Consider the following 72,089-nt stretch of genomic DNA (forward strand, 5'->3'; position numbering starts at 1 on the left):
CACGCAGGTTATCAAGAGATGAACAGCTAAGCTTTATGAGTTGCCGGGGCTTACGGGTAGAGCAGGACCGTGGAGCTTGGAGGGGGAGGAGCCCGTGGAGGGAATCCTTGGGAGGGAGACAGGAGGACAGGCAGGCCACGGATTTCCACGCTGAATGCAGGTCACGCTAGGAAGACTTGTACGGACTGGCGGGGAGAAGCCGTCAGAGCTGGCAGAAGTAGCCCTCCGGTGATTGCCTCAGATGAGACGCAGGTGGTTTGGAGGCGGCCCAGCCCGAGGGTGTGGCCACTGCAGCCTCCCCCGGCTCCCTGGATGCCAAGCCACGGGCCGTGACAGTTTCATTTTTTTCCTAACATATTCATTATTTTTAACAGCTGATACTGGCCCCGATTCCTTTCCTTTCACAAAAATAGGATGTTCAGTGCCTATTTCATTTTGACAACACTCAAGAAACTGATTGTGGTTTGCAAGTGATTTACAAGCATTTTTAAAATTTAACTTAGAAGCCCACTGTTTAAAATAGGAGTGCTTTGCCTCAAAGCGCATGCACATACTCCTTATTAAAGGTCCAAGGGATAAGATTTGACTGGGAAGATGCAACATATAATGTTGCTTAGGTATTATATTGGCTTTGGGAAAAAGTTGCTTGAACTGATACAGGTGTTCTTCAATCATACTTCTCAGTTGCAATAGAGTTTGTAAAGAAATAATGGAAGCAACAACTATTTGAACTATCATAATTAACTTTCTAATAAATACAACATACTCACTCTCCACACCATACAAAAGAAAAAGTAATACTTTTAAAAGAATTAGCATCTGTCCACAAGACTGTTTCAATTTGTTGTCGTTACCTGCTAAAGTGCCAAAGCTAATAGGACATGGTTTATCCCGTATTTCAAGAGGTGAGTAAGGAAAATTTTGAATGTCTCAATTAAACTTGTCTAATTCCAATTGTCCTGGGAGAATTAGGTGTTTTAATACAAATTTAACTTCCATTGATGCAACACCTTCAAAAATAACATGCATTATGTCCTGGGGAGTTTGTTTGATCAGGTCAAATGCAGGAACATCAACTAGTCTGCTTCTTCTATTAATTCCATAAGTAGTTTTGAGAGACGCTTTCAATAAATCTGTGCTTGCTTTATCTATTTCAAAACACTGCCTGATATGTTTCTCCAGAGTTCTTTGAACAAACTTCTTCTCCTCAAAAACACTTTGCATATCATCAAAGTTGCATTCACTGTTTCTACATTTGCTATAAGCAAAACCAATCCCTTCTTTAAAGCCAGCAATCTCATGCTGGGCTAGCGTGTCTCCACAAATGGCTATAACAGCACCAAACAATTCAGTTTCACCATTTGACATTTCAATCCTTACACCATTGTAAAGCAGTGATAGATCTTGAAGAATTCTTTTCAGTACAACATCAACACCCCTCTGAGAAATGTCATTTGCTTTCGCAATAGCAAGAAGTCGTATTGCAGCTAACTTTGACCTAAATTTTGGATCAATATTTCCTAAAGTATAATAAAACATGACCAATTTGTTTGCAGAAGCATGGGACACTAAGGGGTTACATATTTCAATTTCATCTGTGTACAGTATTAATTGCAATGCATTTGGCCTCTGAGAAAACAAGGGGTGAGATGTAAAGAGGGACCCGTCTCTAAAATCATAGAAGAATCCCTCTCTGCTTCTTCCAAACAACCAGTAACGTATGGAGGACCACAAGAGCCACGCGCATCGAAATAAAAAATTCTGTGCTTAATTTTAATAAACTGCATTTCAAAATCCTTTTTCGAATTCCATTTTAATAAAAAATTTTTCGAATTGCACTTTAATAAACTGCATTTCAAAAAACATTTTCGAATTCCACTTAAATAAACTGCATTTCAAAAAACATTTTCGAATTCCACTTTAATAAACTGCATTTCAAAAACCTGTTTCGAATTCCACTTTAATAAAAACATTTTCGAATTGCACTTTAATAAACTGCATTTCAAAAAACATTTTCGAATTCCACTTTAATAAACTGCATTTCAAAATCCTTTTTCGAATTCCACTTTAATAAAAACATTTTCGAATTGCACTTTAATAAACTGCATTTCAAAACACATTTTTGAATTGCACTTTAATAAACTGCATTTCAAAAACCTTTTTCGAATTCCACTTTAATAAACTGCATTTCAAAAACCTTTTTCGAATTGCACTTTAATAAACTGCATTTCAAAATCCATTTCCCTTTCCTGTTCGCTCAGGGATTAACATGTGGATTAGCAATTGGATTAGCAGTTGGATTAACAACTTCATTTTAAAAATCCTGCTGCTATTCAAATTAGCCACACCGTGGGATGTAAGGAGCTCTCTGATTGGTTGGTCAGACACAGGCTGTCTGCCAGCCTGGATTTTTCTAGCTCATAGCTTCGCCCTGCTACGAAGCGTGTGTGCTTGTACAAAGGCTGTTCAGCCTCGGGATTTACACTCGGCTCGACGCGGATATGTGAAGAATGAAGGGAGCCTGCAGCGAAACGGAGAGCCAACCTCTGACTGAGTGCCCGTTTACTCAGTCTGACCACCTGTTGAAGGTAACGTGCTAACGCTAGCATCACCCCACGTAGCCCCGTTATTTTAAGGTCATTTTAGCTTATGAAAATTTTACGTCGCAGCTGTACGAGCTAGCTACGTGTTTTGTAAGCTGCTGTGCTCTTCACAAATAAAGCTGGAAGCAGCTCAGACTGTTAGAACCAGCACTGAGGCCTGTTACATTTATACAATGTTAGAGCAATGGCTGCAACCTACAGCCTTTAAACTAGCGATTAAAATGCTGACAGTAAACTCGTCAGTCCAGATGTTACCACATTACTTTGTGATACTTAGAGTTAAAACAACTGAGACAGGCTGATTAAAATAACAGCTGTCAGTTCTCTCATTCCTTATATCAAGACTGGAGATCACACTACTGATTTCAGTTCATTTAATATGTGAGTGCACAGATTCATGCTCAACTGGACATAAATGATGATCAAAGGTTGTATATATGATGAATTCATCAAATCCCAGCCTCTAAGCATTCACTGAACCTACAGTATCTACACCTGTGTGGTAAAGATACAGATAATGAAGTTTAATTATTAATACAATATACATCATGAAAAACAAAAGCTGAAATTGATTCAGTTTAGTACTTTTCTCTGTATGTTCTGTGATTATAAATGCCTTAAATTCTGTGATATATACTGTAAATGATTTTCACAGAGGTCTTAAAGTACTTAAATCACTGCTGATAGTCTGGTTGTTTATATTTTCATGTTTTTGTGTCTGTAGGGCTGTTTGATGACGATTTGGACTCCTCTGGGAGATGAGGACACACCCACATCTGTTCCATACTGCAGCCATGGATGGTGTTACGGCTCTGAGTCAGCTTTGGGCCATCAGATGCACACACTGGAAAACCAGCGCCTGTACTTCATGCAGGAGAGATGACCTCAGTGATGTAGGTTCATGAGCGAGTTCAAACATTTCTCGCCTCTTATCACTTAGATTTCTTAATCTTAAAAGTGAATGCATTTAAAGCAGGAACTGCACACCTAGCCATCAGAAGTTTGGCAGCATGAGTACTGTAAAGTTTTGTAGGGCCCTTGTTAAAAATTCCACAAGCACCACACCACATTTGTCATATACAGTTCCATTTTGTACAGAACATTGTTGAAATTATAAACTATATATTGTAGTTATCCACTTGTCAGTAATTTTTGAGTAAATGGATGTCACTGATAAATCAGTGGTGATTCACCTGCAAATGTTTTTAACAAACTTTGTTTTTTGTAGAATTCATCAGCAGCTGTGAAGAGATGTATTTGAATATCTTCTGGTTCCACTTTTCTTAACCTGGAAGCTGAGGATGGCTGATTCCTGACAAGGACACACACCTCAGCGCTTATCATGGGTGTTACATCCTCCGTGCCGCAATTCCAGAGAAAACGAGAGAGCAACAACCACTCATTAAGACCAGACAGAAATCTGTCACTTTCTGGCAGCTGTGAAAACTTCCAATAAGAAAGTTTGCATTCTTAGAACAATACTGGGTCATGTGTGATGTGTCATTATATGAGGATATTACATTTTGACTTAATTCTGCTCAATTAAGTGTTTTGTTCGTTGATCCAATATGGCAGCTTTTTATTGTGCTCCAAGTTAAAACTCATTGTCCTCATGAGCACAGCATCTAACAACTCTCCATAAAAAAGTCGATTGACTTTAACTGGACACAATGGTTTCCAGTGGGAGATGCATTCATCAGTCATCCGTGACACTGGAGAAGTCACCTGAGTGAGTGATAAAACAATTTTCCATGGAAAATCCAGAGGAACTAAACTTTGTTGTTTCTTTGGGCTCAATTTCAGCTCTAGCAGCATCTCTCAGAAGAAAACCGTTTTGCAAATAATCAGATAAAAAGATTGTTGAACTAGGTGGTATTCTCTGGAGTTTAAGACCAAAACTGAACTCAAACAGTGAATTGACATTAGACTGGAATTCATAAGATGAATAGAAATACTGATGAAGCTGAATGATTCATTCATGTATATATATATTTTTTTTTTATTATAACCTTTATTTAACCAGGAAAAATAATCCCATTGAGATTAAGAACCTCTTTTTCAAGGGAGTCCTGGCCAAGAGGCGACAACACGTTAAAAATTACAAAGTTACATACATATTGTAAAATAACAATTACATTTTAAACAACAATTTTCTCTGGCTCTCTCAATCTAGACTTAAAAGCATTTAATGAAATAAGATCTGCTATCTTCCAATCTTTTTGCATCTTGTTCCATGTGGATGGGGCAGCATAACTAAAAGCCCTCTTTCCCAGTTCAGTTCTGGCAAATGGAACATTAAGCAACAAAAGATCGCTTGAACGCAAGCTATAGGAAACAGTGCTTTTCCGTGTGAGCAGATCACAAATGTAAGTCACAAGCAGGGCCTTATAAATAAAGATGCACCAGTGAGCAAATCTCCTGGAGGACAACGAAGGCCACCCCACACGAACATACAGATCACAACAATGGGTCAAAGCCCTACAGTTTGTAATAAACCGTAAAGAAGCATGATATACTGAATCGATCTTTTGAAGACACTGGGCAGAAGCATTCATATACAGCAGATCACCATAATCTAAAACAGATAAAAATGTAGCATTCACAAGACGCTTTTTTGTCTGAAAGGAAAAACAAAATTTGTTTCGAAAGAAAAATCCCAATTTTAATTTGAGTTTTTTCACAAGATTGTCTATGTGAGGTTTAAAGGTCAAAGAATCATCGATTAGAAGGCCAAGATATTTATACGTATGGACCACTTCTATGAGGTCACCCTCAAGAGTGGACACCACAGGGACAGTTTGAGAAGAATTCTTCATGTTTGAAAACAACATTAGCTTGGTCTTATCAGCATTAAGAACCAATTTCAGCTCCAAAAGTGTGTGCTGAACCACGTCAAAAGCTCTCTGCAAGGATTGTATTGCTTTTTCGAGGTTTGAGCCAAAGGAATAAATAACTGTGTCATCAGCATAAAAATGCATACTGGCATTGGACACATTTTGTCCCAAGTCATTTATATACATGATGAACATCAGAGGCCCTAAAATTGAACCCTGTGGCACCCCAGTGTGAATATTCAGAAATTCTGAACACAGATTTTCACATTTAGTGCATTGAGTCCTGTCACTCAAATAATTAGTAAACCAGGAAACAACATGTCTAGACAGCCCTAACGAGAGCAGCCTCTGCTTTAAAATGGCGTGATCCACAGTCTCAAAGGCTTTTGATAGGTCAATAAAAAGAGAAGCACAGTACTCCTTTTTATCGAGAGCAACAAGTATGTCATTTATCACTTTTGTGGCAGCCGTGACAGCACTATGCTGCTTTCTGAACCCAGATTGTAGTTTTGAAAGAATTTCGTTAGAATACAAGAACTCTTTTAATTGCTCACTAACAAGAGATTCAAGGACTTTTGCCAAAACACACAAGTTTGATATTGGCCTGTAGTTAGTCAAAATGGCCGGGTCGCCTCCTTTTAATATTGGCGTAACAAAAGCAGACTTCCAGACAAGTGGGATTTCATTATTCTGAATTGAAAGATTAAAAAGGATCGTAAGAGGTTGTGCAATATAATCAGCTGCTATTTTCAGAAAATAGGGCTCTATTAAGTCAGGGCCTGGGGGTTTCCTTTGATCTAAGGCTTTAAGAGCTTTATGCACTTCCTGGATAGAAAAAGGAGAAAACTCAAAAAACTCACCAGAATATATTTGGGGTTCTATGCAAGGAATCGTGGGGGTAGCTCCCACAGTATTAAATAGAAACCCAACATCTACGAAGTGCTTGTTAAAACTGTTTAAGACCTCATGCCTGTCATAAACTGGGACAGAGTCTTTCAGGATAAATTTTGGAAGAGCCTGTGATGTTTTATTTATAGATAAGGACTTAATTACTTTCCAAAATTTCTGAGGGTTATTGAGATTTTCTGAAGTAACAGATAAATAATATTCTGATTTAGCCTTCTTAATAAGTGTCGTACATTTATTTCTTAATTTCCTAAAGTCTAACCAATCAGTCAGGGAATCGCTTTTTCTAGCTTTTGCCCATGCCACATTACGCTGGTGGATAGACTCTGATAGTTCCGATGAGAACCAAGGGTTTTCCCGTCCCTTAACCCTAAATTTTCTGATAGGTGCATGCTTATTTAAAATCTTCATAAAAATTTCTTTAAAATAATCCCAGGCCAAATGAATGTCTGGTATCAGATTCAGGTATTCCCAGTTTACCATAGACAAATCATAATGAAACGCTTGCTCATTAAATATTTTAAAATTTCTTTTATAAATAATGCGCGGTTTACATTTAGGGATTTTAGTGTTCCTACAGGTAGCAACTACACAGTGATCACTTAAATCGTTACAAAACACTCCTAACGACAGAAACTTGTGAGGGACGTTTGTTAGAATTAGGTCAATCAAAGTAGATTTATCAGGACTCTTTATATTTGGCCTTGTAGGTAAGTTGACCAACTGGGTAAGATTAACAGAGTCACAGAAGGATTTAAAATCATCAGATACTATATTCAACCAGTCCCAGTTCAAGTCTCCTGCCATTAGCAGTTCATTGTATTTTAATTTAGACAGAAGATGTTTTAGAGATAATAAGGTTTCCTTTACAGCAGACGGAGGCCTATAGCACCCAACAGCTGTTATAGATAGAGACTCTACTATTTTAATATCCAAAGCCAAGAATTCCATTTGTTTAGGAATAGATACAGATAAAACAATGGATACTTCATATCTTGACTTAACATAAATTGCTACGCCTCCACCTTTCCTAGGCCTATCTGTGCGATAAAGATTGTATCCCGTTATGTTAATGTCATCATCTGTAATAGATTTGGACAACCAAGTTTCGGAAATAATCACAATATCCGCGTTTGTTGATTTCACCCAAATTCTGACCAGGTCCATCTTATGTAATAAACTGCGTACATTTAAATGAACACATTTTAACCCTGGCTGAGATTTAAAATCAGCAGGGGTCTGGACACTTTTCAATTCGGGTCCAGGATTTGATTGTACATCTCCAGATATAAGTAAAAGTAAAACAATCATCATTAACCTTCGTTTCATATTACATTTAAAAGCATAACCATACTTTGCAGATGTTGACAGCAAATACTGCTTTTTCTTAAATGAAAGTGAAAGTTTATACAAAACAAGGGAACCTTGTAATTTGGGTAATACTTCATATCGATTTAAACTAGCAACCAGAGCCAGTTGAAACGTTGGTAATTCCAGATGCACTGCTACAGTTGACCTAGTGCCACTGAAATAAGTTTCACCCATAATCAACTCGTGTTTTGCAGTTCTCACCCAAGGAGCACCGCAATGTCCAAAGTCCCAAGCCACGAGTACACACAATAAAACTTCGATGAGTGTCCTCGTCTTCATAATGATAGCCCAGAGTCCAAAACGGGGGTGAATACAAAAGTCTCCAACCTGTTTGATCCGAATACGTGCAGAGGTGAACTAAGCAATCCGGGGATCAGATGGAAGTGCGTCGTAGCAGACTCAAGCCCGGCCTGTTTGCTGCGTGTCCGGACAAAAATAGTGGCTTACAGCCTGTTTCCTCTGCATCCAGGCAGTATAGCTTCCAGGCAGTATAGCAGTCTTCGACCTATTTGCTTAGAGGCCAGGCGATGTAACAAGCTCCGGCCTCATTAGCTTCAAAACATAGTTAGTGTAGCCGGCTCCGGTCTGCCAGCTCCAGGACCGGGAAATGCAGCGGGCTCCAGGCCTGAAGTTGCTCCAAGTTTGGGAAACTCAACAGACCCCGGCCTGTTAGCTGTTAGCTCCAGGTCTAATAGACGCAGTAAGCACCGGCAGACTCCAACCCGTCAATCCAGAGTCCAGATGGAGACGGACACGGTGGACACAGGTTTGCCTACCCAAAATCAGTATTTAAATCGGCCCGCTTAATCCAAAACCCTATTTTCCGTCCAGAGAGAGACGCTACGCCGAGTCATATATATATATGACTTTTTTTTCCCCCCAATTCACCAGGTCTGTAAAGTTCAGTATGACTGTGGTACATGATACAAAAGAATAAATACAGAAGAATAAAAACTTTGTGAATAACTTTACTCTTCTTAAAAATAACTCATAAAACAAGTAAAAGTACAAATGTGTACAAGTTAGAGACTTCCTCAGTAAGTTTACACTCTTTTGGAGTGATTTTAATTGTGTGTTAAAGAGAAAGAGATTAGGAGGTAAAGTAGAGGATGCAGAGTCAATCATCACTGAGGTCATCTCTCCTGCATGAAGTACAGGCGCTGGTTTTCCAGTGTGTGCATCTGATGGCCCAAAGCTGACTCAGAGCCATAACACCATCCATGGCTGCAGTATGGAACAGATGTGGGTGTGTCCTCATCTCCCAGAGGAGTCCAAATCGTCATCAAACAGCCCTACAGACACAAAAACATGAAAATATAAACAACCAGACTATCAGCAGTGATTTAAGTACTTTAAGACCTCTGTGAAAATCATTTACAGTATATATATCACAGAATTTAAGGCATTTATAATCACAGAACATACAGAGAAAAGTACTAAACTGAATCAATTTCAGCTTTTGTTTTTCATGATGTATATTGTATTAATAATTAAACTTCATTATCTGTATCTTTACCACACAGGTGTAGATACTGTAGGTTCAGTGAATGCTTAGAGGCTGGGATTTGATGAATTCATCATATATACAACCTTTGATCATCATTTATGTCCAGTTGAGCATGAATCTGTGCACTCACATATTAAATGAACTGAAATCAGTAGTGTGATCTCCAGTCTTGATATAAGGAATGAGAGAACTGACAGCTGTTATTTTAATCAGCCTGTCTCAGTTGTTTTAACTCTAAGTATCACAAAGTAATGTGGTAACATCTGGACTGACGAGTTTACTGTCAGCATTTTAATCGCTAGTTTAAAGGCTGTAGGTTGCAGCCATTGCTCTAACATTGTATAAATGTAACAGGCCTCAGTGCTGGTTCTAACAGTCTGAGCTGCTTCCAGCTTTATTTGTGAAGAGCACAGCAGCTTACAAAACACGTAGCTAGCTCGTACAGCTGCGACGTAAAATTTTCATAAGCTAAAATGACCTTAAAATAACGGGGCTACGTGGGGTGATGCTAGCGTTAGCCATGTTAGCACGTTACCTTCAACAGGTGGTCAGACTGAGTAAACGGGCACTCAGTCAGAGGTTGGCTCTCCGTTTCGCTGCAGGCTCCCTTCATTCTTCACATATCCGCGTCGAGCCGAGTGTAAATCCCGAGGCTGAACGGCCTTTGTACAAGCACACACGCTTCGTAGCAGGGCGAAGCTATGAGCTAGAAAAATCCAGGCTGGCAGACAGCCTGTGTCTGACCAACCAATCAGAGAGCTCCTTACATCCCACGGTGTGGCTAATTTGAATAGCAGCAGGATTTTTAAAATGAAGTTGTTAATCCAACTGCTAATCCAATTGCTAATCCACATGTTAATCCCTGAGCGAACAGGAAAGGGAAATGGACTTTGAAATGCAGTTTATTAAAGTGCAATTCGAAAAAGGTTTTTGAAATGCAGTTTATTAAAGTGGAATTCGAAAAAGGTTTTTGAAATGCAGTTTATTAAAGTGCAATTCGAAAATGTTTTTTGAAATGCAGTTTATTAAAGTGCAATTCGAAAATGTTTTTATTAAAGTGGAATTCGAAAAAGGTTTTTGAAATGCAGTTTATTAAAGTGGAATTCGAAAATGTTTTTTGAAATGCAGTTTATTAAAGTGGAATTCGAAAACGTTTTTTGAAATGCAGTTTATTAAAGTGCAATTCGAAAATGTTTTTATTAAAGTGGAATTTGAAAAAGGTTTTTGAAATGCAGTTTATTAAAGTGGAATTCGAAAATGTTTTTTGAAATGCAGTTTATTAAATGGGGCAGAGAGACGACTACAAAAAGATGTAAGTCCGCAGACTCTCCACGATGCATTACAACTGCAGCACGGATTAAGCTCAAATAATAATGCAGATACCATAGCAAGTGACCTTGCCAGATTCTTAGCCAAGAGTTAGCTAATAACTGGAGGACTGTCTAAATTTGACGACAAGCCAGAAAATTACCTTAGTTGGAAAGCCACATTCCAGAGCACTGTTAGGGACCTTGGTCTAAAAGCCACTGAAGAAATCAACCTACTCATTAAATGGCTAGGCCCAGAGTCGTCTGAACATGCCAACAGATTAAAAGCAGTCAACATAAAGCATCCACCTGCCGGTCTGAACATGATATGGTTGAGACTAGAGGAATGTTACGGCTCACCAGAAGCAATAGAAAACTCCCTGTTTGCCTGAATACGAGACTTTCCAAAGCTCTCCAGTAAAGAACCACACAAGCTTCGCGACCTATCAGATCTGCTGTGTGAACTCCAAGCTGCAAAGCTAGATGGTTATTTGCCTGGTTTAAGTTACCTCGACACAGCTAGGGGAGTACATCCAATTGTGGAGAAGCTGCCCTTCCATCTTCAAGAGAAGTGGACAATGGTAGGGTCAAAGTTTAAAGAAGACCACAATGTTAGCTTCCCACCATTCGCATTCTTTGTTGAATTTGAAAAAGGTCAAGCAAAAGCAAGGAATGATCCAAGCTTTACCACACCTTTCAACACAACTCTTTCCTATGTCAACCACATGTCCAGCTAGAGAAAAGAAAAACCGTTAACCCTAGAACACTATCGCCGGGTGATTTACACCCGAGCAAATACATTTACATGATTTCTCTCTCCTGCAGCTGTTTGCGTGTCGAGGAGCCTGTGCCTTCACCAGGGAAGTCTCAAATTTCCCAGGAATGAGTGGACCAAAGACCAGCTTTCCAGAGTCATTATTTTGTTTTAGGAGGGTTTTTTTTCATTTTGTTAGACATGGCACAGTTGAAAGTAAAAGAAGACCACTCTAATTTGTCATGCGTTGTCATATTTTGATATATTTGATTACTTTTTATTGGTTATATTATATCGGGTGAAAATCACCCGGCATTAGTGATTGTGTTACTATTTATAGCAATAGTGTTCTAGGGTTAAGCAACCACAACCAAAGGTCATCAGTTACAGTGCACAAAACGGACATATCATCAGAGGGATCAAAGGCAAAAAAGGCAGACAAAGACATTGAAAGACAGTGCCCCATACATCACAAACCCCACCCACTTAAAAGATGCAGGGGCTTTAGAGCTATGCTGCTTGAACAGAGGAAGAGGTTCCTCAGAGACAATAGCATTTGCTATCGCTGCCTTGCTTCCACCGGCCACCAAGCCAAAGACTGTACAGTCATGATTAAGTGTGAAGAGTGCAATAGTGAGAAACACCTGGCAGCTCTTCATCCTGCCCCAACACCGCAAATGCCCAAGCCTCCTTCATCTCCTGAAGTGCACGGCGGGGAGCAAGCAAATCCACAAGACCCGGATGTTACTGCCACATGCACAGAGGTGTGTGGAAACGAAATCACAGGGAGATCCTGTTCTAAGGTTTGCTTAGTGCAAGGCTATCCCAAGGGTCAGCGAGACAACACCAGAAGGATGTATGCAATAATTGATGATCAAAGTAACCAGTCACTTGCAAAGACAGAGTTTTTTGACATATTTAATATACAAACCACACCTGAACCATACATGCTGAAAACTTGTAGTGGTGTAACGCACACGACTGGTAGAAGAGCATGTGGCTACATGGTTGAATCATTAGATGGAAAAATAAGTTTCCCTCTCCCCACGCTCATTGAGTGCAATGCCATCCCCAACAACAGGGAAGAGGTGCCAACTGCAGAAGCTGCTTTACACCACTCGCACCTGAAAGCAATAGCTGCTGAAATACCACGTCTCGACCCAAGTGCAGACATTCTGTTGCTGATAGGACGCAACCTTCTGAGAGTTCACAAAATGAGGGAGCAAATCAATGGCAGAGATAATGGCCCCTTTGCACAGAAGCTTGACCTGGGCTGGGTTATCAGTGGCGATGTATGTCTTGGTAATGCCCACAAGCCAAGTAAAGTTAATGTTCTGAAAACCTATGTATTGGACAATGGACGCCCAAGCTATCTCACTCCCTGCGACAGTCACCTTAGTGTAAAGGAGGACTTCAGTCTGAGCCAGACCAAAGCCATCTCCAATCAACTGCCATCCGCTCACTCACACCAAAGGCCCACAGCTGAGAAATTAGGAGACTCTGTGTTTTGTCACACCAGTAACAACAACCACCTTGCTCATTCAGCTGAAGATGTGATCTTTTTGAAAAAGATGGCAGGCTTCTTCAAAGACGATACAAACAGCTGGGTTGCACCACTCCCGTTCCGAACCCCCAGACGCAAACTCCCGGACAACCGGTCCTACGCTTACCAACGGCTCATATGACGTGCGCTCGACAAGAAACCAGAAATGAAAACACATTTTGTGGAATTCATGCAGAAAATGCTAGACAACCAACACGCAGAGCTCACACCACCTCCCAATAAAGACAAAGAGAACTGGTATCTCCCGATTTTTGGTGTGTACCATCCACAAAAGCCGGGGAAGATACGTGTGGTGTTTGATTCGAGTGCGCAGTTTGATGGAGTGTCCCTCAATGAGGTGTTGTTGTCCGGCCCGGACCTGAACAACACACTTTTGGGTGTGCTGCTTCGCTTCAGAAAAGAACCTGTCGCAGTCACAGCTGACATTGAACAAATGTTCTACTGCTTTGTAGTCCAAGAAGATCACAGAGACTACTTTCGCTTTCTTTGGTACAAAGACAACGACCTTGGCAAAGACGTAGTAGACTACAGAATGAGGGTGCATGTCTTTGGTAACGGTCCTTCCCCAGCAGTGGCAATTTACGGGCTGAGACTGGCAGCAAGGGAGGCAGAAAGTGAGTATGGAACTGATGCCCGAGACTTCGTAGAGCACAACTTCTATGTCAATGACGCATTAAAGTCTTTCCCAACTGCAGCTGAGGCTGTTGATGTCCTACAGAGAACTCAGAAAATGCTTGCCCTCTCAAATCTACGTCTCCACAAGATTGCTTCCAATAAAGTGGAAGTGGTGAGTGCATTCCCCCCTGAGGATAGGGCCAAAGATATCAAAGATCTCGATTTAACAACAGATGAGCTTCCAGTCCAGCGCAGCTTGGGGGTAAGTTGGAACCCCACAACAAACACGTTCACATTCCATGTTCCACAAGAGCAAAAACCCTTCACTCGCCAGGGCGTACTCTCAACAGTGAACAGCTTGTTTGACCCTCTTGGTTTGCTTGCACCCATAACCATCAAAGGCAGACTTCTTCTCAGAGAGCTCTCAAGCAGCAGCCTTGAGTGGGACAGTTCCTTACCCCAAGACATGTACGATGGCTGGAGAAGGTGGCATGACTTGCTACGAAGTCTCACAAATGTACACATTCCCTGCCCCTACGTCACGTTTTCCATCTCACAAGCCACCTTCATTGAACTTTGTCTTTTCTCAGACGCTTCAGTGAAAGCCATCACTGCGGTAGCTTACCTGAAGGTCACACATGAAGATAGGCACAGTGAGGTCGGATTCGTTATGGGTAAGGCCAAACTAGCTCCTGTACCAGAACCGACCATTTCTCGATTAGAGCTGTGCGCTGCAGTGCTTGCTGTGGAGATGTCAGAGCTTCTCACAGTAGAACTAAACGTGAAGATTGACAAGATAACATTCTACACTGACAGTAAAGTGGTGTTAGGATACATTAACAATCAAAGCAGTATATGTGAACAATCATGTACAGAGAATCAAGCAGTCTTCCCTACCAGATCAATGGAGATACGTGCCATCAGAGCACAATCCTGCTGATCATGGCTCTTGGTCTGTACCAGCAGAAAAACTCTCTGGTACTTCATGGTTGTACGGCCCAGCATTTCTTCTCAATCACAAGACTCTCTCACATTGCAACACTGCTCATTCGACACCACCATGAAGCCACCCAGCACCAAGGAAGACACTTCACTGAGGGGGCTGTGAGAGCAAGTGGCTTATGGGTAGTTGGTTCTAAGAGGTATATCAGAAGTGTAATCCACAAATGTGTCACCTGCAGAAAGCTTCGAGGTAGAACAGAGCAGCAAATCATGTCTGACTTACCTGCCGAACGCCTTCAGACGGATCCCCCATTCTCTTATGTTGGCCTCGATGTATTTGGACCGTGGGAGGTTTCAACACGCCGCACCAAAGGTGGTCAAGCAAACAGTAAGAGATGGGCAGTCTTGTTCACTTGCATGTCTACACAGGCTGTTCATATTGAAGTGATTGAAACTCTCAGCTCTTCCAGTTTCATCAATGCTCTTCGCAGGCTCTTTGCAATCAGAGGCCCTGCCAAACAGTTGAGGTCAGATTGCGGAACCAATTTCATTGGTGCCTCCAAGGACCTAAAATTGCATCCCCCAAAACCTGGTGAGACAAGTGTGGATGACTACCTACGCAAGCAGAGGTGTTCCTGGGTGTTTAATGCGCCTCACTCCTCTCACATGGGTGGTGCCTGGGAGCGTATGATAGGCATCTCACGATGCATCCTAGACTCGATGCTCCTACAAGCAGGAAACCCTACGCTAACTCACGAGGTCCCGACAACGTTAATGGCTGAAGTCACGGCTATTGGCCCTTGGCCAATAGCCCTTGGTACCCGTTTCCTCGGATTCAGACGCTCCCTTAATCCTGACCCCCTCAGCTCTGCTCACCCAGAAGTTCGATCTGATCCCAACTCCACCTGGGGATTTCACCAAGGCTGACATGTATACACACCAATGGAAGAGAGTTCAAGCCCTTGCCGACACATTCTGGGCTAGGTGGCAGAAGGAGTACCTCCACATACTCCAAGGTCGTCAGAAATGGCAGCGCAGCAAACCAAATTTGAAGGAAGGAGACGTCGTTCTTCTGAAGGACAAGCAACTAAAAAGAAATGAGTGGCCTATGGGTGTCATCGTGAAGACACTTCCAAGCAGAGATGGAGTTGTCAGAAAGATGGAAGTGAAGGTGACACGTGACAAGATTGCGAAGACATTCTGTAGACCCATTTCGGACTGTATTCTTCTTCTGAGAGATTGGTCTAATATGTAAATAGGGTCTAGTGGCATTCTTAAAATAATGCCAGGTGGGGAGTGTACTGGAACTGTTTGTATGTTATTTCTCCAGGCCTATAGGGGGCACAGGTTTGCACAGTTTGCTATGTTGAGCCAATTAGTTACTTGAAGAAGTGTGATAGGAAGTGTTTGCTCATGGGTGAAGCAAGACATGGGGCGTTTATCAATATGCGTACTTGTGCGTACTTGCGTTCTCGTGTACTCGTGATATGTCATCAGTCGGAGACCAAGTACTGTTCCAATTCGAAGTACGCATCAAGCCGAGAACGCGAAAAAGTCCCGGATGTGTTCTCGATCCGCCCGTTTTATCGAGCATGCATCGGTGTGGACTTGGTACAGCTAAATATCCCAGAATGCATTTCGTCCAAAACTCAACAGCGGACTCCCGGCACATCGTTTTCAACCCCCCCCGCTCGCGGACTTCTCACTACTCAGGTTAAAGAAACTCCAGCCGCTGTCTATAGTATTGAGTGTCCACTAGAATAGAAATAAAAGCGTTCTAACATCTCACCTGCTTGTTTTTATTAAGGTATGTACACGTATGTACATGTACACTATTTTTATTAATAGAGGTTTCACTACTGAGGTTAAAAAATGATATATAAGTCACTTAGATCACTTCTAAATGTTAATGTTTGGTTTATTTCAGTGTTTTATTTGTTCCTGAGTAAACCGGTTTGGCTGTGATTACAGTTAAGCTTCATAACATGTTACTCACAGTTAAATTAAGAGGGGACGGCAGTAAAAACTCCGGACCTGTGACATCATCACGTACGCAGGTGTTCCAATTGTACATATCGCGAGTCCGTGCTCGCGTTCTCGGCAGGTACGTACTCCCGTGCGTTCTCGGCGAGTACGTACTCACCGAGAACGCGAGTACGTACTCGCGTACTTGGGCATTGATAAACGGCCATGGTGTGTTCCTTCCGATCCAAAGCCATCCACTCCGTTAAATCCCTTTGACTGGCAATATGAGTAAGTTTCTTAATTGTGTTTACTTTTCAGACAGGGTATATGATATTATTGAAGTGATTTGGAAATGTTTGATGTGTTTTATATGTCCACATAAGTCCAATCCACAATGTGTATGTGACATTTCTGTATTTTGTATCATTTCAGTTTCACACTTTTTTGCATTAAATCCTGTCCAAATACAACACGTGCCTGTTCCTTGGAGGGAGTTTAGCTGTGATGCAAGAGAGAGTTTAGCTGGCTGTGAATCTCAATATAGGACACGGGGTCACATTGGGTGAACAGTACAGTATTCACCACTTATAATTCCTATGAGATACCCAAATTGCTGCCACATTGAACAATTTAAACGCACTGAGAATGTCTTTGATGCAAACTTCACCAGGAGACATGCCAGCCGCAGAGTGCGTGCCTGCTCCGGCTCCAGCATAGCCTTTACACTTTTTACACTGAACTGCTATTCTGTTTATTTATTTTTAATTTCATCCTGGTGATTTACAATCCAACCATAGTGGAAATCGCTTGTAACAGTTTGAAGAGAAATATCTAGCGGTATAATATGGCGAGATCTCGTTAAATTTCTCTTGATTAAAAGTAATATAGGACCAAATACGAGGAGTTAGACATGGCTAAATTTGTCATCAAAACCACACTACATTTTATTTAGTTTAACACTTACCGTGATCAGGCTGTCAACAACCTGAGGCTCCAGCACTTCAGGCAAAGATCCACCATTTGATATTTCCACAGTGCTGGTTGTTGTTGCAGTACTACAGTTGGCAAAGACTGAAACACCAAAATTTTCCGATCCTAAAGAGTGGGATGTTGGGGGGATCCTCCATCCTCTTGGTGGGCTTCCATTCGTCAAATACAGAGGGTGCGTTCGTTTAATGTGGCGAAAGAATGAGTTAAAAACTCTGAAATCCTGTTCACAGCCATCTATTCCACAGTAAACCCCAAAATCCTGCCTTCGACCATGAGCTGCATTTATGTGGCTAAGGAGCACCTTCAGAGTTAAAGAAACAAACATAAAACAGATTATACATCTCCAGAGCGCCGTGGTGAACTGTTTTCGCACTGTAGCAATGCGGCATACTTTACCGCTCTCCACTGAAGGCCACAGATGAGAGTGTGGGAACATGGGAAAGGTAGGCAATTTTTAAAAAAATATATGTATCCTTAATTATCCAATTTTTCAGGTTTAAATTACATCAGTTATATTTATTTTTAGGCCATAAGCGTTTAAGACTGAATTTATATTTTTATATTTTGTTTTACTTTAAAAAAATTAAATATAAATAATTTTCTGCATGCGCATTCTCAGTTCCTGTCGTGACGTTACTTTTACGCGGGACAAAATCTTTTCCCCTGCTTTGTTAACCATCAGGACCGTTACGAAGATCAAAATTATTTATCTAAACAAAGCGAACAAAAATTTAAGGTTGGTAACATTAAGTTGATTTGAAAAATACTATAGTACAACGGTGCTATTAAGATGAAGTCCTATTTTGTGAGGGCTGCTAGTTAGCAAGCTAGCTAATGTGATAACTTTAGCTAAAGTTATCACATTAAATTAGCTAAGCTGTGGGATATTTCCAGGCACCGTGAGTGGAGGCTTTGGAACCGAGCCAGAGAACTGCTGTCACGGCATGGACGAGTTTGACGATGCCATACTGTCTGTGTTGCAGGGTAAGTCTTATTTTTCAGTTATTTTGGTTCGTTAGCTAAGCAGCCTTAGCATCTGTTAGCATCATTTCTGAAACTTGGAGCTAGGATTGTACTCTAGTGTTAGTTGGACTGAACATTATCTACACCATAGCCTTGAGCTGCTTTTGCCAAAATAGACTTGGAACACCATTCTTGAAGGCAGCCAAAAATAGTTTTATTGCTGCTATATCATAGTATTTTCGCCAAATCATAGTATATGTCCTAAAACATAGTATTTCTGCCAAATCATAGTATTTGTCCCAAAGCATAGTATTTCAACAAAATCACAGTATTTCTGCTATGTTATAGTATTTGTGCTTGTAGAAAAGCCTGTGTTAGTGTGAGCTACATTACCCAGCAGCCTCTGAGCAGTGAGGGGATTCATGGGACTTCTGAGCTAGATGGTCTTCCTTTGTTCCTGTGCTAACGATTGAGGAGAGAGCTGCTGGGAAGGGGAGCAAATAGCCCATCCTGTATTTGTTGGGGATGGTGTGTGTCACATAAACGTGAGTTAATGTTCCATGCTTAAGATGTTTACCCTGCTACTTGTGTGTATCAGTTTTAGTTACCTTTAGCGTATGTGCTAGTTAGCAATAGCTATGGCAGCCCAGTTATTTGATTGTTTTGGGCTTGTTTCTGCTTTGTTTGTTCCCCCTGCAAATTTATGTGAATTTGTACACTATAATATCACTGTATTACGTAGTGCCTAAGTAGGAGGCTGACTGTTACTAAGTGCATCAGTGTACATAGGTCATCTCTTGTGTTGGAGTGCCCTCTTGTGGCACCTTTTGGGTAGTGCCTTAGTAAACGTGAACACTGCAAAGAAGTGGTATCAGACTGGTTTGTAGTGGAGGAATTTGTTGCCAGTTTCTTTCATCTTTAATCGGTATTCATGTTGTAATGTAGTAACTTTTATGGTACAAATACCACAATATGGCAGAAATACTATGTTTTGGCACAAATACTTTGATTTGGTATACTTTAGCTTCTTCACCCCTTTTCAGCAAAATTTTCATTTTTTTCAGCACAAATTCCAGCTTTTTTGGCTGTTTTTTAGAAAAAAGAACTCTTTTCAGCAGAAACTCTGCTGATTCACCTCTTTTCAGCGCAACGTTCTGCTTCTTTGCCTCTTTTCTGCAGAAATTCTGGTGATTCACCTCTTTTCTGCAAAATTTTCAGCCTTTTCACCTCTTATCAGCACAATTCTCAGCAGCTTCTGCTCATTTCAGCAGAATTGTCCGTCTCTCCACCTCTTCTTTGTAAGAATGACTTTGGCTCAGGGAAATGGATAGTCACCTTGAGACCAGGAGGGCCAGGTTCGAATCCTGCTCAGGGTGACATGTTTTTTTCACCACCATACAACTTTTTGCAACTTTTCATCTTTTTCAGCTTTTCAGCAGACAGCTTCAGCGTTAAGGCATCCACACAGCATTTTCGCAGGAAATGCAAATTTTTCTAGTTATTCTTGGTGCTTCCGTACGTTTTTCGCCGTGGATCTTCTTCCACAATTTTCAGCCGATTTTCACCGTTCAAATTTTAAACTATTCTGCTATTTTTTCCCTTTCCGGCTATATCTTTTGGTATTTTTCACTATTATACTTTTTAAAATATTACGTTTTTTTCCTTTAATTTGTCCCATTGAAATGAATGGGAAACTTCCGCAATTCTGCCAAAACTTGCTTGTTTTTGAAACTTAACTACTTTTTCCTACTTTCACGTAGAACAACTATTCAAACTTTAAAATGTTCTCAAATTATTGGGCTATTCAGGTATAAATCAGCTTTTTCAAATCTTTTACCGTTTTATTTTTATCCCTCTTAAAGTTTTGAGTTGCAAAATTGTGATTTTTCACAAAATACATGCGTTGTTATGGTTGCTATGCACTTGGCTTTCAGTGTGCCACTGTAGGTTTCGTAGTCTTCTCTTCATGTCCGAACAACTTCTTGCTACTTGCTCAATTTTCACTCACCTTCCACAAATTATACATCAAAACGTAGGTATTTTTGCTGGCTTTCAGAAAATGTCACTATCATGTGAGATTTATAGAATTTTGGCAAATCTCCTCAGACCAACGCAAACTCTGAAAACTCTCCATAGAAAGTCAATGGAGAGTTTGTTCAAAATCACCACTTGATTTTTGTAATGAGAGGCATATTCAAATCGTCATATCTCCTTAACGAAGCGACGTTAAGACATGAGGCTTGTCCGAGTATATCTTCAGACACTCCTGACGCTCACAATTCAAGAATTTTTTTCTCACCTATTACCGTTCTGGAATGAGTTACACTTGTTTGAGGGTAGGAAATTCGTCCTTCGCTCAGATTTCTTCAGATTTCAAACTCTGGAAATGAGGCAATTTTTTCTCTCGTCATATCTTTTTGATGGATTTCCACAGAGACCTGAAAATTTCCATGACTGTTCACCAAAGCCTGCTGTCTCTTATCGTGAAAGAATGATATCGATACTCCAAATAGATTTAGAGATAGAAAGCGTTGTTTGAGGGCAGGTCAAGGCAGTTTTTGCTTCGCCTCTACTCAGTTATGGTGCATTACAAGTCAAATATCTTTAATAATTCATATTTTAATGATAAATTGTCAACACTTTAAGATTCCCCCATCTCTTCTGAACAAAACGGTGTAAGAATGACTGTTCTAGCCCCTACGGTTAGGAAATTATGGCCATTTGTTTGAGAGGAATCCTCACTATGAGAAATTCACTGCAGAAATCCTGTCTCTGTGCTCTGTGTGTGTAAAAACGGCTGCACCTGTTTTGGCGGGAAAAAGTACACAGCCTCTCTGACTGGTGGATTCAAATTTAGCAGCTCCCAGGCTGCTTGACTGACCTAGAAAGTTGCTCCTCTCTCCCTGTGTGTGTGTGTGTGTGTGTGTGTGTGTGTGACAGAGAGCGAGAGAGAGAAAGAGAGAGAGAAAGCCTTTTTATGGGATCATCTCATTTTAAGATTCAAATTCAATATATTTAGACTGGTTGACTGAATTTGATCCTGTGTGTGTCTCTCTGTGTATGTGTGTTTCCATATGTGTCCATATTTGTGATTGTGTGACTGTTATACTTTTTTTTGCTGATTTTTTTTCATTTAACAATTACATTTGAAGGATCCTTAGCATGTTCAGCATTTTTTCAGCTGTCCATTTTGCTTTTCCAGTTTTTCTGTTTAAGTTATTACTATTGTGCTAAATCATATTATTTCTGCTATTTTATAAGATTTGTGCTAAATATAGTATTTCTGCCAAATATAGTATTTCTGATTAATTATAGTTTTTCTACCAAATCATAGAACAGTATTTTTGCTTTTTATAGGATTTTTATAGGATATTTATATTGCTTAATATAGTATTTCTGCTTTTTATAGGATTTGTGCTTAATATAGTATTTTTGCTTTTTATAGGATTTGTGCTTAATACAGTATTTCTGCTAAATGTAGTATTTATGCTTAATCATACTATTTCTATATATTTTTGCCAGGTCCTCTGTGAGGACTGAGACATTCAAATTTACATATCAGGGCCTGCACGGCTTCCCAGCCAGCCAATCATATCTGAGGCCTGCCCTTTCTTCTCTCGTCATATCTCAGCGACGGATGTACAAAGAGCAATGAAAATCGCAGTCAAAGTACACCAAAGTCCGCTGATTCACCCAGTACTAGAATTATGCTTCTAGTCCACCTAGTTTTTGAGTTACACGACGTTTTGTAACTCCAAAAAACGGCGCTCTTTGCCTCTCACAGCGATCTAATTCTGACTGCTCATCACCCTGTTTTCCAGGCGCTCGTTCTCTTTCCCAGTGGCACAGTTTGTAATGACACAGGTCTGCAACCCAAAGGTCGTGGGTCAATTCCACCTTGGTCAACATGTTTTTTTTTACCAACAATTTACTATACTATCACAGACCACTAATTCATATTGATCATTTATTACAATTCTGCAAACTTTTATGATTTTAGCAGCTTTTCCAAATCATGGTTTTTGTGCCAAATCATAATATTTGTGTTATGTTATAGGAGGAATTTCTGTCATGTTACAGTATATGTGCTGATTACAGTATTTCTGTATAATAGAATTTTGGCAAATCTCCTCAGACCAACACAAAGTCTGGAAACTGCATAGAAAGTCAATGGAGAGCTTGTTCAAAATCACCGCTGGATTTCTCTAATGAGAGGCATTTTCAAATTGTCATATCTCCTTAACGCAGCGAAGTTAAGAGATGAGGCTTGTGCCAATATATCTTCAGACACTCCTGACGCTTACAATTCATGAATTTCTTTCTCACCTATTACCATTTGGCCATGAATTGGGTTTGTTTGAGGGTAGGAAATTCGTCCCTCGCTCAGATTTCTTCAGATTTCAAACTCTGGAAATGAGGCACTTTTTTCTCTCATCATATCTTTTTGATGGATTTCCACACAGACCTGAAAATTTCCATGACTGTTCACCAAAGCCTGCTGTCTCTTACAGTGAAAGAATGATATCGATACTCAAAATAGATTTAGAGTTAGAAAGCATTGTTTGAGGGCAAGTCAAGGCAGTTTTCGCTTTGCCTCTACTCAGTTATGGTGCATTAGAAGTCAAATATCTTCAATAATTCATATTTTCAAGATAAATTGTCAACACCTTAAGATTCCCCCATCTCTTCTGAACAAAACGGTGTAAGAATGACTGTTCTAGCCCCTACGGTTAGGAAATTATAGCCATTTGTTTGAGGGGAATCCTCACTATGAAAAATAGACAGCACAAATCCTGTCTCTGTGCTGCATGTGTGTAAAAACAGGTGCACCTGTTTTGGCGGGAAAAAGTACACAGCCTCTCTGATTGGTGGATTCAAATTCAGCAGCTCCCAGGCTGTTTGGCTGCTGCTGCTGCTAGTGTGTGTGTGTGTCTGTGTGTGTGTGTGTGTGTGTGTGTGTGTGTGTGTGACAGAGAGAGAGAGAAAGAGAGGGCGAGAGAGAGTTTTTATAGGAGCATCTTATTGTATGATTTAAATTCAATATATTTAGACTGGTTGACTGAATTTGATCCTTTGTGTCTCTCTGTGCTTGTGTGTTTCCATATGTGTCCATATTTTTGATTGTGTGACTGTTATACTTTTTTTTGCTGATTTTTTTTTTCATTTAACAATTACATTTGAGGGACCCTTAGAATGTTCAGCATTTTTTCAGCTGTTCATTTTGCTTTTCCAATTTTTCTATTTAAGTTATTACTATTGTGCTAAGTCATAGCATTTCTGCTGCTTTTCAGTATTTGTGCTAAATACAGCATTTCTGCTAAATCATACTATTTCTGCTATTTTATAGTATTTGTGCTAAACCATAATATTTCTACTAAACGCAGTATTTCTGGGTAATCATAGTATTTCTATGTATTCCTGCCAGCTCCTCAGGGAGCCAATCCTCTGTGAGGACTGTAATTTTCAAATTGACATATCAAGTCATGCACGACTTCCCAACCAGCCAATCATATCTGAGGGCTGAGACATTCAAATTTGCATATTGAGGCCTTCATGCCTTCCCAGCCAGCCAATCACATCTGAGGGCTGACACATTCAGATTTGCATATTGAGGCCTTCATGCCTTCCCAGCCAGCCAATCATATATGAGGGCTGAGACATTCAAATTTGCATATTGGGGCTTTCATGGCTTCTAAGACAACCAATCATCTATGTCATATATCTATAATTATTCATATTTTCTTTTAAAAAGACAACACTTGATGATTCCCCCATGTCTTCTGAACAATAGAATGTTAGACCTGAGACCTGAAAATTTCCATGACTGTTCACTAAAGCCTGCTGTGTCTTACGGTGAAACAATGATATCGATACTCCATATAGATTTAGAGTTACAAAGCGTTGTTTGAGCGCAAGTCAAAGCAGTTTTTGCTTTGCCTCTACTCAGTTATGGTGCATTAGAAGTCAAATATCTTCAATAATTCATATTTTAATGATAAATTGTCAACACTTTAAGATTCCCCCATCTCTTCTGAACAAAACGGTGTGAGAATGACTGTTCTAGCCCCTACGGTTAGGAAATTATAGCCATTTGTTTGAGGGGAGTCCTCACTATGAAAAGTAGACAGCACAAATCCTGTCTCTGTGCTGCGTGTGTGTAAAAACAGGTGCACCTGTTTTGGCGGGAAAAAGTACACAGCCTCTCTGATGGTGGATTCAAATTTAGCAGCTCCCAGGCTGCTTGACTGACCTAGAAACTTGCTTGTCTCTCCCTGTGTGTGTGTGTGTGTGTGTGTGTGTGTGTGTGTGTGTGTGTGACAGAGAGAGAGAGAAAGGGAGGGCGAGAGAGAGTTTTTATGGGAGCATCTTATTGTATGATTTTAATTCAATATATTTAGACTGGTTGACTGAATTTGATCCTGTGTGTGTCTCTCTGTGCTTGTGTGTTTCCATATGTGTCCATATTTGTGATTGCGTGACTGTTATACTTTTTTTTGCTGATTTTTTTTTTCATTTAACAATTACATTTGAGGGACCCTTAGCATGTTCAGCATTTTTTCAGCTGTTCATTTTGCTATTCCAAAATTTCTATTTAAGTTATTACTATTGTGCTAAGTCATAGCATTTCTGCTGCTTTTCAGTATTTGTGCTAAATACAGCATTTCTGCTAAATCATACTATTTCTGCTATTTTATAAGATTTGTGCTAAATATAGTATTTCTGCTAAAACATAGTATTTCTACCAAATATAGTATTTTTGATTAATTATAGTTTTTCTACCAAATCATAGTACAGTATTTCAGCTTTTTATAGGATTTGTACTTAATATAGTATTTCTGCTTAATTATAGTATTTCTGCCATTTTATAGTATTTGTGCTAAAACGTAGTATTTCTACTAAATGCAGTATTTCTGGGTAATCATAGTATTTCTATATATATCTGCCAGCTCCCCAGGGAGTTAATCTTCTGTGAGGACTGTATCCCCCATGAATGCCAAGGCTCAAAATACGCTCTAGTGATCATAGACGTATTCTCAAAATGGCCAGAAATCTATCCAGTAAAAAGAGTAGACGCCATCTCAGTAGCAAAATGTTTGTGCAACCATTTCATTCCAACATATGGCATCCCCACTCTGATAAGATCAGACAATGGGACACATTTTGTTAATGAAGTAATCAGTAAGGTCTCTGAAGCACTAGGATTCAGCATCAAACACCACTGTGCCTACCACCCACAAAGTGCCGGACTAGTGGAAAGAACTAACGGCACAATAAAACAGAGACTGAGAAAATGCATGGAAGAAACAGGGAGACCATGGCCTGAGTGTATAGGCCTGGTAAAATTGTGGATGAGACTGACACAAAGTTCTCAGAAACTCACACCTTTTGAATTAGAACTACACTAGCCGAATGGATGACTAAATTACTTGAAAATAAAGAGATTGTTCTAAACAACCAACTGCCGAGTGACATATCTCCAGTGTCTTGCAGGTTGAAACCAGGTGATTGGATCCTGATCGAAGTACTCCAAAGGAAAAATTGGAGCTCACCAAGGTGGGAAGGGCCTTATCAAGTGCTGCTCACCACACCTACTGCCTGCAAAATAGCAGAAAGACCGTCCTGGATTCATCGAAGCCACTGCAAAAAAGTGAGTGACAACCTAAACGTTTAGACGCCGACACCCCTAACTCCTGGTGATCTATTGGTGGAGGGAGGGCTGATCGGGTACACCCCGCCTTCTTCTTCTTGCCGGTAGTCTATTCATCAGAGGTCACAGGTGTGTCTGGTCATCATGAAGACACTCGTCCTCCTAGTGGCTAATGTTGCACTCCTGGTGAGTTTATTAACACTCACCCGAAAGAAAGAAGATGAACAACACCACCTGCAGACAAGATGGACACATGACAACTCACATCTTCATGACATGACACAAGACCATGACACAAGACCACACTTTCAGGATAACCATGGACGCCATGTCAACATCAACGTCAACAACAAGGAAAAGACGAAGCACCCCAGACCTCAAGCAGCATGATTCCATATGGGGTTCCGATGTCCCAGAGGAATTTAAACTTTGGACTGAAAGACAAAAGGTTCTGAATGCTTCATGTAAAATCAACGACGAACGGGATCAAGAAATTGACACTCTGCACATTGCAGTAATGCAACACAGGGTAGCATTGGACATGATTCTCGCCGAGAAAGGAGGACTATGTGTCCTCTTTAACAACACATGTTGCACATACATTCCAGATAATGTGCACTCATCGAACATGACTGATGCTCTGAAAACACTTCGGGATGCACAACAACGAGACTATGCCACAAACACGGAAGACTGGCTTACGTGGCTTTTAAGCGGCTCTTGGAAGTCCCTGCTGATTAAAGGACTTGTTTTTGTTGGTGTTATAATACTGTTATTGTGTCTTTTCACTTCATGTGTCATACCTTGTTTTAAGAACATGGTATCAAAAATGGTGACTGCTTCAATTCATGCTTGCATCACCCTGTCACAGAATGAAGAAGGTGATAATGAGATAGACACTTGGATATAACATACTCACGAAACCCACTATTTTATGATATCTTGGCTAATAATGTTCACAAGTGGCCGTAGGCTGATACACTGTTAGTGGTTGCTATGTACATATACATATGTACAACAGGAGGGAATGTTAAGGGATTTTTTAGGATTTTAGGATTTTTATTATGTTATGCTCAAAAGTACATTTCATTATCTAGATGTGTTTACTCTTTTAGTACTCAGCTTAAATGGCATTCATTTAGCTCAATAAAATCCATGTGGATTGTATGAACCTTTGTAGTGTTATTATTACTTATTTTTTATTATTTTTGTACAGATCACACCCAATCACTCAAAACCTACTACTCACAGCATTCACACAGTTAAAATCACTCAAAATATGCTTTCATACGAGTATTTCAGACATGCTTTTCAGAAAGAGCAAGTCAAAACAAAAACAACTGAAACCTCTAATCATTCTCACAGCACACACATAAACTGGAGTAAAACCTAAAACACACCGGCATCAGTAGTAACCTCAAGAGAGGTTACTACTGAAAGATATATAGTGGTCACTTACTATACATCCAGAGTAATGAATTCAAACTCTATTTATACAATTGTAGTGAGCAAAACCAGCATCTCAGTCACAGGCATTTAGCAACATTTGCAAACAATAGTTATAGTGCTCAATAGCACTCTAAACCGAAAGCAACAATCTCCATGCGCGTCACCGCTCCTCATTAGCTTGGTAGTGTCCACATGTTTAATTCAGCTTCTCAATCTTGTAGCTTTAGCTGTTGTATACAGGGTTTGGCTCATTAGTTGTTAGTATAGGTTTGCTCTTCATCTTAACAAAGTCTCATCTAAGATGACAGGTTTACAAGCAGGTCAAGTGTCTCTATGCACTTGATTAGTGTAGTTATTTTCCTTATTTTCTTCATCTCATATATCGTTGTACTGAGTTTGAGCAAACCTTAAGCTTGAATCAGACTACTTTCAACAGTCATCCACCTCACATCATAACTGACTGAGGTGCCTTATGTCTTATTAATATTATCATTGTATTGTTTTTCCTTTTTCATAACAGCAATAGTATATTACAATACACTACTTTACTACTAATATACAATAGTTTATTTTAATATTTTATTATGTATCCATCGTGGGCCTGTACGAATCTGCAGCTTCACACCTTCCCAAGCTGGAGACATTTGCTTTTCCTTGGCTGAACAATGACACAGCCGTAATATACCTTATGCATCTCTCTTTTTTTATTTGATATATTTTCGTGTGAATAATCTGGTTTCATGCATTCTATTCATTTAGCTTGGTTGTCTTCCCAATTTTGTTTCATTTGTTAGTACCAATTTACAGGTTGTTATCCTTCTATTAGTAGTTTGAATACATTAGATAAGCTCTAATTTAATTTAACCTTTTGTTTATTCCACTTCATTCCTGTGTACGCTTTGTTTTCTTTTTAGCATCCTTTTCAGTATTTATTTCTGCTTGGAGGGTTTCTTATAATTTAGTCAATGCGGAGGGGCTACATTTTCCCTCCCATGTGGGACATCTAGGTTTTTTAGGATTTCTTCATCTACATGCACTAATTTGTCCGGCGCCTGGACATTTTTTCTCTAACCACTGCTCATCAGCAGTGAGTTTTGAAGCTTCGTTACCCATTTTAAACCTTTACAACTACACAACTGCGGCACCTTCTCTGGCACGAGAATCGAGAGAGGTAGTTGACACGGCCTTCTACTTTCAAGCTATTCTTGAAAGCGGTGTCACCTTTACGTGATAAAACATGACCTTTTTCTCTTTTCACCAGTACTTGGGTGGCCAACAGTAAACAAATTAGTGGAATAGTTCAGCCTCCTTATTGTGCTGTAAAATCAACTTATTCCACCAACAAAAATAAAACAACAACAATACCTTTTCAACGCGTTCTACGTCTTACGGACGAGGTTTATCTAAAAATGCTTCCAGCCCTTTTTCAGGTGAGCCTTTACTTCTAGAAACCCTTCTAAAAATGCTTCCAGCCCTTTTTCAGGCGAGCCTTTACTTTTAGAAATCCTCCTAAAAATGCTTCCAGCCCTTTTTCAGGTGAGCCTTTACTTTTAGGAATGCTACCAACCCCTCTGGGCGAGCCTAAACGTTTTACGCGAGGTGTCTCAGAGTGTTAATATTCACCTGGTTGCTGATTCACTGCCGGTCTCTCAGGTCTGCCTCATCGACCCCCACCGCCGTGGACCACTTTTAAAAACGCTGGCCAGAACCCGAATGTCACGTCTCTGGTCTTTTATCCTCTACCTAGAGAGGAGCTGTCGACAGACTTCAGCGCGGGCTTCTCACGACGTCAGGACTCGATGAGGTTTTCCTGTGGGGTCACACAAAAGTGTTGTGTCCCATCCGGCTCGAAGGACCAAGAAATGTCAGGAGATTTCCTGTATTGCAACTCAGGTCAGAATAAAGACGCTCAGACAGGTTAACGTGTACACGGGTGAGACTCAGGGAGACTCGCGCCCTGGAACAGTTGTCAGGCTTTATTTATACCCCAAGCATATTCGTGTAGCATGTACAGGAAGAGATAAAATAGAACTGTGCTGCGTGCAGGCTTCCTGTTGAGTCTGCACAGAGCGTAACTTCCCCATTTAAGCTGAGTACTAAAAGAGCAAACACATCTAGATAATGAAATGTACTTTTGAGCATAACATAATAAAAATCCTAAAATCCTAAAAAAATCCCTTAACATATTCAAATTTACATATCAGGGCCTGCACGGCTTCCCAACCAGCCAATCATATCTGAGGGCTGACATATTCAAATTTGCATATTGGGGCCTGCACGGCTTCCCAGCCAGCCAATCATATCTGAGGGCTGACACCTTCAAATTTGCATATTGGGGAATTCATGGCTTCTAAGACAACCAATCATATCTGAGGCCTGACATATTCAAATTTGCATATTGGGGCCCTCATGACTTCCCAGCCAGCCAATCACACCTGAGGCCTGACACATTCAAATTTGCATATTGGGGCCTGCACAGCTTCCCAGCCAGCCAATCACATCTGAGGCCTGACACATTCAAATTTGCATATTGGGGCCTTAATGGCTTCTAGGCCAACAAATCATCTATGTCATGTACCTATAATATTTCATATTTTTATTTTAAATGGTCAACATTTCAAGATTCCCTCATGTCTTCTGAACAAAATGGTCTAAAAATGACTGTTTTAGCCCCTACGGTTAGGAATTTATGGCTGTTTGTTTGAGGGGAATCCTGACTATGAGAAATAAACTGCAAAAATCCTGTCTCTCTCTGTGCTGCGTGTGTAAAAGCCTGCACTTGTTGCACCAGTTTTGGCGGGAAAACGTACACAGCCTCTCTGATTGGTGGATTCAAATTAAGCAGCTCCAGGCTGCTTGACTTACCCTAGAAACCTACAAGAAAAACTAATAACAGCCCCTCTTCACTTGCTTCTCTCCCTGTGTGTGTGTGTGTGTGTTAATTATAGCTTTTCTACCAAATCATAGTACAGTATTTCTGCTTTTTATAGGATTTGTACTTAATATAGTATTTCTGCCATTTTATAGTATTTGTGCTGAAACATAGTATTTCTACTAAATGCAGTATTTCTGGGTAATCATAGTATTTCTATATATTTCTGCCAGCTCTCCAGGGAGTCAATCCTCTGTGAGCACTGTAATATTCAAATTTACATATCAGGGCCTGCACAACTTCCCAACCAGCCAATCATATCTGAGGGCTGACACATTCAAATTTGCATATTGGTGCAGTCATGGCTTCTAAGACAACCAATCAAATCTGTGGGCTGACACATTCAAATTTGCATATTGGGGCATTCATGGCTTCCCAGCCAGCCAATCACATCTGAGGGCTGACACATTCAAATTTGCATATTGGGGCCTTCATGGCTTCTAAGCCAACCAATCATCTATGTTATATATCTATAATATTTCATATTTTTATTTTAAATGGTCAACATTTCAAGATTCCCCCATGTCTTCTGAACAAAATGGTCTAAGAATGACCGTTTTAGCCCCTACGGTTAGGAATTCATGGCTGTTTGTTTGAGGGGAGTCCTCACTATGAGAAATAAACTGCAAAAATCCTGTCTCTCTCTGTGCTGCGTGTGTAAAAGCCTGCACTTGTTGCACCAGTTTTGGCGGGAAAAAGCACACAGCCTCTCTGATTGGTGGATTCAAATTGAGAAGCTCACAGCTGTTTGACTGACCTAGAAACATGCTGTTAACAGCCCCTGTTCACTTGCTGCTGCTGTTGTGTGTGTGTGTGTGTGTGTGTGTGTGTGTGCGTGCGTGCGTGCGTGAGAGAGAAAGAGAGAGACACACACAAAAAGACCCTTTTTAGGGCAGCATCTCATTGTTGGATAAAAATATAATATATTCAGACTGGTTGACTGGCATAGACCCTGTCTGTGTATCTCTCTCTGTACATTTGTGTATCCATATTTGATTTTGTGTGTATCTGTTGATTTGTGTATCCATATTTGATTTTGTGTGTATTTGTTGGCTGTTCTTGTTTTTTTTTTTTCTAAATGTATTTTTATTTTATTTTTTCACAGGTGAACAAAAATTAGTTCTGAGCGAACTTAACCATGTTCCTTTTTATTCAGCTTGTCATTTTACCTTTCCAATATTTTTACTTAAGTTATTACTATTCTGCTCAATCATAGTATCTGTTCTAAATCATTGTTATTAAGCTATATTGTAGGATTTCTGCTAAATCATAGTATTTCTACTATATTATATTTTTCTTTCTAAATATAGCATTTCTGCTATAGAATAGTATTTTTGCTATGTTATATTATTTGTGCTAAACTGGAGTATTTTTGCTAAAACATAGTATTTATTTAAAATTACAATATTCATAGTATATTACAGTGTCTCTGGTAAATCACAGCATTTCTGCTATGTTGTACTGTTTTTCTAAATCATAGTATTTCTGTAATGTTTAAGAATGTTTGGCTAAATATATTCTTTCTGTTATCTTATACTATTTCTCCTAAATTCTTGTATTTTTGAGAAGTTATCGTGTTTCTGGTAAGTTACAATATTTCTGCTAAGTTCTGCTATGCTATTGTATTTCTGCCAAGTATTATGTTTCCTCTAAGATATTGCAGTTCTGCTAAGTTACTACATTTTAGCAAAGTTCCTTTGCTTCTGCAAAGTTTTTACAATTTCTGCAACTTTTCAGCTTTTTCAGCTATTTTTAGCAGACAGCTTCAGCATTACAGCATCCACACAGCATTTTCGCAGGAAATGCAAATTTTTCTAGTTCTAGTTGCTTCCGTACGTTTTTTGGCACTTAACTACTTCCACAATTTTCAGCTGATTTTCACTGTTAAAATTTTAAACTATTCTGCTGTTTCTGCTAATGATGGCTATGACTTTTGGTGCTCATAACTTCTATAGTTTTTGAGATATTGAATTTTTTTTGCAATATTTTTTGCCCATTTCTGCCATATTATCAGTGGCGTCACTGATTTTCCTTGCCGGGATGACCTGTGTTTTAGCTCAGTGAGATGAGCATCCATTCTCAGACTGGGAGGCCGGGGTTCAAATCCCGCTTATGGCAACATTTCTTTCAGTTAACAGTTAAACTTTTTTAACTCAATTTCAGCTTTTTCACCCCTGTTCAGCAAAATTTTCAGTTTTTTCACCACTTTTCAGCACAAATCGCAGGTTTTTCAGCTGTTTTCAGCAAAAACCTCTTTTCAGCAGAATTCTAAAAAGAGTTCTGCAGAACTCTTTTCAGCAGAATTCTAAAAAGAGTTCTGCAGAACTCTTTTCAGCAGAAATACTGCTGATTGAACTCTTCAGCAGAATTTTCAGAATTTTCACCTCTTTTCAGCCCAAATTTTGCTTATTCACCTCTTCTGCAATAATTTCCAGCCTTTTCACCGTTTTATTAGCACAAATCTCAGCTCTTTTCAGAAAGAAACTCTTTTGAGCAGAAATTCTGCTGATTCATCTCTTTTCAGCGCAACTTTCTGCTTCTTTACCTCTTTTCAGCAGAAATTCTGCTGATTCACCTCTTTTCTGCAAAATTTTCAGCTTTTGAACCTCTTATCAGCACAATTCTCAGCAGCTTCTGCTAATTTCAGCAGAATTGTCAGTCTGTCCACCTCTTCTTTGTGAGAATGAGTTTGGGACAGTCAGATGAGTAGCTGCCTTGAGCCCAGGAGGGCCAGGTTCGAATCCTGCTCAGTGTGACATCTTTTTTTTCACCACCATACAACTTTTTGCAACTTTTCATCTTTTTCATCTTTTCAGCAGACAGCTTCAGTGTTAAGGCATCCACACAGCATTTTCGCAGGAAATGCAAATTTTTCTAGTTGTGTGGATGCACTCAAAGGCATTGTTAATTATTTCCAGTGTTTAGGTGTTCTCTGTGCCTCCCCTTGTCTTGAGTGTATTGTCCCTGGTTCGATATTTGTGTTTATTCCTGTTTTACTTTGATAGTCCCTGTCCTGCATCGGTGTATTCTGTTTTGTTTCCTCCTGGTCTCTTCTCATCTGATTAGTGTCAGCTGTGTTTCGTGCCTGTCTGCCAATTCCTCGTTTCCTTTTGTGTGTGTATATTTAGTGTGTTCTTTGTCAGATCGTCTGTATTCTCTCCTGTGTTATCATCTGTGTTCCCTCCCTGATGTTTTCATGTCTCGTGCTCCTTGTTCAAGGTTGTAAGGTTTTTGCAACATTTTCCATGTTTCCTGTGTTCTTTAGTTTAGCTTTCCCAGTTTAGGTTTTTGAGGATTTTTCAAGGCTTTTAAACGACAGTTAAGCTGCCAAATAGCAATGAGCATTAAATGAATATCCATTTATTAATCTCAGCCTGAAAACATGCATAATTTAGAGTAAATTATCAAATGCAGTATATTTCTGACATTAGAATTATTTAGAAATTATCAGTGTAGCTTGTATTTAATTTCCTTATCCTCAACTAGTCAATTAATCAACTAATCTCAATTACAGTTCTAGGAGGGAACCCTCATCAGCAGTGAACAGAAATCTGAGTAACATGTGGGCATACAGGACCGATTCAGTGGTCGAAAGCCAGCCAACAATGATATGATATGAGACTTCACTCCATATTACAGTTTCACACACAAAGATATGACGTATGTGGTCATGAAATATTACCTGGGTGACGTAATTGGACTACACGTGAGCTCAACAGATGTTTTATAAAAGGTACACTGCTTTACATGTATGAACTGTATTTTCAGGTTATTGTTTTGGACAGTTTTGTGACAATTTTTAAAATGAAGTTGTTGTTTTTCTATAAATTCTGACAGTTGAATGCGATTTTAGCATTGCCATACACTCAAAAAAATAACTCTTTAAATGAACATAAAAAAATCATGGAAAGAATTTCCACGTGATTGAATTGCTTTATTTTAGCATTATGCAATTCTGTAATTCCAACTTAATGTACTCAAGTTGGACCAACTTAATTAATGATTGATGAATCAACGTATTTACTGCATTTGAATCCAATATAAGATAATAGTGTTGATCCAACTTTAAGGGTTTTGTTCCAACTCAATTCAGTAGGTTTTCTCCAACTAATGTACTGAATTTGGTTCCAACTTAAGTTAACTGAGTTGAACCAACTCATACAAATTATGTTAATCCAACACAAGTGTTTAATGCTAATAGAAAGCCATTTAATAATGTGGAAATTCTTTCCATGATTATTTTAAGTTCATTTAAAGAGAAATTTTTTTGGAGTATTTAACAAAGTCTAGAGTCTGGATAACATGCATTGCACTATTACAATATCTAAAACTTAAATAAAAAAAAATTGTCATACAGATCTTTTTGTTTTCTCCAATTTATTGGATTTATAGCAAATTTCATATAACGTGTGAAGAATACATGTAATGCAAGTTATATCACAGAAAAACAAAAAAGTAGTGGACATGGTGGCAACTTAACCTGTTCAAACCATTTTTTAACCACAATGAACGGCTGAATCAAGTGATTTTGAAGGTCAAAGAGATGCACTTTCAAAAAAACAAATATCACCAATTTTGTATATCTCAAAATGAATAAAAAATGCATGGTATCATCTGTCTGCAGTTCTTTCTGGTTCATGTTCCAGATACATGGTGTAGCTGTTGTATTGGCAACATTTCTCAACGAGAAAGAAGAGTTTTGAGAACCTGTACTTTGTTGGATAGTTTGTGTGCATCCAACTCCATAAGAATCTTCTGCAGAACCTCAAAGGTGTACCTGAGTTCTGGAGGGTAGCTCAGGTTTAGTGAGTAGACCAGACCAAGCAACATTGCCACTGCAAAAGCTACATTGCCCAACTCACCCATCACTTCCACCCCCTCTAGAACAATCATAACATCCTGAGGGTCATCGCCAGGCTCCGCACCCTCTGATCGAATGACACAGATTCCAAAGACTGTCTCTGCTATGGCAGTGGCGATGCTTTTATCAACGTCCTGTGACAATTAAAAAAAAGAAGAGAGAGAGAGATAATTAATGTAAAATACCTAAAAGCTTTATTCATTCAAACTTTATAATAATGTAAATGTAATCAAAAATGACTGCCTGATATTTTTTCTGACTCAAGACAATCTAATTCAATACCTCAACAAAGTCCTGTCTTTTAAAATATTGAGATGTGATAGGGGTGGCTGTGGCTCAGGAGGTAGAGCAAGTCGTGCACTGGATTAATCCTTGGGTTCTCCAGTCTGAATACCAGAACTAACCATGGGTAAGATACTGAACCCCAAGTTTCCAAAACTTGGGGAAAGTTTTGATGAACCCCAAGTTGCTCCTGATACATCCATCAAAGTGTGAATGCTACATAGAAATACTTGTATGAATGTGTGCGTGAATGGGTGAATCATTATATGATATTAGTTCTGTGATGCTATTATTTTATGAGGTTAGTATAAAACACTCAAGAATGGTGCGTGCAGTATCTAGTGAGAAAAATAAAGCCCTTCCTTTTCCTATTTTTAAAAGGTAATTTTTAAAGCCACAAACTTCTTGTATGTAGCTTTTTATATGTAGTTTGAGCCTATCTTTGATCATCTCCTTATATAAGGATAAATGCAAATTAACATACCAGGTAATCCTTCACCAGCTTCTCTGGATCTTCATTCAGGTACACGCAAAGACCTTTGAGGATGCGTTCTCTTCTGACTTCAACAGCAGCAGTCTTAATACACAGAGGAAAAATACATAAATTACACAAATATACTCTCTCTCACTCTCCACACATACATATATACATACATATACATACACACACACACACACATATGTGTGTGTGTGTGTATGTGTGTGTATATATACATATACATATATATATATATATATATACATATATACATATACATATATATATACATATATACACACATATACATATATACACACATATATACATATACACATATACACAGATATATACACACACACACACACACATATATATGGAAATCCATTTCAACAACCTAGCAGTGGGGTTAAAGAACGTTTTGTGAGAAATTTAGAGGCTATTGTTTTGCAATCTTTACCCCTTTGGAATAGTCTTTACGCATTTTAGACAAATCTGTCATTGTAATATTATTTATTACTTTGTCTATGAATTTAATCATGCCATACCATCCCCAATTCAAGAAAGTTTGGATGATGTGTAAATGTACATACAATCAGAATGCAATGACTTCCTAGTCTCAAAACTACATGTCACTTACAAATGAACATATTAAATTTTTAATCTGGGAAAATTTGAAAATTTTTAAGAAAAATATTAGCTCATCTTGAATTTGATGAACAGGCCTGCCAGCTCTCCAGACCCCATAACATTTGGCACGTGATAAAATGAAAAAAAAAAAATGACAAAAGAGGACCCCAGGCTGAGAGTTTTTATCGGTTTTTAGCTTTCTCTGTGTGTTATGAATAAATTATCTTTTTTTTGGTACTGGTACTGGTTTTATTTATTTGTGACACCTTAAGGGCTGGTCCGTGAATATATTGTCAGACATAAACCGGTCCGTGGAGCAAAATGGGTTGGGGACCGCTGCTGTACATGCTGTCCTCATATCAAATTTGTATGTAGTTTAAGCCTATGTTTGCATTCTTTTTCTGCTGTATTTACTCTCAAACTCGCTGTTGAACCCATTTCCTAGTATAGGCCTCTGTAGAGCAGCTAGAATTGTGTATCAGACAAGAATGAGATGACATTCTTCTCCCAAAAGTCGAGCAACAGAGGCCTATACTATGAAGCGAGTTCAACATACCCAGGGTATCTTTCCCTTATCTGGATTAACACTGGTGATCAGGATGTGCACTCACACGAAGTTGGTTATTAACTCATTAACTTAACCTAGGATTTCCCCGGCTCGTTTCCATAAAAAGGGTGGTGTTAGCAATATCTAACCAATCTAAAGGAGCGTTTCACGGGTCATATGACTCTTCTTCCATGAAATAATCCCTATAAGTGTACTCTAGGGACGTTATCAGATAGGGATTAACAATCTATAAAGAAGACTAAAATATAACAGTAAAAACACCCATGCTGTTTAGGGACTAGTGATGAATGGTGCAGCAAATGTTGAATCTGATGTTTTAATAAACAGAGCAGTAAAATAAACATTGTAGTTCCAGTAAATTATTTGCTTAAAGTGCTGTTGTTTATTTGTAAGGTGATATCAGCACATTAGAGTCTGAAAATTTAAACTGGACTCACTTAAACACTAAACTTACCATCCCGCAGCCTGATAAAGGAGACATGGAAATCACATTAGCTTGTCTCCATATCAAAGTGAAATCAATGTCACTGAACAGATATTTTAGGTGAATTACAAATTTAACTGATTAGTTTTCAGCTGCAGTTCAAGCAGAATAAAAATTAGCAGATTAGAATCAAGTACAAAAACATTTACAAATGTTTCTAACTCTATTTCTATGTTTATTTGTAAGTAAAAGATGGTTTTGAAATGCAAATCACTGCATTCTGGTTTTAGTTACACTTTACACAATATCCAAACTTTCTTCAATTGGGCTTGTATAAATATATCTTGTCATACCTGGGTTGCAGGTGCCATGATGGTCTTAATTTTTCGCCCTTGTATTCCACCCTTCTTGGCATATATCTTCATAAGGTTTGCCGAATAACTATCCAGCTGGGAGAAGAACTTGGACTGCAAATGGATTGTTGTAATCCTCTTGAATTCTGCACTCACCTGCAAAAGGCAGAATAATAATCCAACAGACAAAACTCAGTTTGACTAATAATAAGAATACATTTATAACTGAGATTTACACAGCACCTTTCAAAAAAACCCCAGGATACTTAACAAAGGAAAATACAACCACAAATAATTAACAGAGGATTGTGTTGTCATTATTCAGTCCACTTAAAAGTGAGTCAAGTCTGTTCAATACATGTCAATGCATAATCCATTAATTTCTTGTATATTAGGTTCCTGCATTCATATTTGTAACTAAGCTAACACAGGCTGCTTTAGCTGACCTTCAGTAAATCCCATGTGGTCACAAGTTACTTTTATATAATAATCCAATGGAAGCAAAATATTGCTGTTTTGTTAAACCCATTCAATTACCTCACACACATGGAAGAGAGCTGGCCACCTCATTTTGAAATCAGCGATCATCGGTGCTTCACGTATCACCTCTTGCCTTCTGAGAGCCAAGGTCTTCTCCATCATTGCAGCCACCCTATGGTCATTGTTTTTTTTCTTAACTTCTGACAGGAGGTCCACTCTGATTTCTTCTAGTGTCTCTGCAGTTTCACCAGCTGGATAAGTGGGGCAGTAATTCACTTCAGCTTTTTTTGGCTTCTTCACGCCATACGCAGGAGTACATTTGCCATCAGGTTTATGTTTTAAGGAATTCACAGTAACTTCAGGGCATCCAAGCCGTCTAAGCTTAGTTCGGTAGTTAGCAAGTTTATACTTCAAGCTTGTTTTCCATCCGCCATATCCAGTGACTGAACCAGGCTCTTTCAAACATGGATGGGTTGTTACAAGAGCTTCTGCGACCTCATCAAACTCCCTGTCAGAGAGGTAGACCTTGTACTGAACAATTGTTTCAGCTAAACCATCAAGAATGGCAGACTTAATTTTATGATCAGGATTCAACAAAGCTCCAGTTTCTTTGAAAGTAGCATTGGCCCTGTCCAGCTGTAGTTGAGTATCATAAGAGAACCGGGGAATGGGGAAGACATCGGGCCATGCAGTGGCTCTTGAGGACGTAGATTCAGGAGAAGACAATATGTCTGTATCAAATGAGTTCCCAGGAGATGAAAGGGATGAGGAGTCATCTAGAGTGCGGGAAGTGGCAGCAGATGAGTAAAGAGGGAGCAGTGGCTCACCAGGCTCGACAGGTGCAACTGAGCTAAAGATGACCTTGATGGTACTTTTGTCCTGGATGTCCGACATTGACTCCAAGTTGGTGAATTCATTCCCAAATTCTGCATCCATGAACTGAAGCCTGAAGTCCCCATTAACTCCACACTGTCCCTTTATCTGCTGAACTAGCTCACTGACAGACTCTGGCATCCCATTTGGAAGGATCAATCTCCGGGAATCATTTTCGGAGAAAATGATTCTGAGTTTCACCATTGCAGCCATTTCACAACAGCCTAAAAGAGGAAATTAAGACAACGTTAACCGTTTCAACAAGGGTAAATCTGATTTCAACAAAGCAATTCGATAAAGGTGTGGCAGGCTATGTCCATTAAAATTGATGTAAATAAAATAATGCCACATTAATTTTCAATACATTTTAGATTTATTAGACTGCCTGTCATAAAAATGAGTTAATTCCTGTAATTTGGACTCTTTCCTTTTCAGTGAGTTCAACATTTTACCATGTTGAACAGGAATGAAGAATTTCAAAATGAATTATTCACATTTTTATAATCAAATTTAAACTGGAATTCTCTCAGGAGTAAAATTAATAAAGCATAACATTCTCTTCAGGAATTAAAATAAATAATTGTAACTTGGCATCTTAATAAGAATTTGCTTTACCATTTATTTCTAGTTCTGCAAGATAATATATTGAAAATTAAATGCATAACAACATTAATTGTACTTTAGCAATAAAAATATTTAGATTATAGAGCTTGTCCACACTGCAAGTCTCTAAGTTTATTAAGTAGACAAATATTTTATTTCAAAAAAATTTAAAAAACAGAAAAAAATATCTGTTCATGTTTGGTCTTTCCTCCTCAGTGTACTAAAAACATATATCAATTGTTAAGGAAACTACTGTGCAATAGTTGCAACTTACAAACTTACACATTTCAACAACCCATACATAAAATACATAAAATGTGTATTTATCACAACAGTTTCTGTGGTAGAGCCCAACTAGCTTATTTGCAGAGGTTAAGTTATAAACAATATCTACATTTGAAGTAGCTATGTCTTTCATATTAGGCTTTTATACTTGTGCTAGCTTGACATTGTGCTATATTGTTGTACTAACGTGCTAGCTAGCACAAATGGCATAAACAGACAGATTTTTAAAAAACAAAAAAAACAAATGTGAATAAATATCACTGAAAAGAATAGACAAACTAATGATATCTTTACGCAAAAAGTATTTTCATCTGGATGGATGAAGACAGATTCACTCTTACCTTTCCAAGATGACCGCGAAGCAAACCATGCGCTTTCCTGTCTCCTGTGGTTAAAATCACGTGTGATCTTGTGATATCGCGAGTCTTTAAGGCAGCTAACCACTCTTGTTAGATTTTATCATGTCATATCAACAAGAATAAATTTAAGAGGTGCTAAATTGGTAAATTTCATGCAGATCATATATGATTTAATTACGTTCACCTTGGAAACATAAATTAATTTTGTTCAAATCACATGTTAGAGACTTGTAAATGCAATAACCACCCAATTTCACTTTTTTGAGTGTAGTATAGATATACTGATACTTGTCTGATGCTGATCTATTAATCTGTTTGACATGGCCTAAAGTGAATGAGTTGTGCTGTTTCTGTTTTTCAAATGGGCCTGTATTTCATGTTTACCATGTGCATTTAGTTCCTGCCTTTGTTCATGTACTGCATATTGTGTCAAACTTGACAGCAATCATATTAAACTTTAGTGTCAATAAATACATTTCTTAAACTGAGCAGCTGTTTAAGTGCCCTTACTCTTGAAATGAGAAAAATAATCTTATTTTTATTCTGGAAATTCAGCCAAACCATTGTCATACCTTGTAACTGGTAAATAAAGCTCAAGATGAGCTGAAATATCCTTTTAAGGAAAAGTTAGACATATTTTCCTAGAATAAGCTTTATTTTCTTGTCCAAAACTTGCTTGTTAAGAATATATTTTAAGAAAAAATGTCCATAAACAAGGGTTTTTTTGCTTTCATGAAAATCGTTTTTTGCAGTGTGGAACACTAGACTGTCAAAATAAAACAGGAAACATAATGAGAAGTAGACTGTGACAAGAGAAGCCTGACAATAGGACATGGAACATGCAGACATGAAACACTTGACACATTGGGGAGACGGAATGGAACACAAGAAGAGGAATATGGGGACACATAAGGTGGATGAGGCACAGGCAAAACTAAAAGTCATACACAAAGTACAAGACAGACTTACACAGGAAACAGAAAATTACACATAAAAAAGGAAGCATGGATGATAACATTAACTAGACTAAAACCTATCTAAGACATACTAATAATAACACTAGAACTTAACATTTCTCCAATACATCATAAGAAATCAAAAAATACAAAACAAACTCTCAGACCCAGCACCCCAATAGAAAGTCCCAGTAGATCAATAGTTAATTCAGAAGGCTGTCTTGACCATGTTTATATGGCTTAAACGTAATAGGTTGGTGTGATTGGCTGAATAGATATTTGCATGAAAACAAATTCAATAATGCTTCAAATGTTGGCTGACCACCGATACACTCACTCTTTTTTTTTCTAGCTTTGGCCTTTCATCTGATTGTCCATGTTTGGCCTTGCACTTGCACTCAGGGTCTGTGACTTGTGTCTCCATCTTGCTATAGATGAATGGATAGTCATGTTCTGCTTCTAAAATGCACTGCTCCAACCTCCTTTCTGTGATTAATGGTCACTCTTTTAGTTGACAAATCACTCCCGAGACTCAGAGAGGGGGAACTGCTAGGGAGACAAATGTTGCTAGACAGTCAGTGCCACAAGGTTTTTCTTTCACCTCTTTAAGTCGGTAATTGTTTCAGTTTAATTCATTTTGATTTCTGTGCTTTTTACACTTGTCACTGAGTAGATTACACCCTATACTAGTGCAAATAGCACCTAAATCAACAGATTAAAGTTTTACTTTCATTTAAAATTAAGTTACTATAAATACAGTACATTACTGTTGTGCTTTTATTTATTTATTTTTACCTTTTGCAAAATCTCAGAATATTTCAGCAATAAGTGATGCACAGTGATGCACAGCTTACCATTGTCAACTTACAGCAAGAAAGTTGTTGGTTTGAACCCTCCCTGGGGTGTTTCTGTGTGCAGTTTGGAAACTCTCTTTGCTTGTGTAGGTTTCATCTGGGTACTCCGGTTCCTCCCACAGTCCAAATGCAAACATTTAGAACTAAGGAGACCTATCGCTGGATTTGGAGAGGAATGGTATCCCAGGAGTCTAGCTGCTCAACAGTCTAGGGCAGGGGTCCCCAATCCCAGTCCACGAGGGCCGGTGTCCCTGCAGGTTTTAGATGTGTCCTTGATCCATCACAGCTGATTTAAATGGATAAATTACCTTCTCAACATGTCTTAAAGTTCTCCAGAGGCCTGGTAATGAACTAATCATGTCATTCAGGTGTGTTGACTCAGGGTGAGATCTAAAACCTGCAGGGACACCGGCCCTCGTGGACTGGGATTGGGGACCCCTGGTCTAGGGTCTTTTTTGTCTTATTTTTCATTTAATGAAATGTTTTTCAATTAGTGATTAGTGCCCCTTCTTGATTTCTTGTGGTTTTGTTGGGGATTTTTGTTGTTGCTTTTTTTGCATATTTGTCGCACTTAAATGTTTCAGACAAACATAATCAGAGTTAAAAGGGCCTATTTTGTCCCTTTTACCTAATTGTTGGTTATGCCACCCTTGGCATCAAGCACTTCAACCAAGCTTTTGTTATTGGCACTGGCAGTGAGTCTCACATTGCTGGGGGAAAATCTGGCCCACTTTTCTTTGCAGGATTGCTTTAATTCAGCCACGTTGAAGGGTTTTGAGCATGAATGACTTGTTTAATGGCATACCAAAGCATTTCTGTCCAATTTGGGTCCCGATTTTAAATAGGCCACTTGATAAACTTAAATTTGTATTTTCTGCATCAATCAGAGGTGATATTCCTGGTGTTTTTCCAAACATTGTCCTGCTGCTTAACCCAAGTTACCTTTAACTTTAGGTCACATGCTTATGACCAGACAGGATTCTCTGGAAGAGAGCAGAATTCATGGTTCAATCAATTACAATAAATTGTTCAGGTTCTGAATCAGCAAAGCAGCCCCAGACCATCACACCACAACCACCATGTCTGTTGGTATGACGTTCTTTTTGTGAATTCTGCATTAATTTTACACTAGATATAACGGAATCCAAATCTTTCACATTTTGTGTTTTCAGTCGACAGGATAGTTTCCTAAAAGTCATAGGGATTATAAGAACTTTATAACAAGCTATATTAGAACGAGTCCATTTACTATCTTTTTTGGCAAATGTGAGATGAGTTTTTGTGTTCTTTTTTGCCAACAGTGGCTTTTTACCCTAGAATACCATGGATGCCATTTTTACCCAATCTCTTGTTAGGCCTTCAGTTCTTTAAATATTATTCTGGATTCTGTTATAAACTCCTAGATAAGTCATCAGTGCCCTCTTGGACTGATTTTGGGATATCAGTCACTTTGAACAGCTGTTTGGCTGTCCAAACAGAGAATAACCAGTTGTGGAGGAGGTCATGGTATTGTGCGTGTACTTGATCCACGTGAGCTGGCTGCTCCAGGTGGTGCCTTGGAAAAGCGATCCATGACCATGTTGCCGGAGGACGGGGGGGAGACCAGTCTTGAAATCTAAGGCGATGTGGGACCAGGGACGGGCCGGGGTGGGAAGCGGTGAGAGCAGCATGGACGGAGCGGGACTGAAAGACTTGTTTAGAACAAAGATTATACAGGCAGACACATAGTCATGGACATCCTTGACAAAGCCCAGTCACCAGAGCAGTCTTTGCAGAAAGGTAATTGTGCGATTCACTCCAGGGTGATATGTGAATTTGACCTAGTATGGTCCCATTGAATTACCTGGGAACAGACTGACGTGGGAACATTCCACCAAACATGGAGTCTATTATCATGGTCCGGTTCTGCCCCCTCGAGCCAATACCTAAATTGGACTAGTTTTATGACTAGAAATTCATGGTCACCAATATCATAGTTCTTCTCTACAGGGGACAAATGACGTGAAAAGAAGGCACATGGATGCAGCTTACCATTTACCTGTTGGGAGAGAACTGCTCCAAGTCTGGTACCCGAGGCATCCACCTCTACGATGAACTGGTGAGATGAGTCCACTAGAACAGCATTTTTGGGAGCGGTAAGGCTGGTTAGGGGGGAGAGCTATCCTGCTGAACTCTTTAAAAAACAAGACGTTTGCAAAAAAAAAAAGCTGTCCAACTGTTTTCTATGTGACGGACCAGTCCGGTTCACTACTGCCTGAATCTTGGCAGGATCGCGTTTGAGTTGTTTCTTCTCAATTACATAACAAAATGAGACTGTGTCTGTTGTGAACGGTGTCTCTCACCCTTCATGAACAGTTAGTTTTCCAAACGATGTTGCAGGACTTGTCTGACATGGATCTTGTGTTCCTGAAGAGATCTAAAGATGAGAATATCACCAAGATACACCAAATGAAATCCCAGATCAAATCCCAGCAAACGCTGGTCAGCAACAACTGGAAGACAGGAGGAGCTTTTGTTAAACTAAAAGGCATCACAAGTTACTCAAAATGTCTGAGATGTGTATTGAAGGATGTCTTCCACTCGTCCCCCTTCATATCCTCACTAGATGGCAAGTACTCTGGAGGTCCAGTTTGGTAAAAATGATGGCATCCTGTGACAGCTTGAAAGTAGAGGTGAGTAATGGCAAAAGGTACTTGTTTTTAATTTTGTAATTTTGTTTGATGTAAGGTAATCAATGCACGGGAGCAGAGTTTTATCTTTTTTTCCACAAAGAAAAACCCAGCCCCTAAAGGTAGAGGTGTGCCATTTTACTGTGGCAAGAGAGTTAGTTATGTACTTCTCCTTTGCCTCCCACTCTGGTTTGGAGAGACTGTAGAAGGACTGGTAAGCAAAGGGCCCCCAGGAAGGAGATCTATGGCACAATCATAGGGTCTGTGTGGAGGGAGTGAGAGAACTAGGTCCTTTCTACAGACTTGGGCCAGATATACTGGGGGAACAATGGACAGATCTGTTGGTTCAGACAGGGAGGTTGAGAGGTCAGCTGATTGAGCAGGAGAAGCAGATTTCAGACATGATAGATGACAATGTATACTACAATCTATTACAGTGTTTCCTTCCCCGTCAATGTTTAGTTTGTGAACCTTAAGCCAAGTGTGTCGAAGAACCAGTGGTGTGCCAGGAGCTTTGAGAGGTTGTGTCCTGAGTTAATGTCAAAAATTTTAGCTCTATTTAGCACAGAAACTTGTAGTGGCTTGCGGAGTGGTACCAGAGGTATGTGTAGCTGATGGACGAGAGAGAGTCCACAAAGGCCTACATGTGTGAGTGTTTCAGTTAACTGAGATTTTAGCAGGTAGCATGAGTCTGGAGCATGAGGATTTGCACAGTATCATCTTTTTTACTGATGGATGTGACCCTTTTGGTCAAAATTAGAAGGTGTTATTGTGGTCACCTCTGACCACAATATAGACTGTAACGTGAGGGTTTGTTATGTGGTTCGGAATCTCTCTGAAGTATTAGAAACAGCAAGATGGAGACAGATAACTTTCTTAGCAGCACCTTGACTCTCTGCACACCTCAAAAACCAAAGAAATGCTTCCTGTGTACAGCCCTCATAATACTTCACTGCTTCTACATCAATAAAGACTAGTGTACTGATGTCACGGTGTTAGGAAAGTCATGTGGCCCTCACCTGGAGTCTTTCCTTATACACTGTAAACCTTTTCATTCAACGATTGTGTTCTCTTCATTCATTTTGGCCCCTGTTTACACCCCACCACAACTCTGTGTCAGAGGTTCAAAAATGTTCACAGACCAGAGATAACTGACATGGAGGGAAAAAAAACATCCAAACTTGCTCATCAGTATTTCAAGGGATTTTAACAGTGCAAACCTCATCCACAAACTTCCAAAATACAGACGACACATTACCTGTCCCGCCAGGGATGCTAAAAAAAACCTGCTACACTGCTTTAAAGGATGTCTATCGTGCTCTTCCCCAGTGCAGCTCCTGGAGTCTGTGATGACTGTCTGCTTCACCTCATACTTTCCTACAAACAGAAATTTAAAACTTCTGAGCCTGACATTAACACTGTGAAGAAGAGGACCAAGTGAAGAAGTGGACCACGGAGGTTCACTCTTATTTATATAGCACCAAATTACAACAATGGTTGCCTCAAAGTGATTTAGGTAAAGACTCTATGTCAGCGGTCCCCAACCCCTGGGCCACGGACTGGTACCGGTCTGTGAGTCGTTTGGTACCGGGCCGCGAGAGTTGAGGCTTGGGTGTGAAATTTATGGTTTTCAGGGTTTTTATTGGGTTTTAGCCTGAATGTGATATAGTGGAGCGGCAAAGTTCCCCTACTGTTTGCACCAATTGTGTAGGAGGAGTCGTCCTCTGCTTCCTACTCATCAGCCTGTGCATCAAGCTCCCCCCATGTGACCAGTGTGGGGAGTCCATGCAGTACAGTCATGCAAAATTAACATCGGAGGAGTGGTGGCAGAGGATTGAGGCCAAACTCTATATCTATTGGAAACAGTTGGCCACTTCATTGCGTCCTGCCTAATTTGGCCAAAAGACAGCACCTGCCAGTAGGAGAGGAGAGTGGGTGGGTACCTCCCCTGAGAAAATGAAACAACCCATCCAGCTCCTGGTCACCATTATTTCAGTCAATACAAATAGCCTTTCTTCTTCTTGTGTTGCTAGAGTCGAGTGCAAAAACTGGACAACAGATAACATCATTTGGATGAGCAGTTAGTGCAACAGCCTAGTATCATTTTTCACCCTCTATTCTTGATGGCAGTAATAGCATTAAATGGTCAATCTCTTTCTGCCATAACACATCAGATTGAGCCAGTTCACACAGATAAGCATATCAGGAGCAACTCAGAGTTTAGTATCTCATCCAAGAATACTTTGGCATGCAGACCAGAATAGCCAGAGATCAAACCTCAAATATTCAAATTAGTACATGACCTGCTCTATCTTTCTCCGGAGTCACAGCCATAGGCACCCCAAACTGAGTTAGTTACAGATAATATTAGTTGGCATTTGTATTCCGCGTGTTAGATGTTCATGTGATATATGTGTTGCGTTTTATTTTGTGTATTGTATTTAGTTTTACTTCTTTCAATTTTAATTAAGTTTTTTGTCTTGTCCACCATAATTGGTTTCAGTTGTGTTTGTTTTCTACACCTTTTTTGTCTTCCCTTGTTACCTCAGTGTATTTAAACCCTTAGTTTACTTTAGTTCGTCAGAATTTTATTACAGCGAGTAAACACTGCACTGCGGCCTAACAAGACAAGCACAGACATGTTGTTATTATCTGGAGCTCCATGAAAGTTATTGTTCATGTGGTGAGGATGATCATGAGAAAGGTGGTGGATCACCCAAGTATAGATGTAAAGACCTTTTAATAATATTAAAAGAAGTTCTGGTGAGGGTATGGGTACAACTTTATCTCACTAAGGAGCCAATGGACAGGGATGTGTACCATAAAATCTTCCTTCCCTCAGTAAGAAGACTGAAGACGGGCTGAGCATAAGTCTTCCAGTATGACAGTGACCTAAAACATACCATCAAGGCAACAAAACAGAGGGTAGACAAGAGGTCCATTAAGATCATGGAGTGTCCTAGTTAGTGTCCAGACCTCAATCCTATAGAAAATCTGTGGAGGGAGTTACCAAATGGCAGCCAAGAAACCTGATGGATTTAGAGAAATTCTATAAAGAGGGCAAGGCCAAAATCACCCCAGAGAGGGGTGCAAACCTGGTGACTAACTGCAAGAAATGTCTTATGATTGTCCTTGCCGACAAGGGTTTCTTCACCAAGTACGAAATCATGTTTTGCTTGGGGATCAAATACATGCATATCAATTCATAACTTTTATGTAATGTTTTTTATGGATTGTTGGTTAATGTTGTGTCTCTCTCCATTAAAATAAATTACCATAAAAATTAAAGACTCTTCATTTCTTTGGAAATAAGCAATATTGGGTTTACACTTCATTAAGTTTTGTCTGTTTTGATGACATGTTTTTAATTGGGATTTATTTTGTTTTAAAACTTAAAATACAAATATTATTAGTATATTAACAATTAAGATGGGTGGACATATAGAAAGCTGTAAAGTAAAATTTAAAGTCACTTTTCAGACCACTGACCAGATCTGACCCAACAGTCACTGGTCACTCACAGCTGAGGATTATTGCTGCATGTCTTTTGGACCTTGTGTTTCTTTTTCACACATAATTGGTCATTTACTTAACTTTCATTTGGTGGCCAAATCAGCCATTTGGAAAGTACTTTGTGTTTAAATCTAATTGTGTAAGATTTATTGCTTGATTTAGAAGAATGTTGATGTATTTACTAAGACTTCGTTAAGTTGATGTACACCATTATTACTACATTGTATTTGCCAAAGAATGATATATTGTAAACACAGAACTTAATATTAAATTATATGTGGAAGATAATTACTGCATCTTCTGTTCAAAATCCTAGGTCCCTATTCACCTTCCTATCTTCCTGTTCCTCCAGCCTTTTCCATTTGTCAAATAGTTGACAGCAACTGGCAATGTTAGATGAGCAATGAATCCACCTGTGACAGCCATTTATATGTGATTAATGGACAAGCCATAGCCACATGGGCCACTAGAGGTCGAAAAGACATCAAACCAATGCAAATCACAGCAATTAGACCAGGACTAATAAGATTCATATGCAATCTATGTGCAGGTCGGTGGTTTAATCCAGTCAGCTCCTCCAGTCCACATGTTAAAGTGTCCTTGGACAACACATCCCCAACGCAAAGTAGCCCCAATGTGGCTTGTAGTGAAAAGTACTTTGATTGCTTGGTTAGAGTAGCATAAATGTTTGCCATAAAGGTCTAAGTTATGCAATTTATTTCCTATTGTGGATGTACGCACTTTAAAACCAACATTTATATGACGACCAAAATTTAGAAATACAGATCTATGTAGAATATATAAATAGCCAATATGACATTTAAAAAGATATAATTACTGTTTAACAAATGTTTCAGAGCTTGGGGAGAGTGGATTTCTTTAGGTTTTACAACACATTTTTGGGAAAAAAAATGTCTCTTATCACATAATACCATAATACCGTGTCCTGTTTTATCTAAGACATTAAGACATAACATACTTATTGTTCTTACTATTTCAAAAAATGCAAGGATACTCTGAAATTGTTGGGATTTATTGTATAACCACATAAAACCATTACAAGTGCTAAATGCTGTCCTCACTTCAATATAATGAAAACATCTTCACATCTGCCATTTATAATTATTAATATTTATTCAAGATTAATTAGCACTCACACACAAAAATATCTATTTAAACTCACTGAACTGGATTCAAGCCAGTGGTAGGAAAGCTTGAATGTGTGGGACTTGCATATGTGTTTCCTACACTTTATATCAGTTATTCAAACTCCATTGAAGAGCGTGCACCTGCCCCGTGGATTTGAACCAGGAAACTTGTGTCTGTGAGGTATCAATACTAACGACAGCATGCCATTCTGTTACAGAGCTTGTCTTAACAATGTTTTTACAAATAGGGGCTTGGTTGTTGATTCGCGGCAAGGGTTGGCTTGTTAAATTAATTGTGATATTTAAGCAATTCTATAAATCATTGAGCATGTTTCTCTTTCATTTTTAAAAGGTATAGTTGAATACAGAATATAAAATGAAAACATGAGGCCTTAGAAAGGAGATAATACATATTTCGAAACACAAAAACATACGCATTTAGTAAGCGGCAATCAACACACATTCCTTAATTCTCCGTTTAAACAATGTAGTCTAAAGCCCCACCTCACATCTACCCCTCATTTATCATTTTAATATGCTTGTTGGGAGGCAGAAAAGGGGGGGAATTAAATACGAGGAGGGAGTCTTTAAAGAGAACAAATGAAAAACTGATTCATTGCTCTGTCCCAGTATCAGAGATTAATGTTCAAATGTCATTACTACTTCCAGTGCTATTACTATGAAAGTAATAATGACAAAATCAGAACAAAATCATCTGTGTAAGACAGAGACATTGAGTAAAACACAGGTATCTCATTAAAGATTCAACAGCACCGAAGGAGGTGGTATTAATTACAGGCTAAACTTAAAGTTGATTGCTGAGGAGGACACTACTGCCCATCATAATGATGACAATGATCATAGTTCAGTTTGCTTCCTAATCATTTGGTGATCATCAAATGAGGCACAAAAATGATTTGTACTGAACACAATTTAATTATACATTTTTTTTTTACATTAATTTACATTTATTTTTCAAAGTTTAAAACACATGATTTTTCTCCTCCCATACATGATTTTTTCTTCAGCCACTGCCTACACTGTGTTCTGCATGGTCTGCCAGTACTTATCAGCTGCCTCCAACGTCCTACAGGCTAACCTTGCTTGATAAGACTCCTTCTTCAGCTTGATGGCTCCCTTCACCTCTGGTGTCCACCAGCTGGTTCAGGGGCTATCACCACAACAGAAACCAATCATTTTGGAGCCACAGCTCAGTGCAGCAGACACAGCAGTAGAGCTGTTATGACCCAGGTCATTGTTGCCGTGTGGTGCTGTTACTCACCACACCAGGCGGGGGCATTGTTTGTACTCTGTGATGTTTGTGTTATGTAAGTTTCCAGGTGGAGGCTGACCATTGGTGAAAGATGGAATGAGGCCGGCTACAAATTGGGACCTGACTGGGCCAGCAGTCCCCTCCTACTTCCTGTTTCTAGTGAGCCGCGCCTTCGGCCCCTTCATGCCGTGTGACTGAGTTTTCCGAGATGAGAAGAGAAAATAGTGTAGAGAGACTTCTATCTGGACATGGTAGCTGTAGGGGTGGGAAGCTGTTTCTTTTAGAACCTTTTTCTCCTGTTTCGGGTAAGGAGACAGGTAAGAGGCTTGTATTTTCATTCGGGGTTGTTTCACTATAGGTAAGCTAGTTCGGATTCATTTCTAGTGTGTTTTGTTTTGGCCATGCCCACCCTGACGCTCACTACCTGTCGAGTTAATAAAACAACTAGTCATTGTAAAGCTGTGGCTGTGTGATTTACTTCTTTCTCTGACAGGGACTAGAAAGTCATTAACCTGCAACCTCAGATGTCCTGGTGCCACATGAAATTACGGACACTCTTGTGTTTGAAGTTGGTGTTTGTTAGGGACAAACTGTTTTTTTACAAAAATCCAGGTATATAACACCAGTTCAGTTTAGATCAAGCAGGTCATTCTTCCCTCAAACCCCAACATACAGGCAAGCCGAGAGGATACCAAGATGCCCACTTAAGCCTGTCGGCTCTCACTGAGGGAACCTGCTGACTGCGGCAGAATCCAGCCCCACTCCAGGAGACTGGTTCCAGAGTCCAAGCCCTGCATTGAAGTGAGCCTGACTATATGTAGCCAGTATCACTCAACCTCATGCACTAGCAGAGAGGTAACATTACAAATTGCCAAATTCAGCAGCTGGGAATCAATGCACCAGAGTCTCTGCCTTTGGCCGCTAGCTGTCACACACTGCACCCGATGCCTACGTTGTCTCCTGCGGGTTGTGGGGATACAGAAGGGCAGGTCCATATCTCCTCTTTGGGCTGCAGCACAGCCATGCTGGTCTGCATATATTTGCTCCATGAGCAAAGACCTGGTCACCAGTACTCCCCCTTGAGCGCCTCCCCAAGGCTGGGCTCCAAGGATAAGAGAAGACTCTTATCCTTGCAGTGATAAGAGTCTTCTGAATCGCTCTTTGTCTGGTCCCTCACTCAATACCAATTTGCCATAGGAGACCCTACCAGGATGCAAAAACCCCCTGACAACATAAGATAAGTCTGGGATCCCTGGGACACACAAACCCCTCCACCATAATATGATTTTGACCACAAATTCTTATGGGAGAAACTGCGGACTGTCTAATGGTTTGTGCTAAAGGCTCTAGAGAGAGGCAAACCAAGGGAGAGGAAAGTGGGCAACCCTGCTTTCTTCCATGCTGAAATGTAAACGGGAGAAATCAGGCTAACCCCTGCTAGGACACTTTCAAAGTATGTATGGTATAATGTCTTGATCATTGGAACAAACTTCTGCTTAAACCCAAAGTGTTTTAATGCTGTCCACATATATTCCCAGGCTTTCTCCGCATCAAGTGAAAATACTGCACATTGATTTTGATAGCCATCTGTGACATCTATGATATGTAGCAGCCTTCTTATGTTATCAGATATGAGCCGCCCTCGGATAAATCCCGTCTGGTCTGCATTAACTAAAGCGTGAATGACTCTTTCCAAGCACAGTGCGAGAGCCTTGGCAAATACTTCGAGATCAGTTGTAAGTAGGGATATTGGTATAGCACTCAAGAGGATTCTTTCCCTTTTTTAAGAGAAGAGTGATAAGTGTTGTTTTCTGATCTCTGTGGAAAGACCCGTTCTGAATTGCAAAATTAAAAGAGTCAAGCATAAGTGAGCCTATCATATCCCAAAGTTCTTGAAATTGTTCAGGTGGAATGCCATCTAATGGGGCCTCCAACACCTCCTGATCTGCTTGTGAGATTTTGAGTAGTTCTAGTCTGTCAAGGAAACGCTTACAAAGAGAATCCTCGAAATTGATCTCTGATTTATAAATATTTTCAAAAGACCCCCCTGGTTTGGAGTTTATTGCAATTTTACTATCCACAGCTTTTATTGTCTGGTTCTATGCAAGATGAACTCTGCTTCCTGCATTGTATTCATCTTTCCGTGATGCCAGCAGTGCAGATTGACCATCATCTGACCAGCTGTGTTTTTGTAAATTCTGTACTAATTCTATTTGATTTTCTAAATTAGAGATCTGAGCGACTTTTGTTCTTGAGAATGAGATACAAAAACACAAATAAAACATTTTGTAGTGTTCCATAAAACTTGTGGGTCATTAGTGTTGATATCTAAGAAATCTTTCAGCTGGAGCTTAAGCAGGCTGAGAAAAGTAGGACTGGTTAACAGGGATGGGTTTAATCGCCACCTAGGGGACGCCGCATAATAATGCTGAGTGATCACACAAGATTGGCTGAATAGAAATAGTAATGCCTGAAATTAGGTAAGGGCTAACAAAAATGTAATCTGTCCTAGAAAATGTTTTGTCTATTGGAGAAAAATGTGTAATCCCTGGTATCAATATTCTACATATGCCAGAGATCGATAAGGTTGAGATCTTTTATGAGTGCATTCTGCAGAGTGAAAGAGAGATTAGTTGCTGCATCTAGATTAGATTTATCAAGAGCGAGGTTAATGACAGCATTGAAGTTTTACGAACCTTAGCCTTGGAGGGAGTGAGAGTGCCTTTTTTTTATTTATGCAAATCCAAGTGTGCTAGGACTCGTGGACGATTGGCTACTTGGAGACCTGTGCCGGCCCTCTTCTATGCAGATTGCAGTGTGACAGTTCATGCACACGATTGGCTGCCTGAGGATCCCATGATACTCCCAAGAGGCAATCAGTGGCTGATCGTGCTCACCTGCGGCTACAAAAGGCTGGAGGTCCTTCATTCAGTGGCTACTGCTTAGGACTCAACATGCAGTTTGCCCTTCGCCTGCCTTGAACCTTGTTTGTTAAACCATGTTCATAGTGCTGAACTTTGTTTGTTAACCTCGGTGCATGCTTGAACTTAGCTTGATTAGAATTTTGTGATGCTAGCTTGCCTTAGTTATCCCTTAGTGTTACGTGTGTTAATTGGTTGCCCAGTGGTCTGTTGAACACCCCTGTCGGTTTTCTATTTAAAGTTTGCAATAAAACCTTCTATTTTACTCAGTTTTCGTGTGAGAGCTTGTGTATGTTTCTTCCTTCCTGTCCCCTAGGGAAGGGGGTCATAACATGAAGTCACCTCCAAAGACTAAGGAACAGTCATTTTGTTCTAATAGTGTGTTGGCAATATTGGTAAAAAAAAAAAAAAAAAAAAAAGCCTCTATCTGGCTCATTTTGACAGTTTGTTATTTAAAATACTGCCAGTGATAAGTGCCAGCTGACCATTCTCAGCATTTGAGCTATACCTGATGTTAAGATCAAATTTTCTCTTACTCTCCTAATTTGTTTTTTTTTTTTTTAAATCTTATGCTTGAATTGTTCATGGGTTGTGTTAAATGGCTTAACAAACAAGCAAACAGAAAAAAACAACATTCCTCTCAAAATAATCAGTTACAAGGAATGATGAAGTTACAAATTCAACATTACTCCATCAGTAATTAATTTAGAGGAGACCTTTTGTAATAGCAGAATTATACACACATGTAAAATAAAAGGTTTGTAAATAGAGCAAGCAAATGAGATATTGAAAAATTTTAGTGCCTAGTGGAACACCATCATTTAGGAACACAATAAAATCCTCATGGCAATCAGTCTGCTGCTATGAACGCAGAGGAGGTTACTGGGTCATTGTCAAACTTTATTTATATATCTCATGATCCAGTCCTTCTCTTCCTGCCCTCACAGGCTGAACTCATGTTCTGTCAGATTTAATGAGGTTGTTGAAGGTTGAGTGATGGACCAGAGCAGAACAACAGAGAGGCTGCATCCAGTTCCACTGCTTAACACCAACTAAAGAACTTCTGACAAATGAGTGCTTTTCTTCAAGAATGCCACTTCTTGTTGTAACTCGTTGTCATGCAGGAGTGACTGTGAGGTACCTAGTGCCAGCGAAAGCAAAAAAACCCTAAATCACAACCATTACATTTACACTTTCACTTTTGTCTGTGCCACTGTTGTATATTTTTATTGTGGTCAGCAACTAATCCATTTTCACTAAAGTTCAGATTTTTACCTAGTTTGTCATCCTCAAATATAGATGTTATCTTTCTGGAGGTACTCACAGACAGTTGCCACTGTTGCATGCAGTTATATGTGTAAGTGCATGTAACTGTGTTTACACTGCTGGAGGAAATAGTGTCGGATAAACTGTCAGGTGAAATCTACACTAATTGCAATAGATGTTGTTTCCAACAAAATTGAACTATCACCTAACTTAGAATCAAGGGAAGCATTTAGGGAGAATGAGAATGTGATAGTTACGTTTCTTTTCCATCATCACTGGAGTAGCTGTGTGGCCCACTTCTCATCCGAGAAGCTTCTCGGATGAGAGGTGAAACGTCTTCAAGCAACTTAAAGAAGTCCAGACGCTTTTCTTCGCAAACTCCTTTGACTACGATGACCTGGATGACTGAGAACCTTCACAGACCTACAGTTACTAAGTTGACTCTGCCAGACTGGCTACAAATACAATCACATTTAAAAACAACGTACTACTGCCAGGGTTTGGGAAGGTGTGGGGGTTCTTTTACGTGTTTTGTTCTTTCACGTAGAGAGTTGGGGAGGTCAGATTAGACTCCTTAAAACTCCTTAAATTCCTTAAATAAAGCAGTAGCAATACCAAACAGTCTGTCTCCCCCTCTAAAGACGTTTATCAGTGATGATCTTGCTGCTTAACACTCACTTGTAAATAAACATTTAAAGACTTCTAATGGTTGTAGGCTGCTCTTTGGGTCAAAATAATTACAAAACTATGACATCAAAGCAACCCAAACCAGGGGGAGGATAGGCTACTGTGTGAATAGCCGAGAACAGTAGTGTTCTGTGTGCTTACTAAGAGCATAGCTGGACTGGCCATCGGGCATACCGGGCATTTGCCCAGTGGGCCAATGGTGATTTTTCGTTTTTATGGGCCAACGTTTTTTTGTTTGTTTGGTTTTTTGTAACGGTATAAACAATGAAAGGTGGTGGATTGGCCAATTGGTCATGATCGACTCTGGGCTGGACCCATTACAGCCGATGAGATCAAACTTTAAAGTTCCGTATTTAGGTGTAAAGGAACACGATTTGTCCTGAACTTCAGCAAAATTTTTTAAAAAAGACACAAAGCTGGAGTTATTCTGTGTCTTTACGCTGCAGAGCTGCCTCTTCTTCTCTCACTCTCTCCCCCTCCATCTCCTGTTGCTACTTCAATCATGAAACTGATCAATGATCAGCTGATCGGCTTTGCTGTCCTAAGTCCCGTCTCGTTTGTTTATCCCCCACTTTGCGCGAGAAAGACGAAACCAGCGGTTGTTGCGCTAAACAACAGCAGCACGTTTAAGCTTGATAAGCTGTTGTTATAATTTATTTAATATTACTTTCTAGTATCAGCTGACGTTTGCTGGTGCCACAGCCGTAAAGGTGCTGGTCAACACACAGTTTCCCTCTCACCAGATATCCAAACTGATATCTGGTGAGAGGGAAACATGAAGATGAAACCAGGAGATGTCCTTACTGAATCATCAGCGTTGAACAGGTGAACGACAAACAGGTTTACCTTTTAGTTGACATGAATGAGTTGAAGGGAAGTTATGAACTGTTTCTGAGAGACAAATAACACCAGGATCCTTTCCTACCTAGCTGACAGCTGGTAACTGTGCAGGGGCGGGTCTAGCAAAGTTTTGCCAGGGGGGCAGGCAGGGCATTAACAGGGAAAGGGGGGGGGCACAAAGAAAAACTTTTCTTTCTTATTCTCATTTAAAATGTCTAGGTTTTAATAAATATAACTGAATCTTACAACCAAAGTGGTCATCTGATGTAAAATATATAAAAATTCATTATTGTATATAGTAAATATTAAGTCTAATATATGCCCTAATAAGCTATAGTACTTTTTCCTTTGGGAAGGTACCATGTGTACAGTCTGCAATTCTGTTGCAGAAAGATGTTAAATCTATTTAATTACTGTAGAAAAATAATTGGTTTCTGTGCATTTGTTTTACCCTGGCAATAAATTAAAGTCAATTACGTCGATTAAGCATCATGAGGCAGAGGGTAGGGGGTGGTTCCCAATTTTTTTGCTGGGAGTTGGCAACCCTCCTAGTTAGGTATATGTAATTATTGATTAGGTTGTTTGATATTTCCGGTAAGTACTGGTGAAAATACCAGAATAGGGAGGATGGTGTAGGTTTAAGTTTATTAGATTGATACATATAAACCAACAAGACAGTGTACATCACTGTCACAACAGCATTTGTTGTAATTTAAAGGCTTTATGGCTTTTCCTATAATACCTGGTGGGCCGTTCTCTAGTGAAAATGCCCGGGCTGATTTTTTTGTCCCAGTCCAGTCCTGACTAAGAGTATCATATTAGAGATGACTTTCTATATTTTCCATAAAGTCAAAGTAAGTAAACTAAAAAACAAAAACCTAAACGTAAACACCTGCTGTACTGCTGCATATAAAAAGCAATGAAAAAGAAAAAACGAATGAGACAAAAACACTTTCATACATCCATATGATGATTTTTTTAAAATTATTTACTTAATATTGTCAGGTTTTATGGTCTGGCAGGCAATTTAGAACCCAAATGCAGGACTGCGAACTTGCGAGGTAAAAGTCAAAACAGCTTTTTTGCTGAAGACTTGCCAACTTAGCAAAACATGAGTCAGGAACATACACACACACATACACACAAGAGGGTGATTAGAGAAGTGGAAACAGCTGGGAACACAGCATCGAGAAATCAGGAGTAACAAGAAAGGAGAGGCAAAACTGGACATAACGCACACGGGAGAAAGGACTATCAAAATACAACAGAGTGACTTCTACAGAAGACTCTGAAGACAAGACACAGAGATGAAACTTGGAGACAAAACTAGGATCAGAAATATAGATAACAAACTCAGACACATTAGAAAAAGCAAAACGCAAGATTAAACTGTGGAGAACTTAAATACAACCCCTTACGCAAAAGAAAAAATCTTCACTCCACAACAAAACTCAAAATGCTGGGTCAACGACCCAGGACCATAACATGTACTGGGAAAGACATCCCATGTATAACTTTTTTTTTGTACCATGTATCACATCTTACCACCATTTTACTTTAAAATATCTTAAAAAATTGTGCACTTATTGTGTGAAAAACCAAACCAAAAAAAAAAAATGGATTCTTGGTTGTGATAAGTCACCAGTGGTTCTATAGCAATTTAATAGCACTTCTACTCAAAAACAATGTCAGAATGAAGAAAAGATCTCGAACTGGTGTGTCCATTTTTTTTTTAATTCATATAAATTAAGAAAATATCTTTGGATATATTCTAGACAGGATATATTCTAGTCTTAAACATGCATTTTTATTTCTAATATTTCTAAATATTAGACAGATATTTGCAGAGATTGCATTTTTGACATTGTTTTAATGCGTGATTACATACTTATGTTACATTCATTACATACTATACATATTTGTGTACATTTGGTAGAGTATACTTTTGGAGATTTTGTCTTTCTTGTTTTTTCATCCAAACACTATTCCTGTCTCCCCATATCCAACAAGTCAATGTCTATTTAGTGTTCTGATTTATGGCCTGCTATTGTTGTTGCTTTGTGATATTGTTGAATAGTGCAGACTGTGATTGCCTCTTCAGACCCCTTGCCACTCTATACCCTGTTCTGTCACCACAGGGCCCCCTTGAGGACCTTACATACACTCTAATTGGTTTGGGAAGGATTTGGCAGTCTTTGAACTAAGGACAGCAGAGAAAGTGAAGAGTGAGGCTGAACCACTAAAAAAAAAGAAAGAAAGAAAGAAAATGACCAAGAAAAGGAAGAGAGGAGTGGTAAAGTGAATGAGTGTTGTTTTGTTTTATTTTTAAATCATGCACCGATAACACTGAAACATCACAATGCTATGCATTCTACTTTTGAATAAACAACACTGACATGTGCAGTAATGCAAGTTGAATGCAAACTAGCCTTAAATTGGACAGATCAGGGTGGAGTGAAATACATTCACATGCGGACACAGAAGGGGCAGATGAAACATGTCTGACAGACAGAAAACTGTCAATTAAAAATGATCTGTGAAAACCAAGGCTATTTTGAAGTCAAACCTACTCCAATGTAAGTCTGATGAGTGGAGTTAGTTATGAGACACAAATTTCTTCTTTATCACTGTAACCTTTTAAAGTAATCCAGAGTGAAAGCACGTTTTTGGACAATTAGTTAATCTCCGTCATGCAACTCTCTTTTGCAGTATGCATAAGATTTTTGAATATAAATGTAATTTTAAAGACTGCCACTAACAGAGAAACGACTTGTGAAATGCCATACAGTTATGTTCACTCTGGGTGTCACACCTTCCTGCTTCAGGTAGCTATGAACTGACCCGTTGTTTCTTAGATGTTCACCATCTGAAATTAGCACTGAGTTCTTTTGGTCCGCTTCACTTTAAGCAGATCCAGCCAGTGTGTGTGTATAGTCTATGCACTTGTAAATTTAAGGTCGGTGACAGTTCAAAAAAGGAGATGGTTGTTGTTCCATTTCAGCTCCTGATGATGATAGCATGGGCTGTTCAATGACCAGGTATGCTTAATTATTATATGCTTTGTGTGTTAGCAGGGTGCAGTTACTGCTTACATTATGGTAAAACAGTCATTCCTGAACCTTTAGATGTGGTTGGTTTTTACATGTGTTTTTCTCTCAGAAACAACATGGCAAGTGAGATCAATAAGAGGTAGCTAAGGAATAATATTTTTTTTGATATAAAACTCTGGAAAATTGCTGGGTTACTGCTGGGCATTCTCATCTAACAGCTTACATGGAGCAAAAACTATGGCACGACATATAACACTGTATACAGTGCAATTTGCAGTAAATTGCCAAAATGTATTTAATCAATTTGGCTATAACATGGGCAGCACGGTGGCACGGTGGTTAGCACTGTTGCCGCACAGCAAGAAGGTCCTGAGTTCAATTCCACCATCAGGCCGGGGTCTTTCTGTGTGGAGTTTGCATGTTCTCCCCGTGTTTGCGTGGGTTCTCTCCGGGTACTCCGGCTTCCTCCCACCGTCCAAAGACATGCAGCTTGTGGGGATAGGTTAATTGGATAATCCAAATTGCCACTAGGTGTAAATGTGCGAGTGAATGTGAGTGCGAATGGTTGTCCGTCCCTGTGTGTTAGCCCTGCGACAGACTGGCGACCTGTCCAGGGCGTACCCCGCCTCTCGCCCTATGACAGCTGGGATAGGCTCCAGCGCCCCCCGCGACCCTGAAAAGGATAAGCGGAAGCGGATGGATGGATGGGCTATAACATAGTTTACAATAATGTAAATCAACATATGAGTTAATATGTTAACCCATATCCAACTTCTTCCACCTATGCAGGTTGCAGGGGAGGTATTCTTTGCAGAAATGCTCAGACCTACTCATTGACCTACTCATTGCTCAGACCTACACACGCTACTCATTACTGACTTCATGTTTGTGATTTTGATTAAGGTTTTTTTGGAGGTGTGGTCCTAAACTTTTGATCAGCTCTAAAACATAATAAATTGCATGCTCAAAAAATGTTTTGTCCTACTCCCATTTCCTCTTGTTGCTGAAGCTCTACTACTACTACTAGTCTAAGGAGCTTGGAAAGAAAAGCGTCTGAACTTCTTTAAGTTGCTTGAAGACGTTTCACCTCTCATCCGAGAAGCTTCTTCAGTTCTAAGGGTCAAATGGTGGAGAGTCCCAAATTCCACCATTTGACCCTAAGAACTGAAGAAGCTTCTCGGATGAGAGGTGAAACGTCTTCAAGCAACTTAAAGAAGTCCAGATGCTTTTCTTTCCAAGCTCCTTAGACTACAATGACATGGATGACTGAGAACCTTCACAGACATACTACTACTACTACTACTTTGAACCTTGTTAAGATCCAGCCATGCAAAATATGATTTTTTTCAAGCCTTTTTTCAAGTCTTAAACTTTTGATCAGGACTGTATTACAAGGCCCGGGAGCCAGAGTGAGCGGGAGACGGATGAATGGTTGATTTTTCCTTCCTGTCCTTAGATGGTGCTGAATCCAGGGCGAGCAGGAGGGCAGGCAGGTGAAGTGAGGGAAATCCATACTTTTCAGTGGAGGTGAATGAGAAGACGGCACGTGGCTGCAAACAGTGACAAAGATGAGAGTGGAGGTGATGGAAGCTGCGGGCACAACCAGAGTACACAATTGTGGAAGAATAAATCACAAAGAGCTGAAGCCATGTTGTCACCATAGGTAGCTGACAGACCTGTGAGGAAGAGATGGCCATGGTTTAAATGCAGCTACGCTGATTACTGCTGACGAGCGTGGGTGGGTGAGAGTGGACTGTGCTCTGCCCCGGATCGGATCCAGGAAAACAGCAGGGACAGAAAAACACCAGCCAGTAACTTAGACCTCGACAATGGAGGAGTAAAATGGTGGCTTGGTAGAGCATATAGGTTTTAGGAGAAATTTTATCTCAATTCAACATGAAAATAATCACGGGAAAGCATATACACATTACTAATATATTTGCAGTCAAATAAATATTAGCTTAATAATTTCTGGCAATTAAGGACTTTGGAAGGTTTTTCATGTGCGACCAGAATGTGATCAGAAGCATGTTACTGTGACCAAGCATCTGACAAAACATGCGATGAGTTGGCATTAACAGTCATTTACAGTGCAAGTACTGTGCAACTGAAAAAATTACTTTAGATGCTTCAGTTTTGTGAACCTCGAAATTATTTTTTAAATTTTAGTTTATTATTAGTTTTTATATTAAGTTAGATGCATAGAAATGTAGGACTTATAAATACAGGCCTGAATACATATTTCATTTATGCACTTTACAACTCTATGCACATTTTGCTAAAATACCATGTTTGTTATTACAGGTGCCTGCTAGTCACTTGGAGTCTGAAAGAAGAGATACACACACACACACACCAAAGTCAAATGTTCTCCAACCATTCATCCTGTGTGTGTGTGTGTGTGTGTGTGTGTGCGTGCGTGCGTGCGTGCGTGTCTGGAGTGTTGCAAGGGGTACGGGTGGGAGTGGGGATGGGGGGTAGTGATGGATGGCAAAGCCCAGCTGAGCATATTGCTCCCTTAATAAAAGCTGCCCTGCAATCCACATGCAGCTAAGGGTGTATTTTCTCTCTGTGACTCCCTCCTCACTCCACCATCATTTTTAAGAGCGAAAACTGGTTTAAGTGTCAGAAAGAATGATGCCCCTCGTCATACTGCAACTCACCTCTGAGCAGTATCAACAGCTATATTCACACCATGTGGCTCTCTATTGGTGTGTGCTGTTTTCTTTTTTAACTCCTGTTTTTACCAAGGGTCCAGAACAAGCAAGTAAGACAGAAGACAATGTCAAACTTTCATCTAATGATTTGTTACCCAAGACTTGAGTAAAATAACTAGCATTTGAAATCAAACTGTAAGACTTCAGTTTGCATGAATTTGGGTACTCAAATTTTATTAATTTAGACATAATTAGCCTTTCTCTGTTTTAAAACTATATTATTATTTCATTATTATTATTATTTCATATTATTTCACTATTTCATATTTAGCCTTCAACAGTTTGTCCACATATGCCTGGAAGTCCCATAGGATGTTAGCTCGGTCATTCTCTTCCAGGCCATACTCACCACAAATGTTCCAGTATACCAGAGGTTCCCAAAGTTTGGGGCCCGAGCCATTGCAGGGGGGGGCGCGGTATGAAAAAAAAAAAAAAAAAGAATGCTTGGACACTGCTAGCATAATGGACAGGTTTTTGATGGGGCTCCCACACAAACGCAAAGCAGGAGATGAAGCATCGCCAAATATGTTTCCAAACCAACTTCCTTCCAAGCCAAAGACTAGAAAATATGGTGAAGCATATCTTCCCTTTGGCTTCACCTGCACAAGTGCCAAGGTAGGTCTCCCCTGCAGAATTAGTTTTCCCTGCGTCGGGAGCAGCGCTGGGCTCTCCAAATCACGGACAAACAGTATCCTACATTCTTGATTTTTAGTTCACAAACACTTCTTGTAATGACTAACTACTCCTGACATTTTGGACATGTTAGCTCTTTATGCAGTAAAGTTACAGCGGGATACAAATAATATCAGGCTGATCCTTCCGAAATTTGTTCCCCCGGTTCAAATCACGGACTAACAGCATCCCACAGCTGTTTTTGTTTTTGAAACAATTTTGCACAGAGAGGCATTTTTTGAAAAATGTATTGATAGCAATGTTGAAAATTATTACACAGGAAAAAAAAAAACTACACGTAAAATAATTACACCATGACGCCTCTGCCTTTCTAAATGGAGAGACAGTAACTGCGTGTGTATATGTAAGCGTGTAAAACCTGAAGATAGTCAGATTAACAGTATTTTGTCTCTATCTGCCATTCTGCAATTCATCTCATTTAAACAATAACGTGGCGCACAGCGTGACGTGAAATGAGGCACATACCTTTGTCGTTGCGTGACGAACTCTGTATTCCTCGTCCACACATAAACGCAAAAAAAGGAGTTTTAAATAATCTCCGTTTTCGGTGAATCGCAACGCCGTTTACGTGTGGACGAAAGACCCAAACGCATAGAAACAGCTGCGTTTTCAAAAATACCCGTGTAGGTGTGGACGCAGCGTAAAAGAGTTAGTAGTATATTTTATTACCTGTAATTTATTGCCGTTTACTTGTATTTGCTTAATTGTTTACTAAATGTTTGAGGTGTGAAATAAACCGCAATGGAGCAAAATATGGGTGTGTGTGTTTGGAGGATGTGTTTGTGCGGTGGGGGGGGGGGCGAACATTTTTCTTGTAAAACAAAGGGGGGCCTGGCAAAAAAAGTTTGGGAACCACTGCAGCATACTATGCCAGCTATGCTAGCCATTTGGTTATGGCATCTCACTATGACAGTGCAGCCAGCATCAGTCCTTAGCCACCTTCCTTTCACCTAGCGTACAGTCTTGTTTTGATGTCAGTGTCTTCTATCTCTATTTTCTATCCTACAACTTCAAGTGTTCCATCAAAATCCTGATGAAAGCTCTTAGGGTTCTTTTGATCTTCTTGAGTTGGTCAGTTTGGTCTTGCAGTCTCAAGTGACTGTTCTTAGTGTGTGTTGCATCCTTCTCCCATATGCTATTCCAGTATTCCTCTCCATTCTCCATTGCATCTCCATTTTCATATTCTTTGCTTGAGCATACAGTTTGGATGGTTCATTGCAGAGAATCTGGTTTACCTACGTTCTATCTCTCTATACCTACCTTATACCTCTTCAAGCAGCAAAGCTTAAGTATGAAAATAAAGCAGAAAGGGATGCTTTATTTCTTAGCATCCCTTTCTTCATCACACCTTTCTGCAGCCACGCTAACATCCCTTTGTGCTGTCTTGATCTTGGCCTCTAGTCTCCTTCGTATGCAGTTCAATTCAGTTCAAATAAATATTATTTCTATAGCACCAAATCCCAACAGCAGTTGCCTCAAGGTGATTTATTTTATAAGCTAAAGATCCTACAGTAATAAAAAAAACAACAAAGAAAAACCCAACAATCATATGGCCCGCCCTATGAGCAATCACTTTGGCAACAGTGGGAAGGAAAAACTCCCATTTAAGAAGAAGAAATGTCCAGAGAGACAGGATGATAAGTTGTAGCTGGACACTGGGTGATTAAATATCAACAACAGTGACTGAATGTCCAGAGAAAATTGATTTTATAATTTTTGACTTTTTCTCTCCCCATTTTTTCCCTGTCAGATTATAATTTCAAGAGAATTTGGAATTCCATGGTCTCCTACTGGATTACAAGTTCCAAGGACTTGAATCCTGTCTTATTGGGTTATATCTACAAGGCATGCCTATTCTCTCCAACCTCTCTCCTCTGAAAGATCAGAACAAAGTTAGTATTAGCATAGAGTAGGTTAAATAGAGAAGTATAATTCAAGTGATTTGATTATTTGTTATTACTATCATTATTATTATTTTATTTATTCTTATATTTTATTTATTACTCTAAATTATGTACATTACCTTCTTAACCCTTTAATTTTTACCTTTACTGTTTCAGAGTATTAGTTTACATCGGTATCGATAGCATTTACAGGTTACTCCAACCTTTAAAAGTAACAGACCCCAGGAGCCTATTTTCCAGACCACTAAACCCAGTCATATTGCAACAAGCGTGGCTGGTAAAATTTGCAAGGCTACGCAGGTTGAATTTAATGAATGAATGAATGAATTTAATCCATTCAGGAAAAAGGCTGTAACAAGAGAAACTATAAAACACGTGAAGCACTGTGAATAGTTTCCAGATGGACTGTACAAATAATAGAAGACCACAAAACATTAATGGTGATACTGTTAGTGTGCAATGTATGTAAATGTGCACGTGACTCTGGTTTTTTCTGCGATATGAATTACAGAAATTCATATTGCAGAATTTAAATGACACAACAGACCATAAATTGCCACAGTCAGATTTTTGTGTCAGCTGTGTGTACAATATATTGGCAATGAATCTGCATTTATAAATTACATGGTGATGAATTGCAAACCTTTTTCAATCTGTTTGAGAGTGATTACAGTCAGAGTGTAAATGGGACAGGTTGCCACCTACTCTAAGTGATCTTTGCAATTACCTTGTGATTGAAGGTGGTTAGTGAGAAGTCGAGCGTGTTGTATGCAAAACCTCTGGGTATCCAGCTGGCTGCTGCAATTGCTGGTTGCTGAGCAGACAGCAATAAATAAATAAATAAGATGAATAAATGTGATAACTCACCAACCACTGTTTATTTGTGCTTGTGTGATTGAGATCCCAGGCATTGTTTTATATTGACTATTATTTTATATATAAACCCTTTATTACTAAAGCAAGACTTCATTCTGAAACATTTGGAAGCATGGCATATGCATTAAAAGCTAGATAAAAAAAATGTTACCTGGTGCCAGCCTTTGTTCATGTTTAAACAGGGTCCATTAAAACTGTACTTGAATAAACTGAACATCTAAATGCATGCTATACATTAATTGTATAAGAGTAACAGATAATGAAAATCCTCCACTTCAACAGTAGCAAACAGGTAAGGGCACACTGTATAGATTCTTATACAATCTGCAAATGAATTCTTTTTGTTGTCAATAACTAAGAAGATCAAAACTGGGTAATTGTCCTTGCTTTACAGTGATGATCTCTGTTTATTGTAAATATTCAGTTAGTAGACAGTACAATTAGCAGAGGAGCGCTGGGTGCACAGGAAGTCACTGGTGACCTCTTTATAACCCCTGGATTCAGTTAGACCACTTCCTGTTGAACAAATGAAAAGAGAAACAGGTATGAGCACACATGATACGAAAGGCCCGTTTAGTGTACAAGAACCCTGACCCTATTGCTCTTCATTGTGTAAAAACATGGAATATGTAATATTTATAGCTCCTGGAGACTGTCAAAATGACATGTTCTACATACTACGCTACGTCCAGATGAATGGAATCAACATTTTGGGAGACTTGCTTGAGTTCTACTGGCCTTTCAGTTTCATTTATAAATGCTTTATAAGGTATAGATGGTCATCACTTTAGATGAGGTCACACAAAATACTGAACTAACAACTTGTAACTGCCTGAAATAACAAAGAATTACAATATGAAATAAGACATTATAACACATCTTTTTAACACACAAACAAGCTCATCTTAATCATTTTATGTTTAAATGCAATGACTGGAAGAACTTTGCTAATTATTTCCTTGGCTTTTCTAAATGATACTAGGAGTGATTAACAGCTCCTAAATAACTTGTTTGTACTGGATGTAATATTTTTATAAAATTTATGTTTTCATTCAGTGTTATATATGAGCTTATTAAGCCATTCATATCCATTCATATCCATGTAAATGACACAGTAAGGAGTAATGCTTTCTAAATAATTAATTATTTAATAAAACCTTAATTACCTTATTCCCTCCAGTAATATGTAATTACTATAACGTGTTACTACTTGTAGGACAAACTTATCAGTGAAGCCTAGGAATTGCAAAAGGCTGTCACTATTTTTTATCAAACCTTACCTTCAATCAGGTTATAAAGGTTGCAGTAGTTGGTGCCATGGTCTTTAATGGCATACCAGGTTTCAGAGATAGACATGCCCTAGAAATTAAGTAGATTAATTAATTAATAAAAAAATTGCCATATTTGATAAATAGAACATAAAGATTGCACAGACAAAAGGTAAGCAATAACAAAAATAAACACAGAAACAGAAAAGAAAGTGAGGTGGCAAGTCAAAGAAAGACAGAAAAATAAAAATGAAGACAGAAATGGAAGGATGCATCAGAAGAGAAAGGGGAGAGCATGATACAGAGAACCAAATATACAGAAACCAAAATTACTGACAATGGTCAGTTAGCTAATTTTGTTTCTATAACCTGTCATATAATAAATCAGAGAAGAGTTATAACCTACCGAAACATGACAGCAAGTGTAGAAGTGAAAGGAGACCAGTCGAAAGTTAATGTCATACACATTCTTCTTAAAGGGAGTAGTGTGCTTGGCAGATATGAAGTGAACTGAGGCAGACTGCAACTGGAGACAGAAATTAATTAATGTGTTAATCTATGTATTGTTTCTACAAAAAGGAGAATCTGCCGTGTGTGTGTGTGTGTGTGTGTGTGTGTGTGTTTATGACTTTGCATACCTTGTACAGACACTTTTCTCCTCCCATAGTGCAGCTAGCCATAGTTTCCCATTTCTTAATCTGTGAAACCAGGGATTCATAAACTACCTGACATGGTATCCCAAAGTACCTGTATGGCATAAAACAAGCATAGCTACTTTAGTGTAGGGCTTTGAAATTGCTAGGGTTGCATCAGCTAGGAATTCTAAAACAAATGGTCCCATCTAGTGGGGATTAGTTGTGACTGTTATTTGAGACTATTTGGAATTTGTCTGTTGTAAGAAACAAAAGATGGGTTTTATTTTACTGCTAATAAAAGGTAATTATCACTATTTACTTCTTTTTGATTATTAAATCTTACACCATATATTTTTATATCACAAAGAAGCTTTGTATGATGAAAGATAACCTGTATTTTATTTAATTAAGGCATTCTGAAAAGTTTGCAAGTTTGTGTTATGACATTTTTAGCCAATTAAGAATGACGGAAAGGTAAGACCAGTGCTCTTTATGAAAACTATTGCCTCAATCCAATTTATAGTAAACTATGGTTAAGCTCAAGAAGTTTCCAATTTACACATTAAATTACATTTCAGTGGCAGCTCAGTGACTTTTACACGCCAGTTCAGTTGTTACTACCGAGAAATGTGATCTCATTATTTTTGTATAAAGCATACAGTTGTTTCAATTATAAAAGAACCATTACTTTAATACTTTCATATAGAAGAATATAATATTTATAAACATATTAATCATTGTATGTCTTAAGTTTACATTATGATATAAAAGATACTTGCCTCTATTGATAATGCATTTACGACAAAGAAAAAAACATTAGAAAGGCAAAGTAGTGTTTTCATGCAGAGGCTGACTAACATTACACTGCATAACAGAATATTTACTAAACATCACTTCAGATACATGTTTATCACATTATTTCAAGGCAAAGATAGAAGAACGACAGCAACAGGAAACCAAAATATATACAGAGAAAATGTATCATACCATTCTACTTTGCACTGAGCATGGAGAGGTCCTGCATAACAAAACTCAGATGAGCCAACTGCCAGGAGAACTGCAATGACCCAATAGACTGAATGCATTTTGCCATAAACTAAATGAACAAGTTTAGTTTGGATTTCCACTGCCTGTAGTTCCAGTGCTGGGATATGTAAAAGGAGGAAAAAAATGCAGGCAATCACAGGATGGTCATGTGCTTTTCTGAAAAGGAAAGAAGACCAAATTAGATTTACTTCTGAGGAATAGACAATAAATAGAAGCTTAAGAATCACTTGGCTTAGAGAGACATCTAGTGTCAGTATGTAATAATGCAGGGGAAACACCTATTTTATAACCACAATATGGCCATTTAGCCATATTGCAGTTTAGCCATCTGTTCTGTCTACTCTACCCACATACAGCTTTATTTATTATTAACTGATAAGCACTTGAAAGAATCTCATTTTGATAAAAGATAATGTTACACAACTTGTCAACTATTTGACCTCTGTAACTTTATTTTTCTTTAAGAATGTCCTGTCTGGCAGCTTTTGCAATCTGAATGTGATGTTCCAAAAACATTTGCTTTGCCAAGATGAGCTCTTTTCTCATTAGGCTCTAATTCTCTATAGGCTCCTGTTGTTCATGTGTTACGTTTTTTTGTTTATTTATTAGGTTCAATTTGTGTCACTTCCATTATTATAATTCATTTCCAATATAGCAATGTCCAAGCGGGCAGGCGGGGGGGGGGGGACCATTAAAAAGGGTACAAGAGTACAAATAGAAACGTGCAATGGATCTCTTTGTGCTGCACCTGCAAAACAAAGAAACAAAACAAATAAAACAACAAAACCTGGAACAGGAAAAATATAAGAAAGTATACATGCACAAATTAACAAGAGAGCAGCCAGCCCCACCAGCACCATGGCACGAGCTGAGAACATGGCCCCAGAGCCCTAGGCGCCCAAGAACTAACTGCACCTGGTGAGACAGGGTATCTATCTGGCTTGGTGTTACGGGAGCCTGGGTGGTAAGAAATAGAGAAGTCATACTGGGCAAAAAACAAAGAACACTGCCCCTGACATGCATTGAGATGTTTAGCAGTTTGGATATTAGCCAAGTTTTTGTAATCAGTCCACACCATTAAGGGATATTCTACCACTCAAGCTTGTGCCAGCTTTCAATGCCAGCTTCTTGCTAGCAGTTTTGCTAGCAGCAGTTCTGCTCCGCTAGGGATATGCCGTAGGTAAAAAAGGCACAAGGTTGTATCTTATTATTCACTCTAAGATAGAATCACACCTACCCCAGTGTCGGAGGTGTCAACCTCAATGATGAATTAACAGCTGTACTATAATTTCTGATAAAACAGGAGTAGAAGTTGGCAAAAGCCAAAAGTTGCTGGAACCGTTTCAAGAAAGCAGGCATGGGCCAGTTCACACCAGCCTGAATCTTGGCATTTAACATTCCAGGGGCAATGTTAAATGCCATCTTCCACTCATTGTCATCCCAAATAGGGGTAGGTGGTAAGTATTTCTTACGCTGAACTGGGAAAAGATGGAGGACCCTTGCAAGAGTTCAAAAGCTGATGTAATCAAAGAAAATGGGGTAATCAATTTATGGGCAGAGTGTTTTGTCTTTCTTTTCCACATAAAATGAAACTTGCAGCTAATTGTGAAGAGAAGGAACAGATACCGTTTACAGAGTCGTGAATGTATTTTTCCATAGCTTCCCTCTCTGACTTGGACAAGCTCTAGAGGTGACCAGTGGCAAGAAGCAGCCCTGAGAGGAGGTCTATGGAGGCTGCAACCTTGCAGATGCTGGCGGAGGACCATCTGGCAGTGTTGCTGGCTGTTATGGGTGGCACTTCAATGGACCCAGAAGCAGACACAATGCACCAGAGTAATTCGAGGTAGATGTAGGTTTATTGAAAACATAGGAGTACAGGGGAACCCAAGGAGAATTTTGTGGGGCAGGATGTCTGGAAAGGGAGAGATTAGAATTAGCGGAGAACGGCATGCACAGTAAGTTATGAATGAATAGTGAAGTGAATTTGCCTTACTTGTGATGTGGAGGAAGTTTTGTAGCAACACACTACTTTATGTAGTACAATACTGTTCAACTGATGCTTACAAGGGTATGGTACCACAGTGTGTTCCAACACTGCTTTTATGCAGACACAGTGGGTTGTAAATAATCCAGAAAAGTTGAAACACCTGTAGGAATTAGTAGCACCAGCTTTCAAGGTTTGATCAACCTCCATTGCTGCAGAACAGCTTTAAATTTTCAACCCATTTTGTGTTAAAGTTTTAAAAACATGTTTAGCACCATCTTCTGTTAGTACAAAATGTGACATCATGTGGATTGGTTAGTTGGTTGGCCCCGTTCCTCCCAATCACACTCCTCCATGTCTCGCTGTCATTACCCACGTGAGCATTGAAGTCTCCCAGTAGGACAACAGAGTCTCGAGGTGGAGCACCTTCCAGCACCCCACCCAGGGACTCTAAGAAGGCTGGGTACTCTGAACCGTCACTTGCCGCATAAGTGAAGATGACAGTCAGGACCCATTCTCCAACCCTAAGGCGCAGGGAACAAACCCTCTCATCCACCGGGAAGAACCCCAACGTACAGGCAGCAAGCCGAGGGGATATTAGAATACCCACCCCAGCCCACTGCCTCTCACCAGGGGCAACTCCAGACTGAGACAGAGTCCAGCCCCTCTCCAGGAGACTGGTTCCAGAGCCCAAGCCATGCGTAGAGGTGAGCCCGACTATATCTAGCCGGTACCTCTCAACCTCCCGCACTAACTCAGGCTCCTTCCCCACCAGAGAGGTGACATTCCGTGTCCCAATTGCCAGTCTTGGTAGATGGTAAATGGCCTGTATTTGTATAGCGCTTTACTAGTCCCTAAGGACCCCAAAGCGCTTTACACATTCAGTCATCCACCCATTCACACACACATTCACACACTGGTGATGGCAAGCTACATTGTAGCCACAGTCACCCTGGGGCACACTGACAGAGCCGAGGCTGCCGGACACTGGCGCCACCGGGCCCTCTGATCACCACCACTAGGCAGCGGGTGAAGTGTCTTGCCCAAGGACACAACGACCGAGACTGTCGGAGCCGGGACTCGAACCGCCAATCTTCCGATTACAAGACGAACTGCCAACTCTTGAGCCACGATCGCCCCGAGGATCAGTCCGCCAGGGCCTCCGCTCCTGGCCGTCGCCCGGCACACAATGCACCCGACCCCTATGGCACCTCCTGCGGGTGGTGGGCCTGCGGGAGGATG

At 39.5% G+C, this 72,089-nt stretch overlaps 1 protein-coding gene across 1 annotated transcript; it reads right to left on the bottom strand.

Moving 5' to 3' along the window:
- Positions 1-34,216: 34,216 nt before the first annotated feature.
- Positions 34,217-40,803, bottom strand: LOC102080159 (sterile alpha motif domain-containing protein 3). The gene is made up of 6 exons (XM_019355809.2): positions 40,529-40,803; positions 38,484-39,523; positions 37,947-38,102; positions 35,978-36,070; positions 35,213-35,345; positions 34,217-35,134 (listed from the first exon to the last, which is right to left on the bottom strand). The coding sequence occupies exons 2-6, from the start codon at positions 39,510-39,512 to the stop codon at positions 35,031-35,033; spliced, it is 1,515 nt and encodes a 504-aa protein (XP_019211354.1). The 5' UTR covers positions 39,513-39,523; positions 40,529-40,803; the 3' UTR covers positions 34,217-35,030.
- Between the last annotated feature and the right edge of the window lie 31,286 nt (positions 40,804-72,089).

This window comes from Oreochromis niloticus, linkage group LG9, assembly GCF_001858045.2.
Source record: "Oreochromis niloticus isolate F11D_XX linkage group LG9, O_niloticus_UMD_NMBU, whole genome shotgun sequence".
Taxonomy (NCBI): domain Eukaryota; kingdom Metazoa; phylum Chordata; class Actinopteri; order Cichliformes; family Cichlidae; genus Oreochromis; species Oreochromis niloticus.

Bases quoted from the DNA above. Each gene is read 5' to 3' on its own strand.
- LOC102080159 (XM_019355809.2), bottom strand. From the start codon at position 39,512: ATGGCTGCAATGGTGAAACTCAGAATCATTTTCTCCGAAAATGATTCC. The intron at 36,071-37,946 runs GTATGACAAGAT...CTGTGTATTAAG, and splicing joins TCATGGCACCTGCAACCCAG to ACTGCTGCTGTTGAAGTCAG. The intron at 35,346-35,977 runs GTATGTTAATTT...TAATTGTCACAG, and splicing joins AGCTGGTGAAGGATTACCTG to GACGTTGATAAAAGCATCGC.